At 42.8% G+C, this 72089-nt stretch overlaps 1 protein-coding gene and 1 long non-coding RNA gene across 7 annotated transcripts; one reads left to right on the plus strand and one right to left on the minus strand.

Moving 5' to 3' along the window:
* Window positions 1-1584: 1584 nt before the first annotated feature.
* Window positions 1585-33654, minus strand: GNE (glucosamine (UDP-N-acetyl)-2-epimerase/N-acetylmannosamine kinase). 6 transcript variants are annotated; one of them, XM_027653213.1, is made up of 12 exons: window positions 33560-33654; window positions 19462-19670; window positions 16116-16567; window positions 14939-15091; window positions 14430-14642; window positions 13659-13746; window positions 10235-10445; window positions 8771-8900; window positions 6726-6947; window positions 5577-5759; window positions 4860-4976; window positions 1585-4103 (listed from the first exon to the last, which is right to left on the minus strand). In XM_027653213.1, exons 1-12 carry the CDS (start codon window positions 33608-33610, stop codon window positions 3868-3870), a joined length of 2265 nt encoding a protein of 754 aa, XP_027509014.1. In that variant the 5' UTR covers window positions 33611-33654; the 3' UTR covers window positions 1585-3867. The 6 variants fall into 6 exon arrangements, with proteins under 6 accessions (XP_027509014.1, XP_027509017.1, XP_027509013.1 ...); XM_027653216.1 differs by lacking the exon at window positions 33560-33654 and adding an exon at window positions 24662-24737; XM_027653212.1 differs by lacking the exon at window positions 33560-33654 and adding an exon at window positions 24408-24451.
* Window positions 15035-16275, plus strand: LOC113951788. The gene is made up of 3 exons (XR_003529272.1): window positions 15035-15221; window positions 15851-16011; window positions 16161-16275. It is a non-coding gene; the product is annotated as an uncharacterized LOC113951788 (long non-coding RNA).
* Window positions 33655-72089: the final 38435 nt, after the last annotated feature.

Here is a 72089-nt window from a genome sequence, read left to right on the forward strand (position 1 = left end):
TGTTTAGCTTGCGATCAGGTGGCAGCCAGCAGCTAGGCAGTCTGAAATTACAATGAGCATTTGTGAAGAAGGGGGATGGAGAGGTCATGGGTTCATTAGAAAGCAGGGAGCCTGAAAACAACAGCGCTGTGCATTCATCCTCTGAGCCTGTGGGACGTGGGTAATTTTTAAGTAGCCATAAAACAATGTGGTGTGGCTTGCCTGTTTCTTGGTGCTGTGTTTGTTTCTGAGCAGCTCAGTGAGAGGGAAACATATAGATTACTGGCTGGTATTTCAGAATGGACGAGTTGGGTGTCTGTTGTCTTTGCCAAAGAGTATTCCTTCAGTAGTAGCTGTCATGGGCAAGCTTGTTCCTCTGCAGAACAGTTGTTCTAATACAAACACAATTATCTGGAATGGTCCAAAGGGTGTACAGTCCAGGGGTTTAACACTTACTGCCTGTAACCTCTCCATGGCATTTGAAAGAGACACAGTGATCAGATTTCTCTGAATCAGAGTATAAATTGTGTCTGCATCTTACTCTCTGTGATGGGTTTTGGTGATACAAAATTGCCATTGCCTCTGCCTCAGTTGATAATACTTAAGAGTTTCTGACAATTTTGTTACAATTAAATGGAGGAAGGACAGTGTTTCAAGAACACCAGAAAAATGAGGCATTTGTTGATTCTGAGTGGCTGGATGACAGATCAAAGACTCAAAAATACTGAATAACTAAACTTGCTGGTCAGGAGACAAAAATATTCAAGCCTTCATGCTGTATGGGTTAGCTATATGGTTTGCAAACCATCAGCAATCATCTCTAGAAAGACAGCTGAACTGGCCTCCTCATGATTCTATGTCCTGGCTGGATGGGTTTCTGTGGTTAGGCAGAGCTTTGTGGACAAACAAGTTGTTTTCTACCAGCTGCAAGGACGAGGAGCAACGCAGGATAGGAACGAGTAGAGGTCTTATATTGGCTACATGAATTACATGTTACAACACTAAGAACTCCAGTTTTAATTCACTTTCCAACCTTTTGGCACTCTACTGCTGCTGCTTGCTTATATAATGCTGATTATAAACATCCATGTTCATGAGGGATCTTTTTCCCAAGCTGTTGATGTCATATGCAGTTCTGTTTAGAGGGCTGGACAGTGGCATTCCTGCTTAGGCTTCAGCAGTTAAAATACCACATGCACTTACCAGGGACACTGCAAAAACAGCCTCTACACAACAGGTTGTATAAGCAGATGCTGCCAGTGCAGATAATGAGAATGCACTGCTGCTTTACACTCTGAAACACTGACAATAGCTGGGGAAAGAGGGCTTTCACTCCCCCACTTTTTTTCCAGTATTGCATATAAAGTCTGGTTTGCCCTCACTGGAGCTCATGATCTTCATGATATGGGCTGCTCTAAGGGAGCTGCTCTAGGGCCAGCATCAGGTAAGCACAGTACTGGAGATGTTCTGTGAACATCTGATGTTTGCTCCCTCTGGGATTGGATACAGCTGGGAGGTAGTGTCCATGAAAACTCTGGACCACATTAAAGTACCTGAAGAGCAAGGAAGGTTTCTGAACAGGGAAGGAAGGAGAAACAAAATCACTATTATGCTATTAAATATGATTTTTTATTCTTTCTGATTTTATAAACACACAAACTTCTTAGAGAGAAACTGCAAGGACTTCTGCACCACGTGTACATATGCAGCAGGTTCTCAGCCAGCTGACAGAGAAAACATTTTCATAAGCATTTTAAGAACTGTTTTTTAAACAGGAATAGATGTTAAAGGTGTTTAGAGTAAAACTTTTCCAATGAGTTTTATTCTATTGTGTTTTTTCTGTGCCTGCACCCTCCCTTCAGCTGCTAGGGAAAAACATCTGGAGTTTAAGATATCAAAAATACAGAGCTTCAGAGGGTCTGGAAAGCAAAAGCCTGGTCCCACTTGTTGCAAGGCATTCCACCCAGGTATCCCTTGTGATGCTAGAGGATGGAAAGATCAAATGACAGGTCTTCTCACTGTCAGAACCTCAGTGCTGTTACTCCTGATCTGAGCTACACTGTAGAGAAATGCTGACAGACTTAATGGTATTGAAGTTAGTGAGACTTACTAAGTAAACCAAGACATGCAGGAAAAAGAACTAAAAATCCCTGGTGACATAAAGCCTACTAAAATGCTGAAAGTAGTTAAGAACCAATGTTTGCTGATGTTGAGAAAAACTATGGTATAGAGGCTGCACAATTGTTCCTAGACATCAGGAAGGTGGTGGTGGTTCTGCAGTCTGCTCTGAAGATGCGAGTTCTCAGTAAGCACTCCTTGTGGAAGTGAAGACAATCCGTACAGATAACATCCCAGAATTAACCAGTACACTAAGAGCTATTCAGTCCAAGATAATTGTATAGCAGCGGGTAATGGTTGCAGAAGGTTGTTTCATTTCGGTTGGAGAAGAAGTTCAAGTGTGGAAATAGCCCCTTTTATTCCCATGTCATCATCGAGGCTGGGCTTTGCGAACGAATATTTGGGAAGGGCTCTACCCACGTTTGTTACAAGTGCGTTGGTGGCTAAAAAGGCCAATATGAGACGGGCATGTCCAGTTGCAGTAGGCATGACCGGTTGCATATTCCCATGTACTAACACATTATTGGACTTCTGAGAATATCAGTGGTTGAGTTCAAAACAGGCCATTAAATGCAGGACAGAGGGCAGTCTTACGACTGTTCCTCCACAGCTATCTTTCTGATAGGCAGGTTGGTTTTTCAGTTTCTCCAGTATTTTGAAAGTGGGCTAAAAAACTAGCTGGATCTATATATCACAAAGGACTAGTTAAAGAAATATAAAACACGGCTTACTTAGGCAAGTCTTCACTGGTATTTGACATACTTTCTTCCCAGGCATCTGAATGCCCTGGGGGTGAGGATGAGGGTCAGATTTGACTTTTCATCCTAAAAGCTGATGGTGAATGCAGGACAAGAACAGTGTACCTGCAGCCACCACAACAGGTGAAGGGATACACCCTGTCACTCTGCAGTGGAAGAGTTTTCCTGAAACATAGTCTTTATCTTCACATGTGCCACGTGGCTGAATTTCAGCTAACTTGCTACCAAAGAATAAGCAGTCCCCCCTCTCTGCTAATTTGGCAGACAAAGTAGTAGATGAAGTCCCTTGAGAAATCCCCAAAGAATAAAATTCAAACAATTAACTGTTGGCCATAGCCAGAAGACAAAGATGCTAACTTATGAGTTTGTTTGCACTGCTCTGCAGGCTGTATGCTAACTAGACTGTTGTCTTTTTCCTTCATATGCAAAGCTTCTAAAATGGGACTCTGCCCTTTAGAGATGATGTAAAAAAAACTTGGTGCCCTCTACCAAGTCCTTCATGAACAACAATTTCGAGGTGTAGCCTTTTTTTATTGTATAGGCTGCTTCCCTCGTTTCCACCCACTGAAATTACTACCTGCTATTGGTGATTACATCACATTCACTTTGTGGGTGGAAGCCTGAAAAGCTGGTAAACGTCTCATTTCACACAGGTGGGAAATGAGATATGGATCCCCAAGTGTTATATAATTTTACACACCATACACGTAATCCCCACCATACATCAAGAGATGCTTATAAATAATTCAGCTACACCCAAAAGTAACGTATAGGCTTACCAACAGAAGTGCTTAAAAAAACCAGAATTGCACATCACTTCCTATGAAGTCAGATGAAGTTTAGGAAAACTACAAAAAGAATACTTCTATTAGGAAATGCTGAAGTGGTCACTAACTACTCAGAACACTACTCTGATTCATTAGCTGCTCTCATCAAAGAAAAATTTGGGGCAAAGTATTCCCTCCACCCATTAGGAATCTGGACAGTCCATTTCTATGATTATTCCAGGTACCTAGTATATTCTACGTGTAGTATAATCCAGTACCAGGCTAGCAGCTCCAAGAAGAGCAGGATCTGCTAGATTTGAGACCACCACATCCACAGTTTTAACAGAGGACAAAGCCTGTCGATTTATCACATCTTTGACAGCGTTAACATAGTGGTTAGCTAGAACTCCAGAAAGGATCACAAGAGAGGGGTTCACGGTGTGTAGAACGTTCACAACTCCAAGGCCTAATGCAGTCCCAGCTGAAAAGATAAAGTAAAAAGAAATTAAGTATAATACTCAAAGCAGTTCTGGCATCAGTAGCTGAGATAGGTCTGTAAGCTGCAAATAACACTTGTCAGGAAAGTGTTCTGTTCCACAGGGCAGGGTTTTGGGTTTATGTTATCAGACAATATCAGTTTGCCATTAATTTTTATTTTCCAAAGTAAAAGGACAAAAAAAAAGGCCTTTTTTATTTTTTTGCAAAATAATGCATTAATCAATGATATGGACATAAAATAAAAAATGATACATTAAATCATGCTTGTAAGCAAAGCAAAAACAGGAGAGCATAATTCTCTACCATCTTAAGTGTTATCAGCTACGTATGAGGGAGAGGAGCTCCCTCTGTTTAAAGCTAGTAAAACAGTAAAATATCTTGTGTAAAGTAATACATAAATTGTCTCTGCTAGCTCAGACTAGCCATTCACTTGCCTACAATGAAGTGTCCCCAAATTTTCCAGTATGAGAATGTTGACGCTTTCCTTTTTTTTTAAACTGATCTTTGCAGAAGCTTTTAAGCTTGTATATTGGAACAGATACCTTGAATATACATACACTTCTGCTGACGTTACATTTCCTCCAACATTTATACGTGAAGTTTCATTACTATTAGTAATTTTAATATAGGATGTTCCTCAATGTGTAGAATGTGTTTGTAGTGTTACAGTGCACTACTATTTCTGCATCCCCAAAAATATAATCATGGGAGTGTTCCACCCTTGAGGCTATGTTCTTACCTGTTCTGAGAATGCTCTCTGCTTTTGTATTCCCAAGCTTAGCTGCTTGAATAAGATGTGCAGCACTAACAATCTCCTCCTTCTTCATTGACATTCCTTCTACTAAAAGCAGATCATCTGAAAAGGAGGAGAGAAAGCCAAGAGCAAAACATGGTGATGCAAAACATGGTGATGTGGCAAGTCAAGAAAGAGACAGTGAAAAACCAGGCAACTAAAGTCTTTACAGCTCTTTTACTTGCATAATGAATCCTGAACAATCTGTGTAACCCTGAGTTTAGCGAAAGTAATCATACCCATATTATTCGGGAAACTACTTGAAGAAGCAGGGAATCAAACTCAAACAGTTATAGTGTGGTAATTCACTAGTCTTGTCAGGCCCAGAAATTAATAAAATATAAATGTTCTCAAACTTATTTAAGACTGAGAAGCTATTACTGAAAGACAATCACTGTGAAACCAAACATCCACAGAATGTCTGTCAGATTACCTTACAGAATGGTTAAAAAGGAGAGTCTAAACTCCACTGTGTGCTTCTGGTAATTCTGACACGAGTGATTCCAAATGTTCCTTGCCATTGAAAAATATTTGTACTGTAACAGGTTACCAGCACACCTACTCTTGTTTCCTTGTAGAAAAAGAAGGCAGGTCTACCTTTAAAAATTTCTTCCTATACTGCATTTCAGTAATTGTGTTTTCAAAAATAAACTAAATAGATACCATCATGGAGTTTCTTGGCTTCTCTCTGTAATGCTATTCCTGAGGCATATGCTTCTATACATCCTTGGCTACCACACAGGCACTCTGGTCCATCTAAAGATACGACAATGTGCCCAAGCTCAGCAGCACAGAAAGAACTGCCATGAATCAGTTCATGCTGATGAACGATTCCACCTCCGATTCCTGCAAAGGTATGAAAAGTTCTATGGTTAGAAAAAAGACAAACGACTGCCCCACCCCACAACAGTTTTTAAAGGCCTCAGTTCTGCAGGACTGATATTTCCTTATTCTAATACAGATAAAATAATTTGCATCAGTGATGATCTACACTGGAAATCAAAAATTACTGGTTATTAAAAGAACTCTTCTCCATTTGACACACCTAATAAGCAAGCTCACAGCTCCCTCCTGTTCATATATGTATCAAAATTATATATAATGCTTATCTTCTCTTAAAAAGCCTACGGATGGTACTGAACTATGCCAGATCTTTTAAGCTTGTGAGTCATGCTCTTTATGCAGAAAACTGTCCTTCCAGGGTGGCCTTAAAATGTTGCACTTCAGAGAAGTTTTAATGCTGTATTGAGACAGTTAAACCTGTGTGCTAAAGAGCCAGGACACTAAAACCTGCAGGTCTCTGCTGCCCCTTCTCAAACTGTGGGTATGGATTGATCAGCTAGTTATTACTGCCACCATCTAAAGGACTATATACTTAACAAATGAGAAAAGTTACCCCACATTTGCATTTGAGATATACTAAGCATCATCTCTCATATTTAGTTGCTTATATTCTAGATACATTTCCTGATCTGACTTGTATTTCTGAAAGAGAATTAAGCTATAAAGCTGAAAAAATGCAAAATTATTCCACCTAAAGTTGCCTAGATTTTCCTTACTTGCCTGCATAGCTGTATCAGGCAGAACTTCTTTTATCAAGAAGCTTAAACTATGGAAGAGGTTTCATTTGCCTGAATAAATTAAAAAGTACCCTAAAAGACACAAATAAGAGTAGCAAAAGGATTTTTGGTTTAAGAACCTAAAATATTAGGGTTTTCTAGGCATAGTGGTGGTGTTTATATTTTTAAGATCAGCTGAGCCTCTAAGTGATGCTACTGGACTTTGGGTTTCATTGAACTATAACACACCCACCTGTACCAGTAATGAGCGTTACAAAATTTTCTACTCCTTTTCCGTGACCAAATTTCCTCTCTGCTAGAGCAGCACAGTTTCCATCATTGTCCACCCAGACTGGCAGGTGCAGAGCATCAGATATTGGAGTTCTGAGATCCACAGAGCTCCACTCCTGAATGAGTTTTGTAGAGTGAAGCACAATTCCTTCTCGGGGGTTTACACGTCCACCTGTGGAAATACCTAAGTCCCAGAAACATAGGAGAGGAAAATAAAACCAAACTCTCTGTGACACTCAAGTAAAAGACCTGTTTTTCTTTTTGTAACAACAAGAATTTTCATTTCTAATACTAGGCTTTGAAGCAGAGCATGGAGTAAAAATTTCCTAAGTATTACTGGCAGTGCAACTTATTGACATGTAAAGATAGAGAATCATGGAATGGGGGGGGTTGGAAGGGACCTCTGGAGATCATCTACTCCAACCCCTCTGCAAAAGCAGGTTCATCTAAAGCAGGTTGCACAGGATTGTGTCTGGGTGGGTTTTGAGTATCTCCAGAGAAGGAGACTCCACAACCTCTCCAGGCAGTGTGTTTCAGTGCTCAGTGACCCCTAAAGCAAAGGAGGTAATTCATAGAATGGCACTGCTCTAATCACAATGCACCAAGTGTCCTTAAGACCGACTAGGTAAGTATTGGTTAATGTTAAGTCAAAGAATTAATGTTCCTACTTCAGGCAAGATTGCAGCAAATCACTTAATAGTTGTGTTTCTTGTTAATCATGTACAAAACACACATTAGCAAACTGTACAAAATAAATTATTCAAATCCTGAAACATTACTAAGGCCATGAAGTCTGGTGTAACTCTCAAGATTTAGGATGACTAGGACTTAGTCATCCTAAGATGACTAAAGATTTAGGAAAAGAATCACTGGACCAGTGATTTCTACTTAAAAATACACTGTTTTTGTGAAAAATCAAATCTGTTCAGAGTTTTGTCTACTGAACAGAATAATAACCAGTAACAGGCACTATTAGCCAAACCAGTATTCCCTAGCTAGAGAGGCTTCCAAAGTTGATAGACTCTCTTGGGACCTTTGAAAAGCAGGGCACTATTATGGAGGTATTTACCTCTAGAAATGAAGTTTTATTGTAGTGCTACTTCTCTACAGATGGTTCCAGGGTTAACATTATAATGGAAAGCAGCCACAGAACTTCTAAGACAAGCAGCTGAATCTCTTACATTAAAGCTGTAAGAGAGATCTAATTTGAAGGTCTAACATTTCTTCTTATGGCTTTGTGTTCTTAACATTGTTTTTAAAGAATACAACATCTTCAAATTAACTTTTCTTCTGTGATTCAAATAAGTTTTGGTCTGGAACAAACTACTTTTCCTACACAGTATTTCTCAGCTAAAATGAAGATTCTATGTCCTCCTTAAAAATTCAGGCCACATTAATCAACACCCTCATAAGTAACTGTAACATGTAAGGCCAAACATCCCAGTCACCATTAAACTGAAGAAGTCCTGTCTGGTATAAACAGCTTAATGTGGAACTCTACTGCAGGTGCAAGTAAACTGGAAGTCAGCAAAAAGGCTGCTTTTGTATCTGTCAGCTGCAAATTTATTCCTTAACATTCTAGCCATTTTAGTCTGCTCTAGCATAACTGAGGACTCTGCTGCACAGTTGATCCTAGCCCTAAAGAAAGGTTTACAGATGGTAGAAGAAACTTGACTCAGCTGCAGTTGTTTCAAGAGCTGTTTTGATATACATCTGATTCACAACTCCAAGACAGCAGGGAGCTTCAAAATCCATAAAAGCTGTGTACCACACATTTTACATATAGTTTACTTAGCTGATTGTTTTCATGGCTGTTACAAACTGGAGAAACCTCAGTCTTTAATAGTCAGCTTCTTATTTTCACAGTCGTTTTAAAAAGCTTGTTTAATATAATTTATGATTTAAGAGCTTAGAATACAAGAGATCCATTTTAGAAAGATGTTTTAAATTAATGAGTAGTGATTTAATTCTTAGATGAAAAGACAAAGTTAGTATTTGTTAACTTACCTACTCCCAAAATTCTGCAGTTTACATTTACTGCCTCTGATGCAGCCTCTACACACATCTTTAGAATTAATTCCAGTCTGTCTTCATAGGTTTTAGGGTTCAGCTGGGTATACTTCTTAACTATTTCACCCTAGAAATTAAAAACAACAAAAGAAATGTTGTTTTTAGAGAAATGTATTTCATGATGAAATGTCTCCTTAATTTAAATTACAGGTCAATTTGAAGATAGAGAGCTATTATTTATCTCTTTAAAAAAAAAAAACAACAACAACCAGATGCTATGCTTTAGATCTCGGGACTACAGGCAAGATTCCTGACAACTCTGGGAGACAAGTTTGCAGGATTAGGCATTACATTCCACTCCTGTAATTAGCCTCTCCTGTCTGAAATTAAATACACATTTTAAGGAACACATGGGTTGTGTAAGGAAGTACCACCAGAGCTACTGGAACCGTTGTTGGGCATAAACTGTGATATAGCAACACACTTAAGCTCAACACTAAAGTGTTAAAGAAAAAAAAAGAGTAGCAATTGCTATAAAGGAGAGAAAACACAGTGCTTTAAGAATAAAATATTTCCAGTTTGACTACATAAAAGGTTTGTGTGGTGTCACAGACACTGCCGTGGAGAGTCAGCCAAAGAGAAACACTAAGAATTTAAAGGCAAAATTTACTATCCTTTCAGAAACAACTTTTCTTCTAAGCAATTATACTTCTGAGTAATTTGTAATATTTCTGGAGTATCAAATCTGGATATATCATAGAATCACAGAACGGTTTTGGGTTGGAAGGGACCTCAAAGTTCACCTAGCTCCAAGCCCCATGCCGTGGGCAGGGACACCTTCCACTAGGGCAGGCTGCTCAAAGCCCCATCCATCCTGGCCTTGAACACTCCCAGGGATGGGGCAGCCACAGCTTCTCTGGACAACCTGTGCCAGTGCCTCACCACTCTCACAGTAAATTTTTCCTAATATCTAATCTAAACCCACTCTCTTTCAGTCTGAAGCCATTACCCTTTGTCCTGTCACTACATGCCCTTGCAAATATGTTCAAAAGTTGTCTTTAGGACTTCGAAGATCTCTCAGACATCTTTTAAAAATTCTGGACTGTATCAGCTCACTTAACATAGCCCTTCATCTTTCTGCAGGCATCTTACTTTGCTCTCTGGGTAACTATATCTAACTGATGTAGTTAGCAGCTACGACCTCACACCAGCAAACGGGCTTTGCTAGTTTAACATCAGTCTTAGAAGAGCAAACGAGCAGGCAAATTGCATGAAGACTTTATGAGAGGTGCAGCAAATGAGGGAAAAAAAATCTTCTTTATCCCTCAACAACAAAAGTCAGTAGGACTATTTTGTTTTGGAGCTCCTTTGCATCATAAGCCCAATATCCTCACTGCAGGAACAGAACAACAAAGGCCAATGGAGTTTGCAGAATATCCAGAAACACAACTGAATATTTACCTTCATACTGACAATTGCTACTCGGAGATTTGTTCCACCTAGATCCACAGCCAGAGCACTCTGTGTCTCTAGAATATGGTCAATATCCTGAGAGATATTATCTTTGACAGGAGGAAAACAGAATTTCTTTTGCAACGGTTCTTTGAGGTCAATAGATTTAAGGAACTTCAGGATCCTTGGAACAGCATTACCATCTCCATATATTTTTGAGCTGTAATACATATAAAAAAAATCCATGTAATTGGAAGTAACATTGCAATCTGTAAAATTCTTCATAGACAGAAGACTGTAACACTGTGTAATTACAAAACTATGTTCTGGCTACTATGACAGTACTGTAGCTCACACTACACAAGGCTGTCACAAGATATGGTAGGGAATGATACTGAAGATCACACAATAGACTGTGTAAGTCTGGCACTAGCTCCATTTTGGAATACAAAACTGGAATGTAGAAAACTGGAAGTTAATGATGCCAAAAACCCCTGTAAAATTAAGAGTTTGATGAAGGAACCCACATCATAAAGCAAAATAACAACATAACAATTATGGACAGTTTATGTATGTGCTACAGGCCCAAACCAAGATGTACTTATCACACAGATGACAACTACATAATAATAAACTGTACATTCATGTCAGCTTTCAACATGTACATCCATTTCTAAAAATATCATCATACATGGTGTCAGACATATGGTATTACAGTTTTGTTGCTCTATTTAGGTTCTTAAGAAATATACTTTTGATTCTTGTCCTTACTTGGACAAATATACTCTCCTGAAGTTTACAAGAACTTACACATTAAAGAAATGAGGGTCAGTACTGTAGGGCTGAAGGATAATGAAAAGCATACTGCTATAATTCTGCAGCTTCCCTGGAAGCTTGCAATCAGGATTCCCTACATACCATGCCTGAAGTCAATTCAGCTATGAAGCACTGTGTCACAGAATCAAAGAACAGTTAGGGCTGGAAGGGATCTCTGGAGATCATCTAGGCCAATCCCCATGCCAAGGCAGGGTCACCTAGAGCAGGTAACACATCCAGGTGGGATTTTAATGTCTCCAGAGAGGGAGACTCCATGACCAACCTGGGCAGCCTGCTCCAGTGCTCTGCCACCCTCAAAGTAAAGAAGTTCTTCCTCACTTTGAGGTGACACCTGTATTTTGGTTTATGGCTTTTGCACCTCATCCTGTTGCTGGGCACCACTGAAAAGAGTCTGGCACCATCCTCTTGACACCTGCCTTTGAGATATTTGTATGTATTGATGAGATCCCTTCTCAGGCTTCTGTTCTTCAGACAGGCCCAGCTTCCACAGTCTCTCCTCATAAGAGAGATTCTCCAGTCCCCTAATCATCTTCGTGGCCCTCTGCTGGAACCTCTACAGTAGCTCCTTGTCTTTCTTGAACCAAGGAGCCCAGCACTGGACACAGCACTCCAGATGTGGCCTTACTAGGGCTGAATAGAGAGGGAGCATCACTTTCCTTGACCTGCTGACCACACTTTCCAGCGCACCCCAGGATCCCACTGGCCCTCTTGGCTGCAGGGACATGCTGCCAGCTCATGGTCACCTTGACATCCACCAGGACTCCCAGATGCTTCTCTGCAGAGCTGCTCTCTAGTAAGTTCCTATAGTCCTTCCACGTGGCCTGTCCCTTTTTACACCATCCCATAATTTTTTTTTTCTGTTTAGAGATTTACTAGAAGCCTCCTGCTCATCCACACACGTCTCCTGCCCCATTTGTCTGATTTCTTGGTCATGGGGACACGCTTTTCTTGAGTTCAGCAGTAGTGGTGCTTAAACAATGATCAGTTCTCTGGGACTCCTTTCTCTTCTAGAGCCCTAATCCATGGGATTCCTCCAACCAGCTCTTTGAAGAGGCCAAAGTTAGCTCTCTGGAAGTTTAGGGCTCTGGTCCTGCTTACTGTTTTGCTTCCCCCGTGCAAGATGCTGAGTTCCACCATCTCATGCTCACTGCACCCAAGGCTGCCTCCAACCTGCACATCTTCAACCAGTCCCCCCTGGCTGGCTAGTACAAGGTCCAGCCTTTCGTCATTGGCTCCTCCACTACTTGCATTAAAAAGTTATCTTCAGTGATCTGCAGGAACTCCATGGACTGTGTGTGCCAAACTGTGTCATCCCTCCAACAAACACCCAGGGCCTGTGACTGCAAGGCTATTTCCAGTTGCCCAGAGAAAGCCTCATCAACTTCCTCCTCCTGATCAGGTGGCCTGTAGTAAACACTCACAACAGTTGTCACCCTTATTAGCTTGTCCCTTAACTCTTACCCATAAACTCTCAACTTGTTCACCTGCCCCTGGGTAGAGCTCGATACATTCCAGCTGCTCTCTCACAAAAAGAGCAACTTCGTTGACCTGTTCTTTCTAAAAAGTACATACCCACCCATGACAACATTCCAGTCGTGAGCTATCCCACCATGTCTCAGTAATTGCAATGAGATCATGGCCTATGACTGCACACAGATTTCCAGTTCTTGTTTATTGTCCATGCTGCACATATTTGCATACAGGCACTTCAGAGAGGATCAGGCAATGGGGCTGCTTGAAGGGGTATAAGAGGATTCACCACTGCCATAAACAACCCATGATGTGTTTAGCCCTATGATTCTTATCTTATTCTATGCACTGGTTGGTATGACCTACTCCCCAGGAGGAAGCAATGGCACAAGCATTGCCACTTTGGATCCCAACCCTGAGTCCTTCAGTTTAAAGCCCATTTCACCAAAACTGGCCAGCCTGCTGCCAAAGATTCTCTTGCCCTTTTTAGACAGGTGGAACCCCTCACTTCCTAATAGGATACAACCATTAAAGTACAACCCCTTGTCCTGAAAGCCAAAACCTTCTCAATGGCACCAGCCACAATGCCAAACATTGATCTGCATTGTGTCTGCTTCTGGCTGTCCCCATTTCTCTGACCAGTAGCATAGACGACAAGATGACTGGAACAGTGATGTTCTTCATGCGCCTTGCCAGGCCTTTAAGATCTTCCTTTATGATCCTGCTCATTTTTTGGCTTGTGGTATCATCTGTACCCACATGAAAAAGTGTCCTTCAGGCACAAGGCAGACATAGGCACACGGGATGTTCTCCTCCCATGCTGCTCCTGTGGAACAAGCTCTCTTAATCACGCTATCTAAGTTAACACATGAATTTTGTCCTCTTGACTTTCTGTTGAATGTTAAATTACTAGTTATATCAAAACATTACGAGTGACATTTTGCTCTACAAATATGAATGTGCATACCAGACATTGCACTGTGATTCGGAAACAAAAATAATTTGCACCCTCAGATTAGCACGTTAAAAGCACTCCCATCAAAACCAGTGAACCACCTCAGGACTAAATGCTTTTTACTCCACTGCTTTAACATCCCTTCAGATGAATTAAGACAGCTGTACTCACCATGGATATTGCTTACCAAACTGAAGCTGCAGAGCATGCAGAATCTTATCCTGTGTATCAGCATCACGAACATGAAGAACATTTTCACCTAGATGACAAAAGTCAACAAAATAGGACAGATCAGCTCCTCAAATTACATTAGAGTATAAGAACTGCTTTAGAAATGAAAAAAATTATTACTTTTCTTTCCTCTTGAGGAGGAAAGATGCCCACCAGATCAACGTTGCTCTGTATCAATTATGTGCCTCCCCTTGCTCCCAATAAAGCAATGGTGACACCCATGATACAATATCCTGTACTACAGAACACTAGCAAGTGTTTGTGTTCCACAGAGCTCTATTATTAACAATGCACGAATGAAAATGGGATAAATGGCTAATTGGGCCTTGTCTGTATACCTGAAATCCCACAATACAACTACTTCCTGAAGTGGTGAAGAGTTCATACTTTGGAAGTGAAATTTTTATACTTATCAAACATCAAATTAGCTATGAAGGAAAACAATTAGTTACCTATTCTGCTAAATGGAATTCACTGCAAATGGAGATATATTTTCACTCATCTTTAGATAAAAGCCCCACTATCTTATGTATCACACACAAGCAGGACTAACATGATAGAGGAATAGCAAGTGAAGCTTTAAAATGGCTGAAAAATCACGTTGCGCTGATACTGCAAGATGGTCTCTATTACGTATTCATCTGACTTTATCCTGGGAAGGAAAAAAAAACCCCTCAGAACCAGAAGGAAATCAGTCAAGCAAACATGTACCTGTTTCTCTTCCCGTCTGACGTGTCCCCAGGTTAATGACAGGTGTACCAAACGCTCCCACCTCTCTGACACCACAGCTGCTGTTACCAATCATACAACCAGCATGAGCAACCAGCTGAATGAACTGGTCAAATGGGACATGCTTTACTGCCCGAAAATTGGGATGATGTTCGATGCCCTTCTTCCTCATCACGCGAACCATCTCTTTGCTTCCTGCAGAAAGACAAGGTAGAATAAATTATTCGAGTTCTATTTTAAAATGGAAGTCCAGATGAGTAAAGGAGACAGCATTCACTCAGTTGCCAGCTCTGAGTAAGTTCTGTTCTCTTTTTATTTAAGTTGCATAGCTAGGCACATGAGCCCACGTTTGACCCAAAAATCCACTGCAAAAGCCTCTTCATAGTTTGAAGTTAATTTACGAGGCACTAATATTGCTCCTACATGTCACATGACTTCCCGTCAAAAGCATCTTTTTCTGTGTCCCTCTGTCACGAAGGTATTCTACTCACCTGCATCCACATTAGGGAACAGAACAAGTGTTCTCTTGTTGAAGGAGATGAGTGCATCTAGTGTCAGCTCAAACATCTTTATGGAATGTTTAATATCTGTGGTCACAGGATGTTGCAGAGCAACTATATAATCTCTAGTTTTGACATCTTCACCTGTCCAAATGGAGGCAAAGAAAGAATTTTTTTAATTGGCATGGAATACCAAGAGGAAGGAAGGTCATACTTTTGAAAATACTGATGTGAAAACCTGAAGACTTAAGGCACTGAATGGGATATCTAACACGTAAGCATCAATGCTACAATAAACCTCAAGGGAGTTACAGGGTGATCTAACCTGTTATTTGCCTCTCTAAGCACATCACATAACTTTATAGAGACCAATACCTAAACCTCAACAAACTGTTAACTTGCAAGCCTGCCTCTAAAGCTTTGCAAGACTACACCAGGATCAAGGAACTGTTCTCACAACAGTGTAAATCTGCAATAAATCCTGAAGCTGCTCTGGTTTTCCGTCACTTGTCCATCCTCAAGCAAAACTTCATTTCCATTTCTTTAAAACAGTCAGTCATACTTTTAGTACATTTCATAGAAACTGATCTGCAAAACATACTGATCAAAAAAGACTCCAGCTTCCAACTACATAGGTTAGTGTGCCCTATAGGAGACTGCTTTGTTACAGATAAAAAGAAAGCACAACCCCCCATTGTTTACTGGATCTGTAAGTCAATGAAAGTGAAACACCAAAAGCCTTTGGTGCTTGTTGCCTTGTTGCAGTGCATTCCTCAAAAAAAAGTACGTAATACAAATTCTGTTAGATTTTTTTTTTATATTAGGCCTGAACAGCTTTGATTCTATTTAAACACATCCTTTACACGAAAATAACTGTTCATGTAAGACTGTTCTGTTTTTCAGTTGTTCAGCCCAGAGAAATTACCCATTTAAGGAGTTACTTTTTTGACTTGACAAAAGGACCAGAAGTGTTCACTAGGACAGATTTGGAGCTTTTAGGCTATACAAGGCAGACTACAGAACAAAAGAAAAAGAAAGGAAACGTAGAAAGAAAGAAATACCAGGTACTATTATCAAATATAATATTTTTTTTTGGACTGCTAACCTAGTTACTGAGTCTGTCTAGTGCTGAAAGTCACAGGAAAAACATAAAGAGCGGACTGCTCACCTAGCCACACGCGTATAATACTCATGTAGTCCTTGTTTTTGGCAGAGAGAAGCTTGTCATACGAGGGACAGCCCGCCAAAAGGATGCGGTCGTGGTCTTCACACATGGCTATCAAATGCTGCTCTGCACTCCTTGTGCAGCACACGTGGTAATGGGCCAGCTTGGTTATGGCATGTCTGATGGAGTCGTCGATGGTCCCACTGACTTCCCCACCCTCAATGTGGAGGATGCGGATGTTCATCAGGGCTGCAGATGTGGCCAGGGCCAGAGCGTCGAATCTGTCCCCGTGAACTATCATTATGTCAGGTTTCAGGCGGTTGAGGACATCTGGTAACTTGACTAATGCGAGGCCCACTGACTCCACCATAGCTGCCTCATCCTCCCCTCTCACGATGGTGTGTAATCTCGTGTGGATGTCGAAGTCATCTTGTTCAATCATACGATAGGTATTTCTGAAGGTAAGAGAAGAAGGGTGAGAGCAAACACAACTTGGTTTCACAGCAACACAGCCTGACAAAATAAATGCAAATTGGAACAGCTGCACTGGGGTTTGAACAAAGGCTCGCTTATCACATCTCCTTCTTTATGAAAAATTAGATTTTAAGATTTTAACAGAATATTCTGATCCATGTGAAGATTCTGCCTCATATTGCAAGCATCAAGTTTTTCTAGACATCTTTAATGAGGAGATTGGCTGAACATGTTCTGGAAATCCTCAAAAATCAAACTCTTTGTTCATGTGTTTGCAGAGCCTTTCAGAGAATAGATATGGCACAATTTCCTTTCAGAAAAGGTATGTTTATCGACTTCACTGGACAACTGTATAAATACAACAGACACAATGCAAAGCTGAGGCCTGTATGCTCAAGGAAAACATCCTGCAGCTAGGATATATTATTCACATTCTGTATTTGAGCTGTATCAAGACTCTGCACAAAGCCTTAAGTTCAATGGAAAACAGGCTTTCACACCAAAAAAAAAAGTTTTTCCAACCACACTACCAGCTTTAGTCCGCAATGAGAAAGTTATAACATTCCTTAAATACTGAGAATTATTACTGTTTACAGTAATGCATGTGAAATAGAAGAGATCACACATCTGTATAAAATTACCTGTTGCAACAGTCACTAAAACTGACCTTAGCACTCTGCACACTACTGGAATTCCTGTCTGGACCGTGAGAGAAAAAACACAGAAGTTTTCCAATTTTGTTTTCAATCCATCCGACATTCATTGTCTTAGTAAAAGGATTACATTTTTAAACTGATTTAAACTGGATTTAATTTTCATTAAATTTACTCTTCTACTCATATTCTGCAACTTAGTATCTCACAATCTGCAAGCTGAGTTGAGATGGCAAAGACTATAAAGTGCTCCAACTCAAGTAAAGAAGTGATCCCCATTCTGCATAACTAAAGGAAACTCTATCTATTTATCTATTTGATTCTGCTCACTGCTGTAACACAGGATATATTGCCTACAAGTAACTTGTAAGGTAATTTGTATTTCTTTTTGATTTTTTGTTTTGTTTTTTTAAAAGGCAAATCCTTTTTGTTTTACTGAGTGAAGTGTCTCAGATTTTTATAGCATAAAACTGCATTATATTTCCAACTCCACTTAAAAATACCCTTCATATACCTGCCTTTTTCCCTATTATGTGCATTTACCTCAAAAAAACCTTCCTTCTCTTTGCTTCTATATTTTTTTTGCCTTTTGAAAGGTCAAAATCTAGGGAACAAATGATTGTGCATTTCTGATGGTTTTGTTTCTTTTACTATCCTCCACACATTTCAATAACAAACATTTCACAGGATCACTGTCATTTGACTTCTGCTGCTGTTGACTATCCTCCTCACATCCCTAGAACACATATCCCTAGGATTCCCCAGATTAAGGACTGCAGGGCTAGGCCCTGAAAAAAAAAAACCCAAGCAGTACCTTGGTTTTAGGATACTTATCACAAAGCAACTAACAGCAACATCATTTGTCAGACCAAAACCTCTACTGATTGCTTTGTGCATTACAACTCATTTATAACAGAAACAAGTGCTAAACACCTTGGAACTGGGAAAGAAGATTTCATATTATTTTGCACAAGTCTTGCAGACAGCAAAGGATTATGGACTGTAGAAAAATCAGGGCGATGTTTCTCCTCGTTAGCAAATGAAAGAGATTATTGTATTTCTCCAATCAGACAGGATGCAATCCACCATTCTAACCTGTCAGGAAGTTTGACTGGTTTGTTTTTTTTTTCTTGTCTGGTTTTGTTTCGAATCAGGTTAGTTTTGTGGTCTTGAATTCACCTTGCCATGTTATTGGATGGAAACAATGTCCAGCACAAAGCAAGGAACAGAGCACTGTGACATGCAGAAAGAGAACGGTCACCAGTGGAAATTTCTGTCTTAGCAGATTGAGATAATATAACTTCCTCCCATCCTAACTTACAAAATGCCAAAATTTCTCATTGCAAAGACCAAAAAGTGTCTTTACCTGAAGATACGCTTATACATTTCTAAAAGTTCAGAAATGCTGATATGCTGCAGACTTTAAGCTACAGTCTGATTTTGTCTTGCAAAGTAAGTGTTCTTCTATCTATTCCACTTACTGAGCCCAATCTGGCAAATGCAGCCAGAGGAAAACCAACCACAATCCCAGCAAGAATATGCACGCTGTTCCTTCTATCCTTTTCACCTAGGATGTGGGAAGCCCTTCCAAAGGAAGGAATTTAGACCAAGACATTTCATTCTCCCAGGAAGGCGATCTGACTGCTTACTGGTGAAGTGTTATGGAGGGGGACCCTACTCTTCCCTGCCTGACCATACCTAATATATCTGTCAGTTATTCATTTTGTCAGAAAGAGACAGTCACCCTTTCCTACCTCCACAGTCCTGGAAGTGAGAACTAACAGTATTCCCCTGGGATACGGAATACGTAAGTACTTTGTCCAATAACTATGAAAAGTGGAAGAGCTGCAACTTAAAATGCCTGAGGAGTATCTTTTCTCTGTGAAAATTAAAAAAACTGTAGCACACTTTCATTTGATAATCACCAGATTCTTACAGAAAAATGAAGGAACTGAGCTTCTCACTTCATACAGTCTGTGATCCTGCTGAAGAGCTCTCTTAAAGCATTTAAAGAAAACTTTCTAAAATTCCAAGACCGGTTGAAAAAATCCTAGAAATATGCAATCTCAGAAGGAGCCACAAAATAAAATGGAATCTGAAAAAAAAATCTTAGAACTTTGTTGCTTACACTGACAATCCCAAGACTCTTTTTACCTAACATTCATGGCATCATTGCTAACACCCCAGAAACAGACTGGTAGAAAGATAAAAATTCACCTTACCCATAATCATCAATCAGGTGGGAACCAAGCACTACGACATCAAGCTCAAAAAACTGTGGTTCTGCCTTAATACCAAACATAATGGGAGCTAATTTTGAATAATCAGCACGGTTGCAAGTAGCAACACAAACACGAAGTTTGTGGTTGCTTCCATTCTTCTCCATGACTTCCTTTTGTTTCTGTTTCGAAAGGTTCTTGAAGTACACTTCCTGGCATAATAGAGAAAAAAAAGTGTGTCATTACTTGCAGTAAAGGGTACACTTCATGAACAGTACACACAAGTACAGTCCAGTACACACAGTAACCAATCCATTGATAACAGACAATTAATACCTTAAAGTATGTATCATCAGAAAATTTTAGAAAATAAGACTCTTTTTTTTAGTTAAAACTCAATATCCCTATTTCTAGAAATAATAAATAAAAACTCTGTGTAAACCATATTTAAGTATTAAGAAGTTCAGCTGTAATTAAACAGTAATTTTCCCTGTTCAGATGGAAACCTTTGTATAAATAGAAAAATTACTCTGCCTTAGCATGAAAGAAAGAAAATCTCATATTCCAAAACCACAGAATGGAACAAATTGCTCAGATGCATCCACTGAGAGACTCCATGAATGAAAAAGAGAAAGTTTTTGACTGAGTTGGTTTACATGTCTTTGTTAAACATATTTTGGTCAGGTAAGGCAAGTTAAACATTGACTTCTAAACCCTTACATACTGCTTTGTAGGCCAAAGTACATTAAGATATTCACTAATACAGTATTGGGTTACAATAAATCTGTTAAAAAATATACATATATATATATTTTCATATATATATGTATATATAATACCCCCAAATAACCCGAATTTCCTCTCCTCACAAACAGAAATTACGAAGGTGTTAGCAAGAGTTTATCAGACCCACCATTTATAAGGTGGCATTTGTTTGTTTTTGTTTTTTTTTTTTTTTTCTCCTCCTTTCAAACATAACAGTATTTTAAGTAAGTATCATCCTTTTGGTATGAAATCTAATGTTATGTCAGATTTTCACTCCATTTAAAACGGTAAATAAACTTTTTCCAGATTAATGCACAAGGGTTGCTTATCTCTGACTCAGAGCAGTATCCATCTCTACTGGTTTTGTCAGCTAGGGAAGCTCTTTCTGAGCACTTGCACTGCAAAAGAAGCACGAAATTGCTCCTTTTAGTATTGTCATGTGTGTATTGTCATTTCACACTCCTTTTAGACTACACTTAGATTTTTTCAGTAAAGTTCCAAAAGAAAGGCTACTGTGACATCTCACTCCTAAGAAACTTAGAAAATTCAGCAATTTTTCAAGGTTTCCCTATTTTTAAGCCAGATTAGTTCAGGTTTTATCACACACAACGAGAAGTGATGCTTTGGTATAATAGTAATGTTAGGGTGGTCAGGAAACTATGCCAGGTTGTCAAAGGTAAAAGATATTTCTAATCTCCACTTGCAATCCACTATGGTTCACAAAACTATTGGGTGCTGGTCATGTTTTTTCTAGTTAAACTCCAAAAACTGTGATTCCTGAAAGACTGGTTTACTCTAGCTTTCAGAATAAAACTGAGGTGACAAAAATCAAAGATGGTTCCCATGACTAAGCTCATAAGAAATGGCATTTACTCAAACAAAGCAGACATGGCTACTCCATACAACTTCAGTGGAACAGATACAGCCTGGAATTTCAGCTTTTGATTACCATGATGACTACTTAAGCTCAGTTTTATGGATTCAGCCATAAAGTAATAAATATTATTTCGTTTATATCAAGCCCCTTCATTTGAATTTACATTTGAATGTTACATCAACAGTAACATGTTAATTAATTACTGTTTCACACTTCCAAAGGATCAGATGATAATCCTTCAGGAAACTTAATTATTTATTCATGCTGAAAATATCTGCACCTATGTGCATGTATGATAGCTGTTTCAATTTAATCTTGCCCTTCTTTTTGTCCAACATGCTTGAAATATTTTAATGTACGTAAGAAATTCAGTAACTCACGTTGAAAATGTAGGGAGAGTAGTTTTCAGGATTTTAGATGCTGTATAAACATGAGTCAGAGAGCACGTTATCCTGTATCACTGAGTGAAACCTCAAATCACATTAGCCAGTCTCAGATATAACTGAACCACTGCTTTTCCTCATTTCTAAAACAACCTCTTTCTGGAGCAGGACATCCAGTCATTATACATGTAAAAGCAGACACTAATTCAAATAAAACCACGTACAAGATGTGAAGACCACTTCTGATACATCTATAAGCTTGTCTCTGAAACTGCACGAACAATATTAGAAGCAAATCTCTCACAGGACCCTTCAAGTCAGCCACTGCTGCATACATATCCTATACTCTATGAACTGAGAAGCTAAAGTAAGAGGGCACAGAGTAAGGAAGTGACAAAGCAAATTTACCCAGAGTTTGCTTATTCCAAGTTACCTGCCTGAGCTAGGACCATCATGTCCCCCCTGACAAAGCAGTTACCTTTTCATTTATGCAATGAAGGCTTTTAAGAAACAGAAAAATTTGTGTCCTCTTTTATCTTCAAGCATTACTTAAAATTCTAGAATCCTTGAATCTAAACCCAGAAAATACCATCTCCTAAAACAGCGAGTCTGTTAAGTTGTAAAAAAAAGTATATCTCACGTTGCATCATACCTAGAGATCCAACAGAACTGAATCACTAGACCACACATCTTTCCAGCCACAGAGATCACATTCAACTACAGTTGGTACTGGCTGCAGTAACAGTCTCTTGAAATAATTTTAGAAGTAGATGTGGAGACACTTCAAATACATATGAATTGACTAGAATCAAAAGCAATTCCTGGTATTTGTGCATTTCAACTTCTGCTAAATTACAGTTTCAGTACGCCCCAAAGCAGAATTATTTTTAGTACAGCCTTATAACTCTGTACCACAATAGTTTCAAAAAGCTGCCAAGTAAGCCATGCACTGCCCTTGGTGCAGTTTTTCTATTGCTGTTCATTTTAAACACCTGGTTACCTGAAAAACCACAATATTTACCCCAGCAAAAGGGAGGTAACAGTACAATATAAGTGGTAACTCTATGTGGAAATTTACCACTAATTAAACTAGTCTACTGCTTTTCAGGTTAAGCTGGACATTTTCTAAAGAATGTATGGCTACATCACAGTTCAATAACACATATAATTCTATCCCAGCTCTGACCTATTCTGAACCCAAAGCAAAAATAATTCTGTATTTTCAGATAGCATTCACTGCCAACAGTAATGGCAAAGTCCCTTCAGCCACTAATAGTAAATTCCTTCAAGCAGAGCTGTAATGTCCTAGCTACATAATTTTGTTGCCACTATATTTTAGAATTTATTAACAGCTTCTGCAGGCAAATCATCTATTTTCAGAACTGTTCACCAAAATTACTTGAAATAATCAATCACTACAGTTGTCTCTGAGTTTCCAGATGTTTGATGATATACTGAGTTTTATCTACACAGCATTCTCTAGTTTGGGGATCTTCCTCTTCCAAGATCTACCTCTTCCACCTTGCAGGGACTAACAATCCCTAGCAGAAAGGAAAAGAAATAAGGCAGTGCTCCATGAGGACTACTTGAAATAATTAATCTCTACACCTTTGGTTTACTGCTCTTCCATATTCCATCCTAAGGCTTTTAGACTATTGGAGGTTCAAGGACTTTCTGAGACTGGGAAATTCTGGACCAGCCTTTGAAGCGACCAATGAAGCTACTGTTTCTGTTAGTAGTCTGAAGTGCACTAGATACGCCTTGATCAGTGTTTCATAAAAAAATTACACCATGTGTATATTCTACATCTGCACCTCTGATGTTTTTCAAAATCAAAGAGCCTGCAACACTCCCACAGTCTCTACACATGGCTGTGTGTTTGGGGTCATTTCATCTTCCCACTCGCTTTGCTGTGTGGCAAGCACGCAGGATATTCTGCCCCAAATTCCATGCACCAGTATGTGTGTTCCCAACACCCTTCTTTACCCGTGGAGCCATCAGTTCTACACTGCCTTCGTGCACACACACCCCGGGCCTGCTCCTGCATCCCAGTGCAGGTGACTACACACCCTTCAGACGCCCTCTAACACCTCTGTGTGGGTGGGAAAGCACTTATCACCCTGTGTGCCTGCGATGGCAAGAAACCCTTCCCACCATTTTCCCTCAGGGATGGGATGGACCTCTTCACTGGGCCCCTTCCTGGTGTTAGGGAACACACCCCTGCCCCCCTCCAGCATATCGATATGCTTAGAATCACAGAATATCCGGAGCTGGAAGGGACCCCCAAGGATCACTGAGTCCAATCCTTAGCCCCGCTCAGGCCCATCCCCAAGAGTCACCCCATGTGCCCGAGAGCGTCGTCCAAACACTCCTTGAACTCTGTCAGGCTTGGTGCCGTGACCACTTCCCTGGGGAGCCTGTTCCAGTGCCCAATCACCATCTTCATGAAGAACATTTTACCAATATCAAATCTAAACCTCCCCTGACACAATTTAAGGCCACTCCCTTGCTACCCACCTGCAGAGTCTGCGCTGGTACTCCCTCCCTTCCTCATCCCTCACAGCCCGGGCAAACCCACGCCTGCACCCCCCGGACACCGCCCGTGCGCACCTTCCCACTGCAGGGAATGCCTAATCCCTGGGATTAGGCTGTCCCCCGGGACACGCACCTTCCCTCTCCAGGGGCTGCGGAATCCTGCACTCCTGCGACACGCACCTTCCCACTGCAGGGAATGCCTAATCCCGCACCCCTGGGACACGCACCTCCCCACTGCACGGAATGTCTAATCCCTGGGATTAGGCTGTCCCCTGGGACACGCACCTTCCCACTGCAGGGAATGCCTAATCCCGCACCCCGGGACTCGCACCTTCCCACTGCAGGGAATGCCTAATCCCTGGGATTAGGCTGTCCCCTGGGACACGCACCTTCCCACCGCAGGGGCTGCGGAATCCCGCACTCCTGGGACACACTCCCGCCCCCCGCTCGCTCCGTGCCGGCTCCAGGCGCATGCGCTGCCGGCGGGGCACTTCCATCCCGATCCCGATCCCGCTCCCGCCGCTCCCTCCCACCCCCCCGCTCGCTCTCCGGCGCGGCCCGCCCTGCCCCGGCCCGCATCGGCGGCGCGGTCTGCGCGACCCCGGCCCCTCCGGCTGTCGCAGAGGCTCCGCTTCCCGGTCACCTTTCCCCGTGCCGAGCCCGCAGGAAGACCCGCCTCGGCAGGAAGTGAGGAGCGGCTTCCCGCGGGCCGCGCCCCTCCCGCCGCGGGCCGGGGTCCCCTCGGCGGGGCCGGCCCCGCGCCCCCCCTGCGGGCTGGGCCTGCGGGGCGGGAGCGGCCCCGGCTGGCCGGGCCCCCGGGGGTGTCCGTAGGGGTCGCATGAAGGTTTGCCTCCGCAGAATCACAGAATCAGTTAGGCTGGAAAACATCTCCGAGATCACCCAGCCCAGCCTGAGACTGAAGGACGTGATGTCGACCAGACCATGGCACTTAGTGCCACGTCCACTCTTTCCTTAAACACCTCCACAGGGACGGTGACTCCACCACCTCCCCGGGCAATCCGTTCCAGTACCTAAACGCCCTTTCCTGCCACGAAATTCTTCCTATTGTGAAGAAATCCTTCCTAACGAGAAACCGTATCCTCCAGTCAGGACAGGCTCATCCTGTCGGTTTATGTATGGAATACCCCGCAATACATATGTGAGCAATCTAGTAAAAAACCTGCTGGATGACCTCACAGCTTCAATCGGGACCGCTGTCATGTTCAGAGCTTTTACAGTGAGGGCTGTCAGAGAACTGCGGGGTTGCTGAAGGAGATGCACAGCGAGGACAGACCCAGCCCACAGCAGTGCATGGAAGAGCAAGGCAGGTTGCAGCTGCAGGCTGTGAGGAACCGCAGCCTGTGAGGAACTGCAGCCCTCCACAGTCAGAGCACCTGCCTTGTAGCTCATGACGAGTGTCTGGGTGTGATGCAGGATTCTGTGACTTCGGTGTTAATTCAGCCAGGAGTGCCTGCATTTCTTTAATGATGACTTTGCTGGCACATGGCACAATCAAGAAAGCTGTTAAATGAGCTGTCAGATATGAGCTGGTCATCTCTGTGTTCCAGTTGACTATAAAAATGGTGTGGTTTGTTTTTTCAAGCTGGGTGTGTTTTGGGGTCAAAGTGCTCTCGCATTAGTGAGATGACTGTGACTTGGATCCTACTTCAATATCCTAGGCACCATGTGTAACAACAACAACTTGTGCCCCCTATATTCTGCTATGGAAACACCTAACTAAAACATTTTGGTAGCTGGTGTCACACCATCCTAGTACAATGAGAATTCTTCACCCATTTTTATCCCTCTGATTGATCTCACATTTGTGTGGCTGACGGTCTAATGTGAGCCTTATACCTGAACAAGCCTGTGCAACAATCAGCTATTTGGTACCTGCACTTTGACACAGTTTTTTAGTCCAGATTTTATCTTCTTTCATCCATATAACATCTGAGGGCCTCAAATCCCTTCTACTTTAGCCCTTTAATTAGTAGAAAAATTAGCCATAAGAGTGACTCCTGTGTCCAACATATCTAAAGGAAAATAGATGCAAGGAATAGGATAGTTGAATTCCTGGTCTTTACCAGGGAGAAGAAGTTGACTTTTCCATCAGTTACAAATACTTGTTTAGAAAGGCTTTGAGAAACAAATACCGAAGTCTTCAACTAGAAAAAAAAACAATCTTAAAAAGGGATTATTAAAGCAAAAGCCCTTTAAAACTTGCTCTTGGGAATTTAAAATTATGAAGTGACTGTTTCCCAGAGAGCTAGAAAAACATCTTATTGTGATGTTCAGAAAGTCCTCATACAGCTATGGTTCAGTGAGTCATAACTCCTCAAAGACTCATTGAGAATATTGCAGCACGCCCACTTCTTAAATTACCAGAGATCTTCACTTGAAATGCTGACCAAAGGTAGTAATAGCAACTGGGAGGCACCTTAGGTACAATTCATGTCCCATTTAAACTGTCTTCATTGTTCTCTGCATCACTAGATTTCCTTTGTGCATATTGCACATTGCTTAAAAACCTACGTGCATTCTGGAAATGTCATTATAAGTTAATTTGAATTGTCTCCTGTAAATGCTTTCAAGTTATGATAAGCTCACCAGTGTTATCTACAGCTGGTTTCACTGAAACAAAACGCTGAGGAAGGGCCTGAATCATATTTGAGCACTAGTGTATGGAAGTGTGAACACATGGACCGATTCTGAGTTATACTTAGTACTATCACAGCTATGAGCAACTGCACTGAGAGTTAATTATTCTTACAAGAGCGTCAGTGCATCTCTTGATGTGATTTTTCTGGAAATGTTCTAATGGTGTTTCAGCATGTTGCAGCATAAGGTGCAGAAGATGGGAGGAAGTTTACGCTCTGTTTGGTTATTTCTCCCCCGCTGACCTCACATACTCCATAAACAAGATGAAATTGATCTTGTACCTAAGTGAGCCCTGCCTCAAGTCTTTCCAGCAGAGAGATAAATGCTATGCAGAAAGGTAAGATGGGAAAAGCCTCAGCCCATGATCAGCCTGTTCCAGTCAGCCCTATGCTTTGTTGCTCAAAATCTCTAACGACACTCTGATGAAGAGGGCCTCTTGCCCTTGGGGCAGTAGTGGGGTTCCTCCTTGTGGCAGTAGTGGACTCATCAGAGGACTAAGGTCTCAGTATCCAGATAATTCATTGGCCCTCTCCTTATAAAAAAGCTATGCAGAAATGGTAAAGGCCCTCCAGAGATTAAATAGACAGTAGTGCAAAAAGTGAGGGAAATGCTGGAGATGAGGAGCTTACTTTTTTAAAGAGAGGTCATATTGCTTAAGGTCTGAACAGAAGAACCAAGATCAACTGGTTTGGTTTGCAGCTGGCTTGGACTCATTGGAAAGAGGTGAAAGGTGCTGAACTGGAACTGTCTGTGCATGACTATGTCCAGGAGATGGACAGTGTGGACAAACAGAGTCAGCAGCACTCTGATCTTCTGCACTGATGCTAAGCACTATGTTACTTCTTCCCTCCTGAAAGCAAAGGAATACGACTTTTTAAATCAATATCTTTAATTACTTCTCTCCCTAACTCTTCGTTTATGTCCATTTTATTTATGTCAAAACAGCTGCTGAGTGTAAGAAAGTGAAAACTTACGCTGAGATTTTCAAAAGCAGCTGTCCATGTCAATTCTGTACTGTCCAGCCTAAAGCACCTGAAAGCAACTTCAGTTTTAAAGGTAAGGATCACAGTGCTATCAGAAGAGCAGGTCCCTCTGGCACAGCCAAACCAACAACCTCTAAAGATTCTGGCACAGTAGTGCTCCGTGCTGCAAAGGCAAACCAGTATAAATATCCCTTATAGGAGAAGACCCAGTAACACGTTCTACACGAGATAAGGAGAATATAAACAGATACACACAGTAGGGAATGCATAACAAGTTTTCCCTTCCTGCATTTTCCTGGTTGTTCTTTCGTATGCTATGCAGTTAATAATAACTGTAAGCAACCACATCACAGCTTATATCTGATGTTCCAGAGAAACGGAAGAGATGACAATGACACGCTGAGGGAAGTATGGGGGTTTATTCTCTCCCCAGTCACAACACAGATCTCTCACATCTTTGCTCACTGTCTTACACTAACACCAAATGGGGATCTACATGTAGGTAAGACTGTTAGGCACAGAATTCCCAGCCAAGGGAGAGGAAATAAAAAACTATGTGAAAATTTGTTGCCTGTCTTTCGGAAGATGCTGTCCAAAGAAAAGCAGTGAAAGGAGCTTTCTTCTCAGGAGTGGCTGAGGGAGCTTATACCTCTCTACATAATACCTGAGAGGTTGTAGCAAGGTGGGGATCAGTCTCTTCTCCCAAGTAACAAGTGACAGCACAAGAGGAAATGGCCCCAAGGTGTGTGCCAGGGGAGCTTTATTATTGAATATTCAGAAATATTTATTCACTGAAAGGGTTATCAAGCATTGTAACTGGCTGCCCAAGAAAGTCCTGGAGTCCCCATCCCTAGAGGTATTTAAAAGATGTGTAGATGTGGCACTTAAGGACATGATTTAGTTGGACTTGGCAGTGCTGTGTTGGTGGCTGGACTCGATGATCTTAAAAGTTCTTTTCCAATCTAAATAATTCTATGATTCTATGTTACAATAAGGTGCATCAAAACCTGGGTAACAAGCAGAGTTGTGAATCTCATTGACGTAACTAGGAATTATGTAATAATTAATATAATAATAAAAATAAATATAATAAATCTATTGTCTGTGTTACAATATAATTTCACTTGCCTTTATCATATAAAATTTGAGTCAAGTGTGTCATAAGTAGCCAGAGTTGTAGGATGTGGTAGATGCATGGCATAAAAAAGCAACTTCCATTCTACGGGATTCCTTGCACAGAGGTGTGTGTGGAGTAGGATAATAGCCATCTGAGGCTGGAAACAAAGCACTGCAAAAAGTGCTGGAAACCTCAAGAGGGTGGGTTTTTTTTCATTTCTTTCAATCCCTAACAACTTGAGCCTTTCTCTTAATTTCAGCTGAAAAAAACCCACCCACAACATTTTTCTTTCCCACTCCCTCTCTAAAAATAAGGAAACTGGCCCACTTTTTGCTGTCATTGTGTGACTCACTCTGCTTGTGTGATTGGTTTAATCCCTCAAAAGGGTCTGTTTTCTTTATTTGTAATAAAAGCTGTTAAGGTTATGGTTTGTCTGTTTCTTCTGAAGCTCCAGTCCTTGTTCAGTCCTGCTGGAATAACCATGATTGGTGCTGCTGAATGTTGACACACATCAGACATCCTCTGGGAAATCTAACTCAGATCAACACACTCAAGCTGGCTTCAAATTAGTTGGTCTTGAACAGTGATGGCAGCCAAGACTATGGTGATTCTCGTGGTGTAATACTTCCTCTTAGTGTGCTGCGCATCTAAAACCTGCGATCAGCAGACAACGTGGTTTGACTTGGGGGATGTTCCAAAAGGAATGAGTACATATTCAGAGTATTTGGACATAAGCTGCTGTACATATTCAGAGTATTTGGACATAAGCCAGCAGGGAACCAACTTGATTGGAAGCTGTCATCACTAGGTAAGACAGTGGGTAGGTTTGCCAAATACCGGATCCCAGGTTCCAACTTAGCTACTGGTGGGAGAATTATTTGTTATGCAAACCTGGTTGGGGAAACCACGCAAAGAAACAGCCAAGTTTGCAACAACCAAGCATGCAAATGCCTCTCATATGTGGAAGTCCAGAAAGGAAGTTCTGTTAAGCTTTCTCAGTTCTGGTGATTAAGACTGCCTAATTTTTCTACTTCCAATTGACATGAAAGGTTGAAAAGAAAGTTAAATGTCTGGCAGGAAGGAGGAATATTGCACCAAACTCTGGCCGCTTGTCACTATTAATAAATACCTCCTGTGTTGTGAACAGGCCTGGAGATTCCTCTTTGCTCTTCTTGTCCAACTAGTGTTTTTGTTTTTCATCTCTCTTATCCCTTCTGAGGTTCTATGGCATCCTATCTGCACGCAGCTGCGTTTTCAATGTGACAGTCAGATGACAAATATTTGAAATATTGTGCCTTTGTTGATTATTGCTAATTTCTAATTATAAGGGCTACTAATGCTACTAGAAAATTAAAAAAAAAAATATCTAATGTCAGGACTAAACCTGTATTTATATATTTTTTTCAATATTAAAATAATTACTTTTGTGTGTAGTTTGTGGACTTTGGGTATTAACTGCATTAAGACAAAAAATGTGATAAAAAAAGAAAATGTGATTGCAAAGTTACAGTCACAGTAACATATAGTCAGTTTACAGTTTTGAAGAGAGATGGGGAAATTCCGAGAGAGACAGAGAACATAAAATGGGCAAAGAAGTGTAGCTACCCTTCACTAAGTTTAAATCTTCCTGTCTTGGAAGCTTGTAACATATTAGGTATTATTAGATGAGTTATTAAAATGTCTTCTTTAATCATCTGACTTTCAGAGCAATCATAAATCCTAAACTATTACACGGCTACTATAATTTCCTGAAACAATTTCAGGTTTTCCATGTGAAGAAGCTTGCAGAGAAGTAACGGAAAGCTCAAGCACCAGTCAAAAGTACAGTGGTATCAGGCATTACACAGAAGTACATCTTTAATTTTGGGTCAAAATTAAAATGTCCTCATTTTTTGTTTGGAGTATCTATAGCCCTTATTTTCATTACGAGCACGTCTAGAAACAGTTTTGTTTTTCCAAAGAAGAAACAGAAGTAAAAGAAAAGTGAAAACAAGGACACAATTTTAAAAGAGGTGCTAACTCCAAAGAGTGCACAGAAAGCTTTTAACCAGCAAACCTTCTGTAAATATGCTTTACTTGGACAGTAAATCAGGATCTTGATGATGAAGAGCAAATCTTTGGAATGCAGGATGACATATAGGAAAAAAAAAACCACAAAACAACCCACATAATAAATTGCCATTTGCTTCTTTCCTTCCTTCTTTTTGATACTTATCTGGGAAAAAAAGTCACATGAAGAGCATCTGAGTCAGCTGTTATTCTGGGATAGTCTCAGCTGGATTTGCTATCTATGTTATTTTATTAAAGCTTTGATTTAGTACTGGATGTTTTAATGAAAGATAGTTCAGAATTACAGAGAAATATAAGTAACTGCTAAAATATTCCCTGATTTTGCAGGAAGGGCAATTTTTCCGATACATGTTCTGACTTAACACACATCTCCATAGGCTCTGCTGTGTCCCTCCAGGAAAGACCACACACTATTATAAAGAGAGTAGCAGCCTATTTTCCCAAGGCCTTCCATGTGCCAGGGTAGAGGTTACTCAAAATCATATGGATACAGATTACTTTCTGACTGGCCTGGCTGCTGAGGCAGTATTTATAAGAAACTCAACCTGAATGTCCCTGACATTTGGCTAATGAGAATCCATGTTGTGAGAGGCTCTCCCTTTTACTTTTCCTGTGTGTTTTGAAACCCTCTTGTCTCTGAAAGGCAGTTATGAAATACTAACATTTTAGCATGCTCTCATGCCTGTATTTTCTCATACAGTGTTCTACGATCCATCTCAATCTTTTACAATGAAATTGTAGGAAAAAGCATACAATTCGACCAGGATTTTGATAAGGACGTTTTCATATTTTCAAAGCTAAGTAATTAGTGGAAAAATCACTATAATTGGCTTCTACCACATGAAATCATGGTGGTTTATGGAAAAGATTACAGAGGTCCTTGACTCTGCCCTAGTGTCAGTTTTACACAGCCCACAGAAATCCCCCTTCCGCAAGCAGCACAGTGTTGATGGGAATCAACTTTCCTTAGTTATTTCCCTTAGTGTGGGCCACCAACCTTCTTACCAGCTAAAATTCTCCAGGTTGCAAGTAGACTTGTTAAGTGTGATGCACTTAAGGAGCAATGCAGTAGATGTGAGAAATCTTCTGGTATGAGACTGCTCCAAAGTCAAAAAGTCCACTTAGTTCTTGTGTACTAACATTCTAATTTAAAGTCTTGAGGGAGAGGCAAACATTCTGTAGTTTTCATCAGCACCTTTGATTTCCTTAATATGAACGGGAAATTTTGATAATTTTCACTTTTGTCCCTGAGTTAGTTTACTCTTTAGCATCTGATGTACTGACATGGCGGTGTCAGATTTGGACTCAGAGCACCAGAGGAAAACACTGCTACAAGAGGGCAAAACCTGTCAATTAATTTCTTACTTAAAAATAAGTACAACAGATATGTTTTCAGTGCTTCTGGTAAATCCATTTCTTTACAGCCTAAATCTGAATCCTAGATGGTTGCTTTCACTGGTGAATATCCAAGCTGATATTTCTCAACACCTCCAGATTTCAGGGAGACCTGGTGCCAAATTTGAACTCAAAGCTGGCTGGGACACAAGAGGAAAGGGAGGATACCTAAAGAAACGCTTCAGAGAAAGAACTGCATGGTGAGACATTCAGATGCAAATGGAACGGGCCTTCTTTGCATAATAGGCACACATCTTTTGCTTTGTACTTTGGCAGACATCACTTCTTATGTGTTTTCACACCCTTCATGCATGCACAGAGCTATAGCCCCTGGTAGCTTAAAAGAGCCAACAAGCAGCCACAAAACCCGCTCTACAGGTGGCAAAGTGAACGGCCTGGGGCAACAGCATCAGCAGAACTGCTTCCTCCAGTGGGAGCGCTGGCCAAGGGGCAAGGCATCAAGACTACCTCTGTGGGTCTTGGATTGCCCTTTGGTTCTCTCTCCAGAGCCACCTTCTCAGCCTTTCTGGACTTGCTGTCCTTCTCCTTGCTGTATGCCTCTCCTCTGCCTTCCCCTCAGTGTTGCATTGACTTCACGTGTTACCTGAATGCCTTCTGAAGAAACCTACCTGAAAAACTACCCCACAGAGCTTAACTTGCCTTGTTATCCTGCCTGCATTCATGTCTCTTCTCCCAAAACCTGTCCACATTCTGCTTGAAAGTGAATCCTTGGAGGGTGCATGCCTTTCTTCCCACTGTGCCTGTATAGCATCTGGCATGGTGGGGGCATTCCTCATTGACACAGGTACATCAGCAAAATAAAACTGATTAACAATGCCAGAACCCTGCCAAGACCACCCTCCAGGTAGTGCCCCAATGTGAGTGAGTCTAATTTTTCATCTCCCAAATAATAGTCAAGACAGTCACAGTGACAAGGAACAGAGCGCTAGCTTTGGGAAGGTCACCGGCTTCCCACAGCTTGCTATGGAGTGGATAATGACAAGAGAATCCAGAAAGAATGGGCACAGATGGGCAACCATTTAGCACCGGTCTCCCGAGAACTTCTGAATGCCCAGCACATCAGCCGGCACGGCCCCAAATCCCGTGTGCCTGATGGAGGAACGGAGGTACGGAGGCGGGTCCCGCGTTGGCCCTGGAGACGGCGCCTGCCGTGACATCCTCTCCCCGAGCGGGCAGGGCAGCTCCCTCCCGGGCTGAATTAATTCCCACCTCTCCCTCCCGCGCAGAGCTGCCCCCGTGGCTGCCCCGGCCGCCGCCCCGCCCGCCCCGCCGGGCCCTGCGGGCACCGCTCACTTACGTGGGGGCCGCGGGCCAGCGGCTCCCGGCGCAGCGGCGCGTTGGTCCCCATGGCGGCCGGCGAGCCCCCGCCGCCCAGAGCCTTCCCCGGGCGGCTCTGCCGCTGCCGAGCCGGGGCCACGCCGCGGGAGAGGCACTCGGGGCTGGGAACACGCCGGGACCGCCCCGCAAGCGCCGCCCTCCGCCGGGAGGGGTCCGCGCGCGGCCGTGGAAGGGCCCGGGGGTGTCGGGCTGTGCGGGGACTTCCCGGGTGTGCCCGGCGGGTCCGGGCGTGCTGGGGCCCGAGGCTTTGGCACTGCGTGCGCTAAGGCCGTGCCGGCATCCCTGCAGGGCGGCGTGGGGAGCGGGGTCTGTGCTCCGCGTCCCCCCCCCCCCGGTATTGCCTTCTGGTGGCCTCCTGTGTCTCAGGGAGCCGTTCCCCTGCTGGGTATCCCCAGAGCACGCACAGAGGAGAGGAGAGGCCTCTCTGTGAACTTTACCCTCTAATAGCCATGACACCTTGCGAGTTTTAACCGTCACCAAGACTACCAGGATCTGGTCAGAACACCAGGAACCTGAGGCTGTCTCAAGGCAAGGAACTTGGGAAGTGTGTAATGCATCGAGCACGTGAGTCTTCCAAAGGTCTGGAAGACAGCAGCAGTCCGAACTTTACAAGTGTGGTCCCAGCTTCTTCTTGTCTTCAAGACAAGACCGTGTCTTGCTTGTCTTACTTGTAGCTGTACCTCTGACTCCTTTCAGGTCCTGGGCCCTCCATGTGTGCCCTGTCCCAAGGGAGCCCTGCAGTCACTCTTTTCATGCAGAGGCCCAAGCTGCTCTAGACACTTGTGTGACCCCTGACTTTCTGGGTTGTTTTGGAGTACTTGCAGTTCTTTCCTGACTGCTGTTTGAATTCTGACATATGGGCCTTCGTGTTTGCAGGGAAATTATTTGTCTCCAGCCATTCTCTCCTTTCCTGCTTGTTTTTCCTGGAACGCAGATGTTCAACGTATCACATAAATTTATAGCAGAACTCTACTTCAGTATAGAGCACCTGTGAATTTTACTGACTGGCATTTCCTCTGTGACCAGGCTTATGCCTATACGCAAACAATTCAAGAGCAGTGGCCATGACTATTGCTGTGATTTTTTTTTTTAACCTGAGGTCAATGTACTGTGCTGGTATCTGTTTTGATTCATCCCTTTATAGCCACGGCAACTCTTAATTTTTTGCGTTTTGTTAGCATAGTGTACTGCTAACTGCTCATTTTATCCTACAAATCCTTATATATCTCCAAGGCAAGTTGCTAAATAAAGCGTCAGAACAAAAGCAATGACCATAAAGCAGCAGCAAAGGACTTCAAAAGGGTGGGCAATTGCAGAATTGGAGAACAAGGAGGAATTTTGTTAGTTTGCTGTGAACTGTATACTGTGTTTTTCCCTCCATTTTACACACATCTTGCAGATCTGTGTGATTCTTCTTTCAGTATATTGTAACTGTGAGTTCTTTTGCTGTTTTCTGCTTTCTTTGTCTCAGAAAAATACCTAAATTTTGCTGTCTGCAATCTGATCTGAAACTCACCTGCATTACACTCTGTTCTGCTGAAGTCACCTCCGGCACTCACGTATTTGCAGCTCTTACTGCTTCTCAGCATTGATACATTCAATTAACAGGTTTTTTTCTCCCAGAGCTGCATTATGCATGTGTATATGTGTATGCAACACATAAATATATATGTAGGTATATGGTTTTGAAACGTTTGTCAGTTGTGGGAGAAAACAAGCTGTATTCAAATTTCCCTGTATCAGGTACTTGGTTTCTAAAATGGCTCCATTATTGACAAAAAAGGACATTACATGTGGAGCTTGAGCCTCTATTTTTTCCCCTGGGACAACATTACCAGAAAGAAAAGCCCAAATTCCCTTGGGCTTCTCTAAAACCAATTTACTTCTTACTGTACTTTTCCACTTTTGAAGACATTTGTTATCTTTCTTCTAGAAGTCTCACTGATCTTTTGTCTGATTTGGGCCCTTCACTTCCTACTCCAGTGGTGATTAATACACTTGCCAGATGGGCCTTTGTGGAAAATTTACATCTTCCAGGAACTGTGTCTGTTGGGCTACAGGACTCTGTCTTTTTCTCTTCCTGAAACTTAGCAAAAGCAGGAGCCTGACTCCTTCACACAAATGAGCACACCTGAGCGCTTGTAAAGACAGTCAAGTGTTCTTGTCCTGGTCCCTTGTGCTATATGAGTTGTACTGGTGTTTTACCCAAAGTGCAGGATTATAGGCACTCCTTCTCTGCACAAATGACAAATGGAGAGGGTTGTGTTCTCCTTAATCTTCAGTAGGCTTGTGAGTCACCTCAGGTTGTTCAAGTTATTTGGGACCTGGGTGCCTATCTTCTCACACAAAACCAGACCTTCAGGTGTCATATCTGACCTTGCCTGCTGGCCTCTCCTTTAGGGTACAAGTCTTGTCAAAACATTGTTACCCAATGTCAACTCAGTCTACAGTCTAAGAAAACTATTGAATTTTAAGTAAAATATTGATCAATTTTTATCAATTTGTCAGAAGTTTCAGTTTGTCCCCCTCTGCCTCTCCTTTGATGAGATCAGAAACTTGGGAATGGCAATAACCCCAGTCAATGGGATGTTCTGAGGAAGAGATTGCACTCAGACTGAACTGCCTGTGTTGCTGGCTAGGTCAGGCAGCTGACACAGCTGACAGCAGCGTAGCTGCTTGGTAATGAAGGGGGGAATAAAAAAGGCTTTGCCTCTGTACAGTTGTATGTGATACTAAAATGAGTATCGTGATATATAGGATATACACTGATGACTTCAGACATCCATGCCTGTTCTCCACACACCTTCATTGACCTTTTCCTGCTAGTATTGCCTGGGCTTTCAACAACATCTTACAGGTTCACTTGATCTGCTTTTGGCAGTTTATACAGTCTGGAGTTTTCTGCCCTGCCCAAGTGAGGAGGCATTAGGTGTGGAGGAAGCTGAAATGTGGACGTGGAATGTTTGCAGGATATTTTTTTCTGCTCCTGTGTGGGGGCTCAGAGTCCTGAGCCAGTGTTACAGGAAGCTGAGAGTAAATGTTAAGTCCTCTGACCCCTTCTAGGATATATTTACATCTCTCTGCTTTGGGGCAAGGAGGGATAGAAGGCACTTTTCAAGCAATCTCTGAATAAACAATTAACCTTGGTATACTAGATTTTCTTGTTCTACCCTCCTTTATTTGCCTCCAGGCTGTTCCTGTAAAAAAGCACGTGAAGGAAGTCCACTCAGAAAAGAGCAGACATTCATGTGGCCTCACTTGAAAAATGTCACCACAAACACTGGAGGAATTCAGTATAATAGTTAGGACAGTAGAGTTGCTGAAGGAGAAAGGAAGGGTCTGAACTTCCAGAAAGACGTGAATAGAGGTAGTTTCTACCAACCACTGCAGTGAGGGACTGTGGACGACTCGGGCCAGCTGGGGCCTTCCTCTGGTCCTTTTCATACACTGTGTAAGTGCCTGACCAGACTGACAGAAGTGGAAAATGGATCCTGGACCCAGAACAGCGGGGACTCCAGGTCAAGAGGGAGGTGAATGAGAAAGCTCTGTGTGGAAAAACACTAGGGTTGTAGGCTTAGACCCAGTATTTTGATCAGATTGAAACAGATGATGATTCAAAAGTCTTACTGATATTTAAAAAAAGATCAGTGCTTCATCTAAAAGTCTAAGCATGGTAAAGGCCCTTGAGTTTCTATAGCTAGTGGCATACAACGCGGTGAATGTGGAATATATTTAGTTAACCACAACTCATTAAAAATAATAGCATTTCTCTGCTTGTAGGAGCAACATCACATTTCTTTACATGTTCACAGCCTGTTCCAAAAACACTCAGTGAAGTCAGATCTCACTCCTGAGTCATGTTTTGGCTAAGTCCTCCGTTGTAATCCCAGTGATGTGGCTGTATGTAACCAGGTTCTTGGGTAACGGTTTAGTGCACAAGCTATGTGGTGCCAGAGGAAAGCGTGTTTACTCCTGCTTTTCTAATTTCAAAAATTAGAAATTTACTGCTTCAAGCTCTGCAGTACCTGAGGGATCCTGCACGAATGGAGTTCAATGAAGTATTTGTAAGCTGATCATCTTCTGACTGTTCAGACAGAAATGAACTGCAATCCCTGCTACATTCTTGTGAAGCAGGAGTCTGGAAGCACTAGGTTTATGCAGCTAAGTATATATGGAAACAGGGTGGAGGTGGGATTCATTGAACATGGCATGAGATGTTTAGCTAGAAAACAAGAAAGGCCCATCTGGTGTTCTGTATTTAAAAAAGATCACATTTGGCTTACGGGTTTTTATCTGGGGAAATTGCAGATCCCTTGGTGACTTAGACTGACACTTGCTCTGGTGCTAGAGAAGAGAAATGAGAGCAACAGATATTTCGAGGAAGATGAGTGATTAGCTCCAGGAAAGTCGTGTGGATCTCAAAGTTCTCTAAGGTAGCCTATGACCATATGCAGGAGTCATGGGATCTAATTAGTCTTTCAGGAAACAAATCCATATGACTGTTAGGCCAGCTCAGATTTGATTTTTTGGCAGAAAAGAGCCCTTGGTTGTTTTGGACAGAACATCTCTGTTAGAAATGGTCCTCAGACAACCTCTACCCTTAACCAAATTTAGGAAAAATACCTTTACCTGCCTTCTACCTATATCCCGCTGCGACGGGATATAGCAGGGGGACCAGTCAAGACTCAGCACTTCCCAATAAACCCTGGTTCTTCACAGAGCTGGCTGTTTATGAACAGATCACCATGGTCAGGTATCTGAGCATGAGGGAGTTCTGGCTGGTGCTCTGAGAGCTCCCTGTCATGTCTTTCCTGACAGAGCAGTGAGAGGCACAAAGTACTTCTGTCCCAAGCCTCAGAGAGATGCCTGCTCACCCTTGTGTCAGCATATGTCTAGGTTTGAAAGTTGCCCTGGGAAGATTTAGCCAACTGTTTTGGTATGATCCTGACAACTGCTCACTCCTTGTGCTTGGTCACAGCAGAGGAAACATGAGATTTTCTTCCACAGCTCGAAATACCTGAGCAACAGAGGACAGCTAAGGGTCAAAGTGCACAGGTTTTTTTCTTAATAGCAGATAGACAAGAGAAAAAACATGTTTCTATCAGAAAGCATCAGTGATCCAAATTTGCATGGGTCTTTGAAGAACAGTGGTCACTCCACAGTTAGCAATGAGCCTCCTCCCAGCCCTATCTGGAAAGTGTCATGGTGAGCAAACACAGGCATGGATAAGAAACAACCCTTCCTATTCTCCTATTCTTGCTGCTTAACTGAGTTGTTGATGCCAGTGAATTTGTGCACTTTCCCAGCACTTGGGAACAATCAAAACAATCTCGCTTGGGTGCCGAGTAACAAACCAAGGAGTTCTGAGTTGGACATGGGAGACTGAAAATGCAGTTGATGTATTGCCAACAGTCAGAAAGCAAGCCTGTGCCTTCCTCTTCTTAATAGGTGTTCAGTAAATGATATCTTCCCCATGGACACAGTAGGACTGCTTGCTTGTCAAGCACGGTAGAAATTAATTTGTGTAAATGTCTGTGAGACTGGGCAAAAGTCTGAAGGAAGGAGGATTTAGTACTCATCTTGTTGGAAGAGATTCAGATTAGGGAATACTTAACTAATTTAGACATACCTGAGGCCATGGGCCCTGATGATATGCACCCATGAGTGCTGAGGGAGCTGGCAGATATCCTTGTGAGGCCATTCTCAGTTGTCTTTGAATGGTCATAGTGACTGGGAGAGGTTCCTGAGATCTGAAGGAAAGAAAATGTCATTCCTGTCTTGCTTGTTTTCAAGGAGGACAAGAATGAGTATCTGGGGAACTGCAGGTCAGTCAGCCTTATCTTGACTTATTAGACAAATGGACTGAGTGCATCCTCAGGTAATTTGCTGATGACATCAGCCTAAGTGGTGTGGTTGACACACCAGAGTATGAGATGCCTTCAAAAGGGACCTGGACAAGCCCAAGAAGTGGGCCTATGGGAATCTCAAGAGCTTTAACAAGACCAAGTACACGGTGCTGCAGCTGGGTTGGGGCAACCCACGGTATCAGCACAGGCTGGGGATGAACAGATTGAGAGCAGCCCTGCTGAGTAGGACCCGGGAGTGCTGGTGGGTGAGAGGCTGGACATGACCCAGCAATGTGCACTCACAGCCCAGAAAGCCAATTGTGTCCTGGGCTGCATCAAAAGCAGCGTGGGTGGCAGGGTGAGAGAGGGGATTCTGCCCCTCTACGCTTCTCTTGTGAGACCCCACCTGGAAAACTCTGGGGTCCAGCTCTGGGCTCCTCAGCACAGGAAGGACATTGACCTGCTGGAGCAAGTCCAGAGAAAGGCCACCAAGATAATTAGAGGGATGGAGCACCTCTCCTGGGAGGAAAGGCTGAGAGAACTGAGATTGTTCAACCTGGAGAAGAGAAGGCTTTGGGGTGACCTAATTGTGTCCTTCCAGTGCCTAAAGGGAGTCTACAAAAAAGTCAGAGAGGGACTTTTTACAAGAGCACATAGTGACAGGACAAAACTGAATAGCTTCAAACTGAAAGAGAGTAGGTTTAGACTAGCTGTTAGGAAGGAATTCTTTACCCTGGGGGTGTGAAGCACTGGGGCAGTTGCCTAGAGAAGCTGTGGATACCCCAACCCTGGAAGTGTTCAAGACCAGGCTGGATGTGACTCTGAGAACCTGACCTAGTGGAAGGTGTCCCTGCCAATAGCAGGGGGTTGGAACTGGATGATATTTAAGGTGTCTTCTAACCTGTTCTGTGATTCTGTGTCTCCTGATATGATGGTGAAACAACTTTCAGGAAACTATTCATTCCTGGAAAGAAGGTGATTGGGATTAGTCGGCATGCATATACAAAGAGGAAGGGCTGCTTAATGAAGTTGATAACCTTCAATGATGAAACCACTCATTTGGTAGATGAGAGGAGAGCAGTAGATGTTGCCTGCCTTGGCTTCGGTAAGTCTTTTGACACTGTCTCCCATAAGATCCTTTAAGCTGCTGACATATGGGACTGATGGGCAGACAGTGTGGTGGATTGAAAACTGGCTGAATGGCTGGGCCCAGAGGGTAGTGTTCAGTTTGAGGCCAGTCCAATACTCTTTAAACATCTTCATTCATGATCTGCATGATGGAACACAGCACAGCCACAGCAAGTTTACTGATGACACTAAACTGGGAGGAGTGGCTGATACTCCAGAGGGTTGTGCTGCTGTTTAGTGGGACCTTGACCTCATAAGGTTTGGCCAAGGGAAGCGCAAAGTCCTCCATCTGGGGAGAAATAGCCTGATGTAGTCATATATGCTGTAGGCCAATAGGCTGGAAAAAACAACTTTGCAGAAAAGGACCTGAAGTCCTGGTGGACAGCAAGTTGAACATGAACTATCATTGTGCCCTTGTGGCACTGTAGCTGAATTGTACCCTGAGCTATATTAGGAGGAGTGTTGACAGCAGGCTGAGAGAGTGATATTTCTTCTCTATTCAACACTAGTGAGGTCACATCTGGAGTACTGTGTGGAGTTCTGAGCTCCCGAGTACAGGAGTGATACGGAGCTACTGGAGAGAGTCCAGTGAAGGGTGATGAAGATGATTAAGGACCTGGATTATCTTTCATATGAAGAAAGGCCAATAGAGCTAGTGTACTCTCTCAGAGAAGGCTCAGTGGGAACTCTCATCAATGGATAAAAATATCTGAAGGGAAGGCATAAAGAAGATGTAGCCAGGCTCTTTTCAGTGATGCCCAGTGACAAGCAATGTGCACAAACTGAAACAATTGAGGTTTCCTACAAACATCAGGAAACACTTTTTTTTCTGTGAGGGTGTTCAAGGTGGTAGAATCTCCCACTTTGGAGATCTTCAAAGGTCATCTGAGCATAATCCTGGCAACCAGGATTGGATGGCCTTGTTTTAGCAGGATGGGTGGACCAGAATACCTCCAGAGATTGCTTCCGACCTCAGCCATTCTAAGATTCTATGATAGGTGTTGTAAAATATTGAAGACATGTAAAAGATCCTACTCGTCATGTACTGGCAGCTGCAGGCCATGAGGGGTGCTTAAAGGTCTTTAAAATTATATCAGATGCCTATATTTAAATGCCTGAATTACTTCTTGGCATGTCTTGGCAGTAACTTCTCCACAGAGCAAACATGTTCCACTCAGTGTCGTATCTGTGGAGGGGCAGGATCAGGATGTGGATCCTGTTGAACAGGAAGAAGATATTTGTATTACTGGTATTGGCTTGTTTGGTGAAATGACACATCACAGAAATTCTTTCCTTTCTTTTTTTTTCTCAAGGATGAACTTTTTAGAGTTTTTTTTTTCCATTTCTTTTTCTTGGTCAGGTTTTGATTCTGTTGTTTGGCGGTTTGTGTACTTGTAGGAGTGGGTGTGTGCTTAACTTTTGTGGTGGCAAGGGACACTTCGAAACATGTGACCTCAAGTATTAAGGTAGGAAGGGTGTGGGAGCTTAAGTTCCTTTATAGAATTGGCCTTGCTCCTTGATATTTCAGAGGTGGAGATTACAGTCTTGGTGGTCCTGAGCCAAGTGCTTGGGACATAGTGTTTTTGGAGAGGTCTGCATCAGGAGACTTTGATAGAAGTTTTGAAATCAGGGTTGGGCACTGCTGTCTTTGAGCTGAAGACCTTGGAGTCCATTTGGGATTTGGGATAGCAGGAAAAAAATCCCTTTATTGACGAGAGAAATTTTTCAGGATTGTACTACAGTTGCCTACAGGCGCTCTATCTTTACATCCCAAATCACCTGCAATCTCATCCTACCTGTTTCTGATTGTAAGCTAGACTAAAACATAAAGCTACTGGAACAGATGCCCTTTGTATCCCATTGTACTGGATTCTTCTCTGTGGAGAAATTTAGATTGTTATTTGATTTTTTTTTCCTGGTGCAAACTATGATTGACAGGATAGCCTTGCTTTCAGGACCATTTTTTACTACCCCAAAACCAAAAGGCCTAATTCTGTCATGAGAGTCTAAGTGAGGATCTGAAATGTGTTGGATCTGAAATGTGCTGGATTTACACCTACAACAGATCTTTGAAAATCCAGGGGTAGGAAAATAAGATGTAAATTATGCAGATTTCCTATATATAATGGGTAGAGTAGAAATATTTGTGGGCATCACAGAAGGGAACATACAGAGCCAAATTCAAAGGAGTATTTATTAAGCAAGTTTTCCTTTGAAGGCAAAAAGGCAGAGCCATCTTCTTGCAAGTCACTATTCTTGCATTCAATGCAAGAGGAACAACACAGATTGTACTGTGTGAGAGCAGCTCTGAAGGTGTGTTCATACTTTATGTTTGAGATGAACAGGGGACAGAGCAGGACTTTTTGTTCTTGGCAAATATATTTGCCAGCTGTGTGGCTGACACTCTTCTGCAAAGAAAAGACAAAGCTTACTTACGTACTGAAGCTAGGTTTTTTTAGTTCACCGGATGAACAAGTGAGATCCCTACTTACATCAGCACTTTATTCACCCAAAATCACATGATGCTGTACCAGAAAAGTCCTTTTGTATCAGTGCAGCTCTGTGAACATGCCATACACTTGTATTCCTTTTGCTCCAAGAGCAAGATGTATTCCAGTAAAAACCCAGAACTGTGAGACAGCTGAACCCCTCCCATGGTATTTAACTGCTTTGTTAATAGTACTCTCTTTTATTAATGCTCTTTGACACACTCTTGCCCTCAGAGCTGCTCCCACTGAACTGAGTGAGATCTTACCTGTCTGGGCCACAGAGAGACAGGAAAGCTCTGGAGGACATTCTAGTTTATGTTCTGTTCTTACTGGATTTTTATTCCAAGTGAGGACCCTAGCAGACTTCTTTCTTTAGGTGAGGCCAGCAGCCTGACATAGAGGAAGGGTTTAGGAAGCAGAAATGTAGTGTAAAAGTGACATCTCTTTCACAAATTTTACAGTAACGTTCAGTGCAGTACAGACCTGAACACCAAGAGTCCTGAGGTAAATTCCCTTCTAAGCCTTCAAAGCAGACTCTTTTCTCAGTGCCTCAGGGCGTCCATCGTCATAAATGTCATGAATGCTTCTAGAAAGCTTCCTGTCATTAAACCTATTGAAAAGTTTTAGTGGTTCCTATGTTTGGCATTTACTCATGTGTGGGCTTCCTGGTATCTGAAATGTTTTTGAAAATGTTCTGTTCTTTCTGTTTCAGTTACCCCAAAACAGACAAACTGAAATACTTCACAAAGAAGGAAAATAAATCACCTCTGAGAGAGTAGACTGGAACATATGAACAAGTTATGTACAATGAAGAAAGTCAGAAACTTGTAGTAGGCCTGGCTGGATTCTTCTCAGCCTAGTTTGGAAGCCATTTTTAACAGCTATGTTTTGCTGAATTTTAGCTGAGGGAGGCCAACTTTTTGAAAGTACTTGGCACTTAAAATGTTGAAAGACACCATGGGAAATTTTGAATATGCATTGGGAGGGACTGAGATTCAGAACTCTCTTTCCCTCTAGTACCTAGTCAACTGGGATCTAACTCAGCCAAGACCTTCCTCCATCCATAGAGACCACAGTGTGTTTGAGAAGCTGACAGTGTGATGTCCAGTTTTGTCCTGAAACAGAGGGCTCTGAAGCTCTTAAGAAACTGAGAGTGCAGTCATTCTTGAGTTCATCCCTGGCTGAAGGTAGGGAAAGTATTATCAAACCTGCAGGAGGGCTGGCCAGACTTTGGGACGTGGCACCACTTGGGTGGGCTGCTGCCGCTTCCTTTGTGTCAGAGGAGTTCCAGGGGTGCCATGTCACGGCCCAGAGGGAGGCAGAGCGTGGTACACAGCACGTCTTTTGCTTCCTTGTTCCTGTTTAGGTCACATAACAAAGAGGTACAGTTCTCACACCAAACCACAACTCCACCCTCTTGGATGTGTAGTCGCACAGTACTCTCCTTAGCAAACTGTTGCTGTATGTTCTGCAGCCAGTCTAATGGCTTAGAGAAAAAGGATGTGTGTGTTTGTGTGCTTTTACTTCTTGCATGTGACTGGCTTTTCTTAGGGCTCTGTTTATGCTGCAGAACTCAAGGGTGCACAGTTCTCTCAATGAAGGAACAGCAAAGGATAAGTTGTATCGCAAAAAATCTGCAGTCAGAGAGGGAAAGCTGTAATAAATATGTGTGAATGGCATGCCTAGCATGCAAACAACTCAAGATTTCCAGTGTTTGGCTAAAATCTGCAGCATGTAATACCTGGCCTAGAAAGACCTGACCCGTCTTTCTCTTCTTGAAAAACACAGGTGAGAACAAGTCAAAAATAGGTCACAGAATCTGTTTCAAACATTCAGGGTGAGCAGGTCAAAGTAAGTAAATCTAAAATATGTGGCATTAAAACCCTCCATTATCTTTCTGGGGAATAAGACAGTAAAAATAAAGTATCTGGGATTCTCACTGCTTTCTCTGCTTTCCACTGCTCTCTTTCAGTTCATTTGTGCCTTGTTTCTTTTTGGGAAATACATTTCCTGAGACTGCAAGTACCCTATGGTCTAAGCAGAGTCTCAGGGAAAACCTGTACTGTATCCTGAAAGTCTGCATACTTACAGTTGCAAAAACAAGGGAGTTCTTCAGTGATTCCTTAATGGACTAAGCTTAGGGACAATTAGGAAGGACATAAACATCTTACCAGGGCCTTTTGCAGAAAAGATTGCCATAAGTGCTATGTGATAGCATAGCTATCTCTGTCAGTATGAAGTACTCTTTTATTAGTCACAACAACTGGTCTAGTGGAGTAAAGCTAATACAAAGCAGCAAGGGATGTACTCATGTGCATCACCTGTCTCACACTGAGAAGCTTCATGGTGTGTTTTATTCAGGCCTTGCCAAGTAAACTGTGCTAGCATGTAAGAAGTCAAAGTCAAGCTGAGGTGTGCAAGGACGAAGAAGACCTGCAGACAAGTACCCAGAACTCCTCTACAGCAGCAGGGAAGGGACCAGAAAGAAATGACTTTAAATAGAGAAAGCCAAGACCCCTTTAAATTGGCTGGCTCTGGCACTGTTACCTCTTTCTTGATGTGGTTGAACACAGGTCATTGAAGGCTAATGGGCTCTTCCTGGAACAGTTCACCACAGCTCCGTGTTTCAGTACTATGAGCACAGCATTTGAAGCCAACACTGGTATCATGACACATCAAAGCAAGCGTGGCCTCCCCAGAAGACAGGTTCAAGACAGATCAAAGGACAGGTTATGGACAGAAAGCCAGGTATCAAGGGAAGCTGTAGGCAGCTTTACCTAAATCATGCTGAGTCTTTCGCATTTGGGAAATTTGTGCTGGTTTTGGTGAAGGCCTGCTTCCAAGGAGAGTCACCAAGAAGCACAGTATTGTCAGTGTTAGAAGTCTAAATGTTAGTCTCATGGTACTTGGTATCTGAATTTGGACTTCAAAGAACTGTCAAAATGACTTTGTAGCTCTTGGGACTGGGATTTGAGAAATGTTGTCTGAAGGTAAGGGGAAAAGTAAGACCTAAAAGGACTCAAAATAATTTAAAAAAAATCTGTGATCCTATTCTGTTTGCATCCTGTGGTGACTAATCCTCATTTCCTACCCATATAGTCCAGTCCTGAATGAAGCAAATGCTAAACTTCAAGATGAAATTGAAATCCACATGCTGGACCTTTGGACCTCTGGACCTCTGGCATGTACACTTTTGATATGGAAGACCCATCATACAGTCCAGGTGTGCAACAGCTCTGTGTCATTGGCAGAATGGTGAGACTCTGAGTCTGAGAGGTGCGGTGTGCTATGGGGCTTGCTTGGACTAAATCAAGTGCTCTACCCCTACTCCTTTGATCTGCCAGTCCAAGGTTTTGTTCCATCTCCAGCTGCCAGCACTGCACAACAGGAAAGCTGCAGTGATACTGGCTCAAGATTTGGAGGACTCCTCTGTGTAGAACAATGTGTGCTTGAAACTGATGGGCGGTAAGGCACTTTTCCTCAGTGCCTTCCTTCTGTTTCCAGGACAATTAATGAGCAAAGCAGTGATGAAGCTGTATGGATAGGTGATGAATTCAGCTCTCGTAAGTAAATTGGACTTACAAACAGGAACTGCCACTTTATCTTCTAGCAAAGCAGAGTGCTTCCTGCAAAAGCTGCATGTGAGCCTGTGGACACATGTGCTTGCTTAGCATGTGCTAAAAACTGTAATAGATTGAAGCAATAAAAGGTTTCCTCCTCCATAAAATTTCTTTTTCTTGTTGTTTTTTAGATGTTTCTTTGGCTCTATATTTTTTGCATTGTTTAGCCAATCCTACTTGCACATGTAGAACTCCATTTGTTTTCCGTTCTGGGTTTTACTAGTCTCGTATTTCTGAAGATGATGATGGTGTCCTGTGGTGCAAGGTACAGACTGGAAATTCAGGGCACAGCTCCTACCTCAGACAGAAATCATGCTCATTATTAGTGCTGACATCATGTGGATAGGCCAGAGGTGAGGTGAGGGCAGGAGAATGAAATAACACACAGAGACCTTGGCAGGAGGCAATGGGGAGCATGATCAGCTGTCTAGAAAGTGTAAAAGTGTCCCAAAATGCTGCATTTTGTACTGTTCATTCCTGCCACAGAGCAGTTGTTCAGCTGTCACAGAGATGATCTAGGTCAGCCTCACAACTATCTGAAGAGTGGGTGCTGCAGTACTTCACGTATTTACCAGCTTGTGCTGGTCCAGGCTCTAAAGTGCTTAATAAATAGTCCTGATGGCTGCTGTGACTGTCACTCTCCTACCCACCAGCTCAGAGTAGCTGATTTTTGAACTGTGCGAGTTAAAAATAAACACAGTTGCAGTAGTTCCGAGAGCACTCTCACTCTTAGACAAGGCAACTAAAAGGTGTTTCTCAAGCCGATGGCAGTCATGCATGCAAATTTTCTGTGCAAGCCAGCCTTAACTGGTCTTTAAAGGTCATTATATCTGTGTAAATATTTGTTTAAAAGTTTAAATGTGGTTTCTGGCTCTGAACCTGGCTCTTTGTCACCCGTGTCCTGTCTGTTCCGAGAGGTGAGGTGGTGTCAGGCCTATGTTAGGCAGACAGCAGAACCTCAGCTGCCAGCTGAAAAGCAGCAGTCTCCTATCACGTCCTGCCCCTGTGCTGGGCTTAGGAGGGCAGGAGTGTGACAGCTCCTGTCTCATGCAAAGCAGAGCAGAGATAAGGGCTGCAGGCAGCAGCTGGCTGGTTGGGCATGGGGAACACCCAGGTTGGCATGTGCTTGCTAAAGTCAGAAATGGTGGATGTTGCTTTTTTGCCGTGTTGGCTGGATCCCATCTTGGTGGGGTGTTCAGAGCTGGCTGAGGCTACATCATTAAAGCATCAGGGCATATATTTTCCCTTTTCATCTATTGCATCTATTCCTATATGGCTGGTTTGCCATTTGATGAGATTTTTTTATTTGAACTGTCTTCAGTTCCCACTTAGATCCTCACTGTAGTCACAACAGCTCCTTTGAATCCTTTGAAGCCCCCTTAATATTGCTCTGAATTAGCAGATTGGAGTCCAAATTCCAGAGCAAGTACTTTATTTTTAGCTTGCTTGCAGATTTGTGTATGACCAACCATAGTTGACTATGGGATTCACTAGTAACTGAGTGTCTCATAGTGAAATGACTTCTCATCCTCGCAAATTAACAGAGATTTTTATTTTGATATACCAGCCAAGCTGAAAAACGTTTTCGTTTTATGTTGACTGAAATCTCACCAACCAAATAAAAATTTTTTGCCTTGCTGACCACCCAGTGCCCTTAAGAATTTTCTGCAGGGACAAAAAGTTTCAGTCAAAAGCACAACATGTCTCTCATTTTTTGTTTATTGAAGATTCAGCTGAACTAAAGCAATGAATCCTTGCTACAGATTGAAAATGGAATTTTATTTTTTTTTAACTGTAAGTATATGATGTTTTGGGAGAAAAACAAAACATTTCTTTCTTGCAGCCCTTATAGATTTGCATTTGAGCAAACAATTTTTTTCCTTTCTCATAAAATGAAAAAAGTCAGTTGGCTATTTTTGTTCCATTCCACTTCTCAGTTGGGGCTTAAGAAAACATTCATAAGCTCCTTCTGGGAACAGCTGCTAAAATCCTGCCTAACATGGCATATATGGTTTGTTGAACTATATTCTAGTCTCTTCTAGTAAATTCAGGGAGGGTGATGCAATATGAAAAGCTCTGAATGATGCAAAGAACCGTGTGTAATTAACCAAACCAACCCTATGCAGTTATCTGGTATGATTTGCTGTTCTGGAGACTAAGCCACCAAGTGAGACAGTGGAAGGGTTAGTTTGTAGGGGAACTGGAGAATAGTGCCAACTTTTCCTCCAGCACTCCCCCAGTATTCCTCTTAGTTGAGTCTCATTCCTGTAATTCCACTGTTATCATCCCCCAGGTACTATGTTGTTGCAGACATAGTAGGGATGGTAGGCAGAAGCTAGGGTGGTAGAGAGGAAGGACTAGACTCTCTGACCTTTTAATTCTGCCCACCATTCCTCCTGCATTCTTCACTGACAACCTCGTTCATGTATCAGTTAGAAGAGGCTTTTCCTGGTAAGATAAGTGGGACTCCCTCCAAAGTGTTCCCTAATGTGCATGTGAGAAATTTGCAGCCAAGTCCAGCAAACTCTACAGGAGATTTTATGAACGTCTCCAGTGCTGCAGTATATTTTTATGAAAGACTGTAACAGAAGTCTGTCAGTATTGTACTAGGTGCTATAAATATGCATAACAAACCCTTCTGAAAATGCTTTGCTTCAGAAGAGAGTTAATAAAAAGAGAGAAGAACAGCAGGAGAGACATAAAGCCATGGAGAGATTAAACCATTTGCTCAAAAATTTAGTGATTGCACCAGAAGCATGTCCTGGATTTCTAAACTTCACTTGTCACTGTCTCTGTTGAACTGTGCTTCCCCATGATTTTGTGTTACGATTGTGTCTGAAGCCACTATAATCACATACACCTTAAGAAATCAGTTGTGTTGATGAATCAAGTCAGGGTGTTTGGTGGCTTAGGTTACCAGGTGAATGTTACTATGTGTTGACTAGGCAGGAAGAGAGATACTTTTGCTTGTGGATTTTTTTTTCTGCTGTTAGACCACTGAGTAGAACTTGATAGAACATTTCCATCAGAATAATACCCTCTGGGAAATAAAAGTTTAAGGGGGTTAAAGTAATCCACTAAGTTGTCATAGTTTTAAGAACCTTTACTTGAAGAAACCCAAATATAAATAAAAATTGACCCTAAAAGCTGTGACCTTTCACATGAATCTGATTTATTTTACTAGATCCAGTTGAAGAAATAATACTAAGTGGGTCAGGGTTGTATAAGAGTGCTTAGAATTCATAGAAACTAAAAAAATAAATTGCATTCCTAAAATATGTTTTCTATCTCAAATTGAGATGAATATGTGAATAGGATATATGAAATGTAAAGCATTTCCCATAGTTTTCTTACCATTGTACATCTGAGTCACTATAGCAGTGTACCCTGAAAATCCATCTACCTCCCTAGAAATGAAGGTCCAGTGGAACATTTCATCATACAGCACCTAGAATAATAGCAAGTTTGCAACAACTTTCTTGCATGTTGCAAGAAATGCTTAATGCAGAATTAAGTTTTAAGTCCTGAAAGGCTAAGTCCTTTAAATAAAGAGTGAAGCACTCAAGCAAGGCTTGATGTTTCTTTCTTCCCTGCTTTCTGTGCAATGTCCACAGCATTATTTCCTTTGTTGTCAAAATCCATTCACAATATTGTGCAATAGCACGCAGCAAGAAATTTCCAACCAACTACTCATGTAGAAAATGAGGCTGTCATTGCTTATCTTGTTGTACTGAAAGCAGTGATGAAGATGGTGCAAAGATGATGGGTCTGCCATGCTGGTAGAACCGGGGTACTATTTCTCAAGTGACGCTGGGGTCGTCTTTCTAGGATGATCCTGACAACTATGAGTCCAGGAAGGCTGGTTTATCACTTAACCCCAGCAGAGCTTTTTCTTATGTTTGGCACCTGTGTGTTGAAGCTGGAGCTTGCAGGCTTCTTCAAGTGATTATAGAAATCCGAAGGTTGAAGGTTAAGTTAAACTCAGCAGAGACAACACCACAGCAAGATCAGCAGACCTCCTGCTGTGCAAGAGGACCTATTAATAACCTGCTGTTAGTGTTCTTTGGTGAACAGCAGGGAATTGTTGCAGATAGCCCACAGCTTCTCATGAATAAATAATTTCTTGATATGCAAAATAAGCTGATCCTCTGTGGTCCAAAAAGTGTTTATTTTTCTCTATTTTTTTTTTTCCAAGGAGAGCACCATATTTCTCATATGTCTAATCAAGGCAGAAGTTGCAAGGATAATGTTTGGTTATCTGCAGTAGGGACAGAGAAATGCTTGCCTTTGTAGGCAGGACACCAGCTTTTGTCCAGGTGGACCTGAGATGTAATCAGACAAGGCTTATTTCACCTTTTGATGGACAATTATCTTGTCACTTGGCAGTTTCAGCCTACGTAGTAAATACCACCTTTAGTCTTTCAAGGGGTCCTAAGGAGCTAGACATCTAAATTTTCATTGGATTTTATCCCATTCCTCTTTTTAAGTGGAGTAGTGGGATTCTTTCAATACATTGGCAGGCTAAACATTTCTATTGTGAACTGGGTTTTGCCATGAAATACCAAAATTTTAAAAAGAAAATGTTGGTAAAGTTAGGTAATGATTTTATTTTTCTTTGTCTTATTTTCAGTGATACTTCATTCCTTCTTAATCATAGAATCAACTGGATTGAAAAAGGCCTCTGAGTTCATCCAGTCCAACCCTTGATCCAACACCACTGTGGTTATCAGACCATGGCACTAAGTGCCTCATCCAATCTCATCCTAAAAAACTCCAGGAACAGTGAATCCACCACCTCTCTGGACAGCTCATCCCAAAGTCTGATTATTTTCTCCATAAAATATTTCTTCCTAATATCCAATCTAAACCTCCCCAGGCACTGCTTAAGCTATCCTACTGATAGCTGCCTGGGAGAAGAGACCAACCCCCCCCTGGCTACAACCTCCTGTCAGGCAGTTGTAGAGAGTGATGAGGTCTCCCCTGAGCCTCCTCTTCTCCAGGCTAAACAACCCCAGCTCCCTCAGCCTCTCCTCATTGGACTTGTGGTTGAGTCCCTTCACCAGCCTCGTTGCTCTTCTCTGGACCTGTTCCAGCTCCTCAGTGTCCTTCCTGAACTGAGGAGCCCAGAGCTGGACACAGTACTCGAGGTGTGGACTCACCAGTGCTGAGTACAGGGCAAGAATCACTTCCCTGGTCCTGCTGGCCACACTGTTCCTGATCCAGGCCAGGATGCCATTGGCCTTCTTGGCTCTGGATCTCTTTCCCCCCGTGGTGTGGGGCGGCCCAGTTCTAGTTCCATTTCCATCGGAGGAACCATTTCCGATGGCTTGAGTGGATGGGGCGGGGAACTCCAGCGCCAGGGGTTTCTTCAGGTCCTGAGCCTGGAGGGGAGAGGTGCTCTCCCCTCCCCACGTGGTCCCATGGCAGCCACAGAGACAGCACACAGGGCGCAGAGAGGAGGCAAGAGGAGTTTATTGTTGGGGGGTTACATTTATAGGCTTAGGAGGATTCACAGAGTAACCAATTACAGGTTGAAGGAAGGGTTTAACAACCAATAGGAAGGGGTTAAAAGGGGCCAATGAGAACAACTTAGGACATCTTCCCAGGACAGTCCTGCATGGGAGGCAATAGTCCTTCATAGGGGGTGTCGGGAAGAAGAAAGCATGAGTTAGCAAAGAGACTACAAAAAGCCATTTTGAAACATGTTTAAACCACAGTTTTCTCATACACTGCAGATTTCCTGCCACACTTGGCCACCTAGGCACACTGCTGGCTCATGTTCAGCTTCTTGTCAATCCAAACTCCCAGGTCCCTTTCTGCCTGGCTGCTCTCCAGCCACTCTGTCCCCAGCCTGTAGCACTGCAGGGGGTTGTTGTGACCAAAGTGCAGGACCTGGCACTTGGCCTTGTTGAATCCCATTGGAATCAGCCCAACTCTCCAGCCTGTCCAGGTCCCTCTGCAGAGCCCTCCTGCCTTACAGCAGGTTGACATGCCCCCCCCATGTTGGTGTCATCTGCAAATTTGCTGATGGTGGACTCAATCCCCTCATCTAAATCATCAATAAAGATATTAAACAGAACTGGGCCCAACACTGATCCCTGGGGACACCACTAGTGACTGGATCCCAACTGGATGCAGCACCACTCCCCACCACTCTCTGGGCCTGGCCCTCCAGCCAGTTCCTAACCCAGCACAGAGTGCCCCTGTCCAAGCCGTGGGCTGCCAGCTTTTCCAGGAGTGTGCTGTGGGAGACGGTGTCAAAGGCCTTGCTGACGTCCAGGTAGACACATCCAGAGCCTTCCCCTCATCCATCAGGCGGGTCACCTGATCATAAAAGGAGACTGACTTGGTCAGACAGGACCTGCCCTTCCTAAACCCATGCTGGCTGGGTCTGATCCCTTTTCCATCCTGTAGCTGTTGTGTGATTGCACTTAGGATGATCTGCTCCATAACATTACCAGGTGCTGAGGTCGGGCTGATGGGCCTGTAGTTTCCTGGGTCCTCCTTGGAGCCCTTTACGTGGATCGGCACATATGTCTTCATCTCTTCTTGCACTTCATTTCCCCTACTCAGTCAGTAGACTACTCTGCTATGACAGGTTTGTGTGAGAAATGTGTGTGAAATCGGGGTGGGTTTTTTAAGGCTAGAAAAAGCATGCAATTGTACTCAATATTGCAGAAAATGCTTTAAGTAATTCTGGCATGCCTTAACAAAGATAAAAGCATGAGGTGTGTGCAGAGAATGTGGCAGTATCACATACAGTGTGCTGTCACTCTAATTAAACTGGCTCAACTGGTCTGTGATAGCCTAGTGTAAATATTGGGCATTATTGATATCATCAACCCTCTCCTAATCTAATCAAAATAAGACAAAAACCATAAGGAAGCAGACTAGTGGAAGCCTGCATGACATCTGAATGTCCCAACACAAAGAGAGAGAAAAGATCAGTGATGTTTCCCACGAAATAGTTTCTTACTGTGAGAGTTTCTGAATCCAGTATCAGTCTTTGTTAACCTGGCAGGTACCACCAGGGATGGCCATTACTGCCCACGTGGCAACACAAATGTTTCTCTATGGACACAGGGCAATGGGCGTGTGGTATTGAGGGAAGATCTAGCCTACTTCAGTTTGGCAAGTATGGGGAAATTGCATAAGCTCCTGAACGCTTGCTGCTCTAGTTTTCTGATGGTGGGGTGTGGTTTAGAGGGAGTGGTGCTTGTTTTGGCCATGTTACCATCATGGGGTCATAAACAAATCCCTCCTGATGGGAACAGGTGAAGGATACAAACAGCTATGTTCAGTGCAAATGACCCCAAAAGTTGTGGGAATTCATCAGTTCGCAGTGGTTTTGACCTGAGAAATGCTAGACCTAGAGGGAGATGCAGTCAGCAAACCTATGTGCTGTAAACTAGAGGAAGAGAGAGCATTTTCGGAGATGTCTTTGCTCTTTTCTTTAGGAAGATTTTTTAAATGTGCATAAATTGAATTCATAATAATTTTAAAGAGTAATTCTAGGAAAATGAGACAGTTTGACTAATTGCAAATTTGCTTTTGCCCTTTTCAGTTTGTTGCTATGAGTCAAGACGTTGTTTGTTTTTGATGAAGTTGAAAATTTTTATTTGTTTTGGGAAAGCTGACTTCCTGCCTAACTGGCAACATATATTTCCTCCCACCTCCAGACTTTCAAAAGACCATGATGTGAGCTCAAAAAAGACATTCATCCCACCTAATTCTGATCCCTTAGAAACTTACTCTCCATTGCCAACTGTGAGAAAGCCTGTCTTTTTATTTTTTAAAGAAAGCAGAGTAGTTCTCCAAATTGGACCTGAGATTTTCTTAAAAATTCACAGTATTTTTGATACCAGTTGCAGACAGATGAATGTTGCTTTAGAGGACCAGGCAGGATATGAGTATGTGTCCCACAGTCTCACAGACTAGTCTCTCTACTTGCATTGAAAGGCCTTTCTGTAACATTTTCCATAGCAGAAAGTGGAGGGAACTTAGCCAGTTTTGCAGGAGCTGAGTTCAGGACTGAACTTTGCTTTTCTGATTCATTTCCCTTGCTGCCAGGCCCATGGGACCAGATTTCTGCTTAGAAACTCCCATGTCTGGCAAATGCAAGGAATACAAGGCTTTCACAACCCACCTCCTCTTACTTCTGCAGCTCCACAGTACAGCAATGTTTTCTGCTTCTGGACCCTGTGCACCAGACAGGTGGCTGGTCCTGTCTGCTTGCAGCCAGGCCAAGGCACACATCTCCTGTGTCCGCAAAGTCAAGGGGAGGATGAAGCCCATGGAATAGCATGACATTCGCCTTCTGGAAATAAGCATTCCTTGTAGCACTTACACCTCTCAGCACTGTCTAGAACAGGGTCCTGTCTGCTCTGTGTGATTCCAGCAGACACCTGACAGAGTACTGAAAGGACAGGAAACAGAAAGTTTTGTACCCTAGGCTGGAAAGGCAGGACTCCTATTGGAGGTAAAGTGACAGTCCCTTTTGTGGCACAGTGAAATCCTCCTTAGGTGGAAAAACAGAGGAGCCTCGTGTGCTCAGAATTTCCCATCACAAATACAGCCTGTCCAGAGAGAAGAGAAAGGACAGGCCGTCCTGTGGCGGTTCTGTGTGTCTTAGTTCTGTACTTGGGAAGGGTGGTTCTGCTCCCTTCAAGTGTTAGCTATCTTTGAGTGCAATGAACAACACAGGGATTACAGAGCCAGGGTGGGGAGCCAGGGGAAAAGTCTGGAGGGAACTCTTAAGTCGTAGGGAGGGGACTCCTGGATGGGACAGAGCAGCAAACAAGACACTGGGAGAGGTGTCAGGCACTTATAATAGCCAAGGAGAGTACGAGTCACTTTTGTTTCTGTCAGCTTGAACCCTCTCTTGGCATACTGAGCCTGGGGATGGCTCATTTGTCTTGCAGCCAGAAGGAACAAGCAAGAAATACTAATTTCTGCATCCAAGAGGAGCAGGAGGGTTCAGCTTACACCAAAGCTGGAGAAATGCAACAAGACAGTGCACCAAGATGAAGTAGGTACAGAAACCAGGCAGCTCAGGCCAGTAAGAACCCTTTCCTCTCCTGGTTTGCCAACTGTTGTAGAAGAGGTGAAGTAAAGACAGAGTCCGTACAGTAGACCTTCATCCACCAGTCATCCTGGAGGGCCCCCTGGCCTGGACATCACTTGGAGGACAGCTTTTAACAAACCATGTAATGGCTAGACTGGGCTTTGAGACAGTTCTGGCCACCACCCTTGTCTGACAGCTGCACACTCACTGACGCAGTCAGAAAACTGGAACAAAAGTGGCATCCAGCACGGACAGGGGAACACTTTGACCCACAGCCCAGGCAGCAATTTCTGGGAAAGGCAGAGCTGTGCACAGATTCCTGGCTTGGAAGGGAGGTGAGGGTGGGGATAGTGAAGTAAGAAGCTGAAATATTATGGTTTAAGTGCTTGCTGAGGTGAGTGATTTTGGTTGACACTCCCATTTCTTACCTCCTGTTGTGGTCTAGGATAGGTATTCTTTGTGTCTCCTTTGGAAATGGAAATAAAATGAAGTTACCTTCCTTCCCATGTCCCTTCTTTTCTTAATGGACGTATTTGTCAAGGCTTTAGGTTTTAGCAAACTATTTCAGTTAGAGAAGACAAACATATACTGCCAGAGGCTGTAGGTAGATAAAACTCAAGAGAGCCTGGAGTGAAAGTCTGAGCTGATCAAAACTAGTGAAACTGAAGCTATGCTCGCTCCTACTGAGTGACAGGCTCTGTGTTCCATCAAGAACTTCAGTTTTACATTTTGTGTTATTCTGCTTCTTTATGGTCTGTTATTAAGTAGAGTTCTCACCTCTGATGCCCCATAGCCTTTGGCCTCCAAAAAACATTTTAGAGCTGTGAAGCTAAACTGTTGTCAGGAAAAGAGCTTCCACCATACATGCCAGTGGTCACCCACTTTGAACTTCTCACATAACAGAATCCAGAAACAGCATTCAGCCTGGACTTCATTCACCACCCAGGCAAATTCTGTCCTCTCACTCTAACTGAATGCCATGTTGAGATCTGCTGTGGTATGCTTGATTTGTCACTGGCACTCTCATCTTGATTTGCTTGATTTGTCAGAGTGATGGGCATCTCCAGACTGTTGCAACCCATTCACTGCCAAAAAACACAGCAGGGTTCTGGGCATCCCTGCTATCATGTTTGACATAAGGAGGAGATGTTTTGCAGTTGAAGAAGGATGTATTGAAAGAAGGTGGTAGGTCATGGGGAAGGAATGGCTAATTGACAATGCCAGAAGCATCCTGTGGCCTTCAGCAGCAGTCACTTGAAATGACAGAACTCTAGCAGCAAGTTGGACCATTTGCTCTGTGGCTTAGACAGGCTGGTCCAGTGGCCAAAGCTGGGCTTGAGGAGACCCAGGCTGTTTCCCTGTGCTGAAGAGGCCAACCTGAGCAATAGCGTGACTGCAGTCTGTATGTCTCAGAGCTTGCACAGCCTTTGCTGTCCTGGGAAATGCAAGCACATACACCGCACTGCACAGTGCTAACAGCAAGGCTACAGTTTCCTAAACTGTGTGTCTCTCCAGACTGTCCATCTTTGCACTGCTTATCTTCTTGAAACCCCCATTCTCTAAGGTAAGGTTAACATTTACCCTACCTTGAACTCCAGTACTCTCTGGGAATCTCCCTGGCCCATTCTTACTTCACAAGGAGCTCTCTTTCCTTGCAAGGTTTTATTCCTTTCCAACTCACCTTCACCCCTCATCAAGCTGTCACAGTCCTTTTAAAAAAAGATATCTGCTTTGAGAAAGTGCAGAAGTCCCTCAATTGCCTGTTCCTTGTTCTCTTTGCCGGTGACAACGGGAGGGCAACTGAATTTCCGGACTGGAGTTGATGGCCCTGGTTACTGTGCAGGCGATCATCTCTGGCGGAGTAGCAGTGACACCCGGTGGCCATTAAATAAAATCACTTAGTGAGTTCCACTTTCATCCCCTCCTTTTCTGCCCTTGGTGCATTTGCAGGTACGTTAAATACAGGGTGCAGCAGCATGACACTCACAAGCTTCACAGACAGACTCCTTCAGCTCCTTTTCGCCCCTGTCAGCTGTCGAGGACAAACCGTGAGCAACAGATTTCTTTGGTCACCTGAGAACTGTGGAATCAAGTGCCAGCTGTGTTTGTTACACTACATAGGAATAAAACATCTCTGGGAGATGAAATATCAGATCTTAGGAACAGGGAAATGACTCCCCTAGATAAGCTGTACCCAGTTTATAATCCCTGACAAGTAGCAGAAGATTGAAATGATGTTGATTTGTAATAATCACATTTGTAATTAGCACATGCTGCCCAGAACATCTTGGCAAACCTGGAGCAAGACAGGAGTTAGACTGTGCTCTACACAGGCCAGCTTATCCTGGCAGTAGCGGTAAGTATTTAACCACAGATGGTCTGATCATCAGTAGATTTTACTCCTTTTCCTTTGCACTTTGAGAAAATTGTGAGATACATGCGAGCAGAAGAACACCTTTCTACAAAATTACAGCCAAAGCTGGCAGATTCTGTGCAACTTCCCTAGCCTACAGCTGTCCACAGAAGTGTTGAGGGTGGTGGATATCACCTGAGATCATCCACTCCAACCTCTCTGCCTAAGCAGGGTCACTTGATGCAGGTTGCCCAGGATTGTGTCCAGTTGGATTTTGACTCTCAGGGGTTGAGTTTCTAAACTTCCCTGGACAACCTTTCCCATTGGTTGAGTACCCTCACAGCAAAAAGTGTGCTCTTGGGTACAGGTAGAATGTCATGTGTTTTAATTTGTGTCCATTGCCTTTTGTCCTGCCAGCATCACTGGAAAGAGCTTGGTTCTATCTTCTCTAGTCCCCTCACAAGGTATTTATTTACACTGATAAGATCCCCAAACCGTCTCTTCTCCGGACCGAATAGTCCCAGCTTGCTCAGCCTTTTGTCACACGGCAGATGATCCAGTCCCTTAATCACCTCAGTGACCCTTTATTGGACTCTGTCCAGCATGCCTGTGTCTCTCTTGTACTGCGTAGCCCAGAACAGGATACAGTAGTCAATGAATGGCATCACCAACGCTGAGTAAGGGGGAAGAATCAGGTTCCCCCACATGCTCAGGTCTTCACATTTCCCTCTGTTGAACTTTATGAGATTCTTGCTGTCCCATTTCTTCAGTCTGTTGATGTCCTTCTGTACGGCGGCATAGCCATCTGGCGTACCAGCTACTTCTGACACTTTTGTATGTTCTGCAAACTTCATGCAGGTGTAGTCTACCTAATTATCTAGAGCATTAATGAAGATATTAAACAGTATTTTCCCCAGAAATTGTACTCCCCAGGGGTATATGACTCGTGATCAGCATCCAGATGGACTTTGTCCCACTGTCCCCAGTGGTCTAGGTCAGCTGTTTGGTCAGGTTTTAATCTACCTCAGTACCCACTTACATAACCTGATTTCTTTTCTAGTTTTTCTTTGGAAATGTTATGAAAGACAGTGTCAAAAACCAACCTAAGTCAAAGTAAACAATATCCACTGTGCTCCTGTCATCTAGCAAGTTGTTCAACTTGTTGGAGAAGGCTATCAAATTAGTTAAACATGACTTTCACTTTGTTAATCCATGCTGACTACTCCTGATCATCTTCTTGTCCTTCATGTGTCTAGAGATGATTTCCAGTATTAGTTGTTACATTGCCTTTCAGGGACTGAGGACAACTGATCTGGCCTGTACTTCTCTTACTCATCCTTCTTGCCCTTCTTGAATACAGGCTGACATTTGTTGTTTTCCAATCCTCAGAACCTGTCCCAGTTGCTTTCCAAAGACAATCAAGAGTGATTTCCCAATGATATCTTCTCACTTCCCTCAGCACTTGTGAGTGCAAGCTGTCAGGTCCCACCAATTTCTGCTTGTCCTGTTTGTTTAAGAGTTTCCTATCCCAACCCTTTCCCACCAAGAGTTAGGTCTTCTCTGCTTAAATTTTCTCTCTGGTCTCAGAAGACTAAGACTCCCAGGAAAGGCTGAGGCAAGAGAGGCATTGGCTATCTTGGCCTTTTCCTTTGGTGCTGTGGTCTCTGCTTCATTTAGTGGCTAGCCTGTTTTTCTTTGTCTTTCATTTATGTACTTATATAATATCTTCTTGTTGCCTTTCACATCCTTCATCATATTCAACTCCAGATGGTCTTTGACTTTTCTAATTCCATCTCTGCATGATCATATGGCATTTGTATCTTCTTCCTCAGGAATCCTGTGAGGATTCCTTCTAGTCATCCTCACAGAGGAGCTTTCTCCATCTTTGGGAAGAAACTGAAATGAATACATTTAACACTGATGAAGCTAGTGGTGTACTAGACCACAGTTGTTAAAACTGACTATCTAAAAATATTTTGTTGCTGCCTCCCAGGCTGTTTCCTGCCTCAGGCTTAAATGTTGAGCTCTTTAGGCCTGGGATGACAATTTTTTCTGGTTTTGTATTACAAGCAGCAGCAAATAGTTTTTCACTTGCTGGTGTAGAGAAACAACAGACAAACTTGCTCCTTTGTTTATGTTTTCACTTGAGTCATAAGGAAAGTGGTATTTGTAGAACTGTGTTTGGACCATAGAGCCACAGAGAAATCAGACAGGTCTTAGGTACAGCGAATGTCCTGGTGGACAACAATCTGTATATGAGCCAGCAGTGTGCCCTTGTCACGAAGAAGACTGATGGGATTCTGGGCTGCATTGGGAAAAGCATTGCTAGCAGGTCAAGGGAGGTGATCCTACCTCTCTATTCAGCCCTGGTGAGGCCATATTTGAAGTACTGTGTCAAGTTCTGGGCTCCTCAGCACAAGAAAGACAAGGAACTACTGGAGTGGGTGCAGCACAAGTCTACGAGGATGATGAAGGAACTGGAGCATCTCTTTTATGAGGAAGGGTTGAGGGAATTGGGCCTGTTCAGCATCGAGAAGAGCAGACTGAGAGGAAACATCATCAATATATACAAGTATCTGCAGGGAGGGTGTCAAGAGCCAGGTTCTTCTTAGTGGTGCCAAGCAGTGTGACAAAAGAGAATGGACAGAAGCTGATGCACAGAGACTATAAACTCTTGAAAGCAATTTGCAAACAGAAAAAAAAATATCAACTTTACTATATCAACTACAATTTTTATTCTGAATTATTTGCTATGCTCCATAGAGGGAGCTGATATTCCTTCTAAAGCTCTTTAATATCTGCCTTTTTTTTTCTCCCTACCAGAGCTGTTTCTTCCAGATATGAGTAAATTATGATTTACAGTGTAAAATCTATATAACAGGGTAAATTCATTTCCTCCTGGTCTAGTTCATGAGTTGTCTGTGAAGTGATAATGAAAACCTCATTATTTTGGCACATAGGTGGGTAGGTGATCTTTATTCACTGTAGATATTCATAGTCCTGAAGGCCCTATAGGAATATTTGAGTTTCTTTCCAAGCTGACTTAAATAATGAATAGTTTGTGAGAATTTCAGATGATATGCATGCTTGATTTCTGAAAGGAAAGGGAACTAAATATAGATCTCTACATGTAAAAGTAAACTCCATAATGGAGTTTGAAGGCTGGTCAGGAGTATTTATGGAAAAAGAGGTTGAAGTTTAATAGGTTTACACTAAATGTGTTGTGGAAGAATGCTGAAATATAGAGAAACATTTAGAATAAAAAAGTCTCAGGCATTTATGATGAAATGTGGGTAAACTGTAGAGATGACATCACTTGATAAAAAGGGAACACCAAAATATTTGCTGTGGCGTATTAATTTTCTGTCTCACTTTCTCTCACTCTGGATCTCTCTGTCTGCTGCCTTTCTCTCCCACCCACAGCCTGTCTTGTTTTGTCTTTCTCTCTTCACTCTTCCTAACCCATGTTTCTGTCTTCCTCTGTCAGCCTCTCTCAGACTCTTTGGTCCCCCATCTTTCCCCTCTCATTCTTCTCTCCCCCTCCCTCCTGCCCCTTCCCCGCACCCCTCTGCCCCTTCTCCTATTCCTGTCTCCGTCATTTTCTCTGTCTCTTGAAATGACTGTCTTAATATGAAGAAGGACTTGTTCCAAAAACTTCACTGTTCTTTCCTGCAGTATTACATGATCTAATTAAAGATACTTTTTTCTCCTTACACATTCTGCCTGGCTAAGTGCAGTGCAATGAAACCACCAGTCATCGATGTTTTAAACCTACAGGAAAGCGAAAACCAACTATTTCAGTCAAACTACCAGAGAAAATCCCCAGAAAGCAAGGGATACTCAGGAGCAAGATGCTGCAGCTGAATTAAATTGATGAAAATTGACAAGGTCAAAATGGACTTTGAGAAGGAAAAGAACTCTTTCTTTTAGTATAGACTATCTGATAAAACTAAAAAGCAGTGCACTGAAAAGTGATCTAATAACTCACTTATGACCTAAGGCCAACTCATTTGGACAACCTAAGGTGCATGCCTGGAACTGCTGCACATAGTTTACATGACTGAAGAGGTCCAAGGTAAACCAAGAAGGGACTTATCAAAACCCTTTTTGTATGATCATTTGCTTTCACTTTCCATGTGAAGGTAGAATTTAAATAAGCTAAACACAGGAGATCAGGAACCTTGCTGCAGATCTAAGTCCTTGTTTAAGGGACGTTCACTGTCTTTGTGATGGCCTTGTTCCGATGTTTGCTTCGTCACACAGCCGTGACCCAGGACTTGTGTGAAACTGGCACCTAAATTTGTTGAAGTGATTTTTTTAAATCTACCTGTTATAAAGACTTCAGTTCTGCCTTTTCCCCCCTGTCTTTCTTGTACAGACTTTTCTTGTATTAGATAAACACATGAGATTTAGGCTGTAATTTCATAAATACATTAAGCTAGTGTAGACTGAGACTCTAAGCTGAAGAGATTGTCAAAGATACTAATCCAGGTGGCCCTCCAAATTCTAGTTCTCCATGTGTTTGAAAGCATGCTTTTTGCTGATACAACAAAGGAGACGGTTTTGGTGATGATAGAAGGAAGAAGAAAATGGGCAGTTTCTTTTGAAGTCCTGATTTTGATACATGATCTTATAATTAGATTTCATCTCAGCCTCTGATCATATTTTCACTGTGATGAAGACCTTGAACCAAGATTTGTTCTCTCTGCAATATCTTGTGACAGCTCCTCAGAACAAGGGAGACAAGGAACTACTGGAGCGGGTACAGCATGCTCTAAGAACTTGCCAGTTCTTAGATACTTTGATCATGGCTGAGAAAATGGTGAAAGATGATATAAGACTCATTTCCTTTCTGTAGAATTAAAAAGTATTCAGTAGCATGTTTTCCCATGGTAGCTGGATTGATTTTGATGACCGGAGAAGTCCGCTTGTGTCTCTTGTTTCTGTAGCCTTGAAAAGTACACCTGCAGAGGTGTGGCCTCACGTTACAGGTTTGTAGAGCTGGAATCTGCTAACAAGAAGGGTCAGAAGGATGACCCAGGGAACCAGGCCTGACCTCGGTGCTGATCAGGTGAAGCATGAGGTGAGCGGAAAAAGGGAAGCATTGTAAACATCTTTACAAAGTGTATCAAGGAGGACCTTGGGAACCACTGGCCTGTCAGCTTCACCTCTATGCCTGAGAAGATCATGGAACAGATCCTCCTAAAAGCTGTGCTGAGGCACAGGGAGGACAGGGAAGTGATTTGGGACAATCAGCACGGCTTCACCAAGGGCAAGTCCTACCTGGCCAACCTGGTGGTCTTCTATAATGCAGTGACTGCATCAGTGGACAAGGGAAGAGCTACAAATGTCATTTGGCTGGACTTCTGTGAAGTCTTTGACACATTCCCCTACAATATCCTTCTCTCTAAACTGAAGAGAGATGGATTTGCTGAGTAGACTGTTTGATGGATAAGAAAGTGGTTGGATGGTCACATCCAGAGGGTCGTGCTCAACAGCTGAGAGTCCCACTGGACATCAGTGACAAGTGGTATCCCTCAGATGTCTGTACTGGGACTAGTGTTATTTAATATCTTCAACAATGACTCGTTAGATGAAGAGATCAAGTGCATTCTCAGCATTTTGCAGATGACACCAAGCTGAATGGTGCAGTTGACACACCTGAAGGATGAGATGCTATACAGAGGGACCTGGTCAAGTTTGAGAAGTGGGCCCATGGGAATCTCATGAGGTTTAACAAGATCAAGTTCAAGGTACTGCACTTGGGTCAGGGCAACCCTTGGTATCAGCACAGGCTGGGGATGAACAGATTGAGAACAGCCCTGCTGAGAAGGATCCGGGGGTGTTGCTGGGTGAGAGGCTGGACTTGGCTGTGCTTGCAGAAAGCCAGCTGTATCCTGGGCTGCATCAAAAGCAATGTGGCCAGCAGGTCAAGGGAGGTGGTTCTGCTCCTCTACTCTGCTCTGGTGAGACCCCACCTGGAACACTCTGGGGTCCAACTCTGGGTTCCTCAGCACAGGAAGGACATTGACCTGTTGGAGTGTGTCCAGAGGAGGACCACCAGGCTGATTAGAGGGATAGACCACTTCTCTTATGAGCAAAGGCTGAGAGAACTGAGACTGTTCAGACTGGAAAAGAGAAGGCTTTGGGGTGACCCAACTGGGGCCTTCCAGTGCCTTAAACATGAAAGATGGAGAGAGACTCTTTATAAGAGCCTGTAGTGACAGGACAAAGCAGAATGGCTTCAAAGCAAAAGCAAGCAGATTCAGATTAGATATTAGGAAGAAATTCTTTACTATGGGGATAGGGAGGCACTGGCACAAGTTGCCCAGAGAAGCTGTGAATGCCCCATCCCTGGGAGTGTTCAAGGCCAGGTTGGATAATGCTTTGAGCAACCTGATATCTTTTAAAGTTCCTTTCAAACCTAACCATTCTATGATGGGGAAGGTTATGGAGCAGATCATCCTGAGTATCATCACCTGGCATGTACAGGAAAACCAGAGGATTAGGCCCAGTCAATGTGGATTTACAGAAGGCAGGTCCTGCTTGACCAACCCCATGTCTTTCTATGACAAAGTGACCCACTTAATTAATGAAGAAAGGCTGTAGATATAGTCTGTCTAGACTTCAGCAAAGCATTTGACACCATCTCCCACAGCATTCTTGTGGAGAAACTGGCTACTCACACCTTTGATGGGTGTACTCTTGTCTAGGTGAAAAACTGGCCGGAAGGCTGGGCCCAGAAAGTGGTGGAGAATGGAACTAAATCCAGTTGGTGTCTGTTCATTAGTGCTCAGAACTGGGACCAGTCCTGTTTAACATCTTTAAGAATGACCTATACGAGAGAATTGAGTGCACCCTCAGTGAATTTGCAGATGACACCACATTGGGCAGGAGTGTGGATTTGCTGCAGGATGGGAAGGCTCTGTAGAGGGATCTGAACAGGCTGGATTGATGGGCTGAGGCCAATGGTATGAGGTTCAACAAAGTGGACAAAGTGGGTACTGCACTTGAGTTGCAATAACCCCGTGCAGTGCTGCAGACTGGGGAAGATGAGGCAGCAGTGTGCTCAGGTGGCCAAGGAAACCAATGGTATCAGCAGGACCAGGGAAGTGATTGTCCCCCTATACTTGGCACTGGTATGGCCGAACCTTGAGTTCTGTGTCCAGGTCTGGACCCACCACTACAAGAAGAACATTGGGCATGCTGGAGTGTGTCCAAAGAAGGGCAACAAAGATGGTGAAGGGTCTAGAAACCAACTCAAGAGGAGTGGCTGAGGGAGCTGGGGTTATTTGGACTCTAGAAAAGTAGACTGAGGGGGGACCTGGTTGCTGTCTACAACTACCTGAAAGGAGGTTGTAGCCAGGGGGGTGTTGGCCTTTACTACTCTGTCTGAAGTGAAAGGACAAGAGGAAATGGTCTTAAGTTGTACCAAAGGAGGTTCAGATTAGATACAAGAAATTTTTTTCGTTGAAAGAGTGGTTAGGTATTGGAATAGATTGCCCAGGGAGGTGATGGTGTCACTGTCTCTGCAAGTGTTCAAGAGGCATCTGGATGTGGCACTTGCGGATATGGTTTGGGTGATTATGATGGTGCTAAGGTGATGGTTTGACAGATGATCTTGAAGGTCTCTTCCAACCTTGGTGATTCTGTGATTCTGTAGTACTGGTCACTGTTTATTTCCTACTGAATTGGAATCTGTTTTCTGCAGTGGTGGTCGGTCCTGTGATCTCTGGCTGAGTCTCTCCTGGCAGGCTTGTGTCCCCACAACCTCTTACTTCTCCAGACACTAGCCAGAGCAAAGTGCTAGACCTGTCAAATCACTTCTCAAGAAAGTGTAATCCTGGCACCAAATTGTGACTTAGCTATTGGTGAAATGGTCAGTGCTCTGAGACAGAGCTCAGAATGGTATTCCAATATGGAAACTGTAGGGTGACCTCATTTCCTTCCATCTGACTCTGTTGCTGGTGGGAGATATTTGTTTATGGGAGGGTGATTCCTTTAGCTTCCGCTTTGCAATGGGATATGTTTATTCTGCTTTCCTAAGAGGAGCATGGAAAATCTCCCTGGATGACTGCTTGCATCTTGACAAGCCAAGTGGCAAAGCAACTCAAGCGTGAATGTTTCAGTTTGGGGATATTTTGGGAAACAGCTGCTCCCACACATGCTGACAACCTGTTGTATGTCCCTGAGTTCATCTCTGCCAGGAAAGGACATGGATATTGAAGATGCCTTCAGGATCAGAATAACAACTCTGCGAAGGACTCAGCTCAACTTTCATTTCTGCACTGGTCATCCAGCACTGGGTGAAACAGCATAACAAGGGGAGGCTCTCGTTTTCCCACTCATCACATCAGAGCACAGGAGAGTTACCTGTTCATGCAGAACTCTTGGGACACAGAGCATTAACTTACCACTGACTTTGTTGAGGAAACTTTCCTGTCTGACCATCCAGAAGCCACTCTGGCAGTCACACTTGCACAACGTGAGCTGGGACCAAGGTCTATTCACAGTGGGTGGCTCCAGTGAGCCCATGGATGCCCCACTTGACTCCCTACACACCCACCCTCACACAGTCAGACCAAGTTTACATACTGGATTGACCCCAGGTTTCCTACAGCAGAGTCTCAGATGTCTGGATTCTCAAAATACCATAATCATGGTACAGCAACAGAATAACAGCGCAAGCTGGTGCCTCTGAGGAGGGACCCTGAACAGAGAAAACCCTGGACTTCTATACCCTCACAGTCTATGCACGAAAGTCTGAGGTCTTCCTGCAGTCCTTGGCTCCTGCTCTGTCTCTCAGTGTCTGGTCACCTGGCTGGGCCACAGGTCTCCATGCCTGTTTTTATGCAAAGAGTCGACACCAGTTCCTGACCTCTTGCCTCAGGCTCCCACCCGGAGCTCAGTCTGGCTGAACCAATGCCAGCACTGCAGCTGCACACTGGCTACCTGCACTAGATGCATTTCTCAACAGCTTGCAAATAGTGACCCTAACTCCTCTGTTGAGAGACTTCTATGCTGTATTTGTGTTCTTGGTAGCAGCACCCTGACACAGCACAAGGCAAAAGCAATAGTCTGCTTATGTGGATAGACCATGTCCTAACCCATGCTGGCAAATGTCAGAGAAACGTGCAGCTGTTGTGTCCCTGGCTGTGCAGACTTGCATTTTGCAGGAGCCTCTTCATGTCTGCAACAGTAGATCTGATCGTCCTTCAGTGGCCAGTCAGGAAACAAAATCACGCCTTGGAAAGTTCTAGTAACACTGAAGGACATACATCTACAGTGAAATTGTTTAGAAAAAATTTGCTTTGTGAATTTTTCAAGGATATGCATCATCACCAACATGAGTGCATGAGTGTAAAGGTCACCCTTATAGTATGATTGACAGTGTTATTATTGATTCCTAATGCCACTGTACATGAATCCCATCTTTTCTCTGAATAATTCTCTTCAATAGTTTATCCTCAGGGCCCCTCTCACTTTTCCAACTTCAAAAATCTCAAAAGTTCTTTCAAAAGGAGCTGTTGTTTGTTATGCTTTAATATTCTTCAAGTGAACTATGCATTAAATTTTTATGTTGTGCCCCAAAAACATTAGAGATACTTGAAGTCTTTTGGTGAGTAAACTTCCTGAAAACTCATAGACTCGGGAAGATGAGATCTGTTGGCAGAAAGTATAAAGAGGGGATTTTCTTCTTTACAAAAGGGGAATTCAAGTACATTCAGTCTATTATTTTTAAGCTGCAATGGTAAATCAAAAGAGACAAACTGAAAAAAAGGAATTTATTTAACACAAAGAAAAAGTGATTTTAAAAAATATCTCGCTCACAAACAGCACCTTACATTTCAACTTCTGAATCATTATTCTCAAGTTGCTGCAAGTGCCCAGTGTGATGGAAAGTCACCATGACAACCACCACACCTTATTGTATTTTTGTATCAAGGGCATTAGCATCCTGCTATAGTTGTGATTTTTGATACTTGGGTTGATATGTGAAACTCCTTTAGATATAAACCACCTCACTCATGGACTGTATCAAGCTGCTTGTGTAAGAACTAAAAGTTGTGTCCCTCACAGGACACCATTTGCTGCCCGAGAACAGAGATACAAAACAAAAGACATTCAGGTCATTTATGATTTCAGTCCTACAGAGAGATTCCTTCTGAAAGTAAATTTTGAAACATTGAATGTACTTTGTCTACAAATGCCAAGAGGAGACTGAGACTTCAGCAACTTGGGTTCTACATAGCCTATGTTCCTGCTTTATGTATTCTGTAGAAAAATGCAAATGGCAATTGGTGACAGAGGCAGAGGGGTGGTTTAATGAAGCAAAGAGCAGAATGTGTGTGAAAGGTAGGGCCTGAACTTTAAGTCAAATTCATGTGCTGTGGTGAGTCTGTGTAATGCACCTGCATGAAACTCAGGTCTTTGTTGGAGACTTTGGTTATCCTGCTTGTAGATTAGCAGTAAAATATAGACCTTGGCTATTTCTGCTTGTCTTCTCTGCTGAGCTGTTGTTCCCTGTTGGGAGCACTCTGTTCTTAAACTGCACATGGGATAAATCCATCAAAAAGCCTGTGTGCAGCTCCTGGCACTGCCTAGGTATATATATATATATATATATACACATATATACCTATATATATATACCTATATACCTATATATATATATACATATAAATATAAAATATTTGTATACTTTTAAAAAAAAAAAGGTAGAAGAGCTCCAAGTAGGTCCTCTATTGATGACCTCCCCAACGCAGGGAAGTGACACACACCTTTTCTTATTTTCTACCCCTAAAAGGAATGTAAGCAACAAATTTCAGATCCATCCTTAGCTATCTTCTTGAAAGGCGAAGCTTAATGTTCTTGTCAGTAGCCTTAGAACGTGTAGATTTTATTAAACGTGTCTGGAAGCCTGAACACACACATTTCAAACACCTGAAAGAACGTTCTGAGGAAGGATTGCTCCTTACTTCCCGTGTTTTTGAACTGTCCTGCAGATATCTACCTGTGGCCATAATATGAGATGACACCCCAGGCCAGATTAGCTTCTGATAAAGAGGTGTATTGGGGTATTATGTTGTACTCTGTTACTGTGTAGCCCTGCAATCTGGTATTGCCATTGCTACTAACCTTTTGTAGTAAGTTACTGCCGGGCTTACTTTATCTGAATTTAAAGAGATGTGTCTGCAGCTTGTTTCATCTAATTCAGCTTGAACAGGGAATTTTTCTAATTTAGCAGATGCTATTTTTCTTACTTTTGCTTAGCTTTGTATGGTTTTATCACTAACATAATGATGTGGTGTAGAGAAAGCAGATTTGGTGTGACGGTAGAAACCTTGAGAAATGAAGACAGAGGATGTTTTGAAGAGGACTATGAGCATGGGAAGATAAGAGACAGGGCACAGGGTTGTCAGATGCCACAACTGCATTCTCTGCCCCTGAGTTCCATACTGGAGGCCGCAGTGGTAAGGCAAGCACTGTGGAGGGATTATCTGGCTTGATGCTGGCCGTGCAAATCAAGCTGTGTAGTGCCACAAGATGAGGCTGTGTCAGAGCATTATTACCTAGACGAATGCTGTGAAAGCACTTAGCCTGTGTGTGTGTGTGTACACAGGAAGTGCTGACAGATACTAAGGTTTCATCAGACAGCCATCCCAGTGTGAAATGCAGCTCCTATAACCCTGTTAAAGCTCCAGGGCATCTGCATCATGGTCTATCTTGTGGTGTAAAAAATTATGACTTAGGGCATGTGGATGGGATGACTGATATTTGGTGTATAAGTTCAGACAAGAACTGATTTAGCCTGTAGCTGTTCAAGGCAGAATTAACTCTTTCTAAAGCATTCCTAACAGTTGTTTGTCTAATGTTCTCTTTCTGCCTTCTCTAATGGGGATCATCCTTTCTCAGGCAGGCAGTGTTTGGATCTTGTTGTTATTGCCTTAGAAAATATTTCCTCAAGTCTGATAAATGTGTACCATGGTGCAGTTGCAGTACACAGGATTTATAATTTTTTTTTTATGTGTGTGCATGTTTTTCTTGTCATTTAGTGATGGAGGATTTTGGCTTTCTTTGTGTTTTGGTTTGATTGGTTTGTTTCTTTTCCCCTCTCTTAAACATTTATGGCTTTTCCTTAGTGTTTCTCTTGGCTTTCGATCTCAATCGCAGTCACAAGAAGATAACTTTATCTTAAAAAAAAAAAAAAAAAGGATTGTGTTACATAATATCAAGGGATAAGACCTTATAGAAACAGCTCAGTGCAATGCAGTCTAGGCCACTTAACAGGTACTTCAGAATCCTGCTTTGGCAAACACAATCCCTTTGTGGCTGGAGCCAGGCTCTTGAGTTGTATTTGTTTTGCCTCCATTTAGCAAAACTCATGTTTCTCCAGGATACTACTTGAAAAGAGAACAAGAGAACAGTGAGAAACAGACCTATAAACATTGAGGTCTGTATGTAGCTCCTGTTCAGATTCCCAGCTCCTACTAGAAAGAAACTTGGAGAATATTCTCGAGTAGAAAGATGCTTTCAAGTGTCATTGCCTGGCAATACTGCAGGGGCCTTTGCCGTGTGACAGTGCTATGTTGGGGCCCATATTGAAGGGCTAAGAGAGTCTAAGGGTGGGTTAACTCAGTGGCAAATTGGATCAATATGGATCAGCCTTCTTGATCCCAGTGTTGGGAGAACATAGATACATCTCACTGATAGTTAGTTTCAGCACAGTAAAGTTCTTTCTCCTCTTATGCTCTTGACAGATTTCTGATCTTCTTCAACTCCTTCAATGAGGTTCTGTACCCAGAATCCAGTATTGGTGATATGTCTCCTAAATGGAGGTGCAATAAAGGACTTAAAACTTTCTGCGCCCCCAGTAATGCATGTGGAGAGCTAGCACAGAGCCTGCCTATAACCATAGATTTATGTTGCTGAAGTAGCCATCCTGACTCCTTCCAACTGGCTTTATGGGTCCAGTTGGAAAAGACAGTGTTGTGACACCAGGATAGCACCTTAAATAAAGTTTTTAAAGGTCATTTGGAGTCGGTGAACCTGTTGGGTATTTATGCCTAGCCCAAAATGAGTTAAAGCGGAATAATACAAGTGTTAGTGCAACTGTGCTGTCACTCTGCTCAGTCCTGAGAGCCTCCCCGAAATACTCCATCCACAAAACTGTACCAGTAAGCATCAGCTCTAGTTAAAGAGGCTGCTTTAGAGACAGCAAAAATGAGCCTCTCAAAAATGAAGGAGGCTTTAGTCTGATTCTTTTGGCAGTGACATCGTGCTCCTTCTGGCTCTCAAGAGAAGTTTGGTTCATCTTCATGGTGGGTTGTTTGGAGAATAAGGGAAGAAAGAGCATTTCATTTGAAGCGACTGCTTAGAATGTCATCTCCCTAAGTGAGAGTCTACAAGATGATGCAGGTTTTTAAGGGCTCATCCCAGATGAGCCTCTGATAGGAAGTTTCCACCAAAGAAATTAGTGTAGTGGAAACCTATTAAGAGCAGTGGCAAGCCATTGCAGATTTCACCAGAAGGGAAAGAAAGAAAGAGAGAAAAAGAGAAAGAAAGAAAGAGAGAAAGAAAGAAAGAAAGAGAGAAAGAAGGAAAGAAAGAAAGAAAGAAAAAGAAAGAAAGAAAAAGAAAGAAAGAATGAATGAATGAATGAAAGAAAGAGAGAACAGAAAGAAAGAAAGAAAGAAAGGTCACCAAGAATATCTTAGGTGCTAATATTCTGTCAAGAGATAAGAACTCCAGAAAATGGGTTTATCTTCATCTGAGATTAGAAATCCAGATGTTTTCAGGAGTTTTAAAGCAGAGCAACTGAATGAGCTTTATGTCTCTATGGAAACTAACAATGAGGATATGTCTAATAGGCAAGAAATACAGTGATGTGACCGTATTTGATACTGGGCAGATGGGCTTGTTGAGAGCAAGAAATATAATGTTGATATTTAATTGTGGCACCATCAGTCATGGGCTGGGAGTAGGAAA

The sequence above is a fragment of the Corapipo altera genome, unplaced genomic scaffold (genome assembly GCF_003945725.1).
Source record: "Corapipo altera isolate COAL_440 unplaced genomic scaffold, ASM394572v1 61305, whole genome shotgun sequence".
Lineage (NCBI taxonomy): Eukaryota > Metazoa > Chordata > Aves > Passeriformes > Pipridae > Corapipo > Corapipo altera.

What these genes read in the sequence shown, in the direction of transcription:
- GNE (XM_027653213.1), bottom strand. Translation starts at nt 33,610, where the DNA reads ATGGGGACCAACGCGCCGCTGCGCCGGGAGCCGCTGGCCCGCGGCCCC. An exon ending in CTGCAGAATTTTGGGAGTAG is followed by an intron (nt 6,948 to 8,770) that starts GTAAGTTAACAA and finishes TCTGGGACTTAG; the next exon opens with GTATTTCCACAGGTGGACGT. An exon ending in AGCCAAGAAACTCCATGATG is followed by an intron (nt 4,977 to 5,576) that starts GTATCTATTTAG and finishes CCTCCTTTTCAG; the next exon opens with ATGATCTGCTTTTAGTAGAA.